This window comes from Sylvia atricapilla, chromosome 17, assembly GCF_009819655.1.
Source record: "Sylvia atricapilla isolate bSylAtr1 chromosome 17, bSylAtr1.pri, whole genome shotgun sequence".
NCBI lineage: Eukaryota > Metazoa > Chordata > Aves > Passeriformes > Sylviidae > Sylvia > Sylvia atricapilla.
Genome location: NC_089156.1, coordinates 13,381,701 through 13,452,657, shown reverse-complemented (window position 1 = coordinate 13,452,657; position 70,957 = coordinate 13,381,701). Strand labels below are relative to the sequence as shown.

The 70,957-nt window shown below is 48.5% G+C and overlaps 1 protein-coding gene across 1 annotated transcript; it reads left to right on the top strand.

Moving 5' to 3' along the window:
* The first annotated feature begins 19,012 nt into the window (after positions 1-19,012).
* On the top strand, positions 19,013-66,277 carry LOC136369141 (transmembrane protein 132D-like). Its single transcript, XM_066331807.1, has 3 exons — positions 19,013-19,092; positions 65,509-66,158; positions 66,266-66,277. Exons 1-3 carry the CDS (start codon positions 19,014-19,016, stop codon positions 66,275-66,277), a joined length of 741 nt encoding a protein of 246 aa, XP_066187904.1. The 5' UTR covers position 19,013.
* The last annotated feature ends 4,680 nt before the right edge of the window (positions 66,278-70,957 follow it).

Below are 70,957 nucleotides of genomic sequence, written 5' to 3'. Positions count from 1 at the left end.
CTCCTGTCAGGGCAGACCTTTTGTTCTCTCGTTATCCACAGTGGCAGATTCATCCGTGGTGTAACACAAACTGTAATTTACTGTGAATTTCTGAGGAAGTCTGCGAGGAGGATCCAACTTTATCACAAGGGAATGGACCAGACAAAGGGAGCTGACTGAGGCTGGAAGGTACCAGGGCACTGCTGCTTGGACACAGAGACCAGCAATGTCACATCTGGGCCACATCTGCTGGCCTCTCAAAGAAACCCTGCACAGGTTAAAGGAAGGGGAGAGAGCTGGCTACGAGCGTTTGTTTCTCCTTTGTCCTCTCTTCTGTTGGTTTGCTCATTACCACAACACTCCGTCCCAGCCCTGGATTTCCTGTCTGCCTTGTCCCTTTCCATTTGGGGGTTTTGCTGAAGTAGGAGTTCACTTCAAACATCACACACCTCGCTGACACTGATTTCTACCAGCAGTGCACTAAAAGGTAAATGAAGGTGCAAGAGCCTTGACTTGGAAGAGAAGCCACGACATTTATCAGAGATGCACAGACTGGGTTGGGAGGGACCTCAAATCCCACCCAGTGTCACCCTGCCATGGCAGGGACATGTCCCACTGCCCCAGGGACACGTCCCACTGCCCCAGGGACACCTCCCACTGCCCCAGGGACATGTCTCACTGCCCCAGGGACACCTCCCACTGCCCCAGGGACACCTCCCACTGCCCCAGGGACATGTCTCACTGCCCCAGGGACACCTCCCACTGCCCCAGGGACACCTCCCACTGCCCCAGGGACATGTCTCACTGCCCCAGGGACACCTCCCACTGCCCCAGGGACACCTCCCACTGCCCCAGGTACACGTCCCACTGCCCCAGGAACACCTCCCACTGCCCCAGGGACACGTCCCACTGCCCCAGGGACACCTCCCACTGCCCCAGGGACACCTCCCACTGCCCCAGGGACACGTCCCACTGCCCCAGGGACACCTCCCACTGCCCCAGGTACACGTCCCACTGCCCCAGGAACACGTCCCACTGCCCCAGGGACACCTCCCACTGCCCTAGGGACACATCCCACTATCCCAGGTACTCCCCATCCTGTCCAGCCTGGCCTGGGACACTCCAGGGACCCAGGGGCAGCCCCAGCTGCTCTGGGCACCCTGGGCTAGGGAAGGATTCCTTCCTGACAGCTAATCTAAATCTACCCCCTCTCAGTTCCAGACAGTGATGCCTCACTCTGTCACAACCCTCCTTTTCTGGAAGACTGATCACCTCCCGTTCCCAGGCACGGTGGTGCTGATCCCTGGAAATCCGTGATGTATTCTTCTGACAGAAGGAATTAGATTTACCTGAGCTCTGTTACAGAAATGGATGGGAAATCGCTTTTCTTTCAGCACGGTCGTTTTTAGCAGTGTAACTGTTGACTGAGGCAGATCTCACATCATAAAGCAAAAGATAAAGAGTTTAACCTCTGGGAGAGACTTTTTTCACACCCTTAAACTGAACTGTGAATTCTATGGAATTACTATTAGAATGACCTGTTTCACTATTAAAATGACCTGTTTCACTATTAAAATGAACTGTTTCACTAATATTTTTTCTTCCCCAAGTTCCAAGCACGCACATCCAAAAAGGAGCAAATCCTCCCCAGTACACCAACTGTTGATCCTGATTTTTTTGTCTTGGGGGATGGATCTGGAGCATTTCCTTTCTGCACAAATTCATTGTGCTGGGATGAAAGGAAATAACTCCAAATGCTCAGAACTCCTGAGTGTTTGCTGCACACTCTCAGTTCTCCAGAATCGAAGAGGCAGTTAAGATTTTAGACAATTTGGCTGGAAGGATTCCAGTCTGTTGGCTTTACCAAATCTCCTGGGCTCCTGGGGAACTGCTGCACTCCTCCCCTCATCCCTTTCATTTTCTGCTTCATGCTCCAGCCCATTTCCATGCAAAGGGCTGCTTGAGACAGGAACAGAGTGCATCTTGGTTTCCTGGCATACATTTACATCCCAATGAAAGCCATGTCTGGAGACACCTGAGTTCATTTTAGGCATTAAATTCAGCAGGAATATTCATATGAGTAAATGTTTTCACAATTGCTTCTGTCCCAGAGGATAGGCTGGAAATGAAATTTGAAGCCTAATATACTCGGTTTTTTTCTGTGAATTTAAGTTTCATAGGAGAACATTGGTTTCTTCACTCTTCACTTTTAAAAGAATATTTCAAATGATCGTATTAATTAAAGTGACTCCATCAAGGCTTAATTTGGGCATTGATGAGGTAATATAAAAATAAAATATATAAAAATATTTAAAAAATCCAATCTATGCTTCCTTTGTGTTGTCAATCTGTGATTTTCTGTAAGACTGAAGTTGAGCCCGTGTAAAAGACAGTTTTGGATTTGGGAAGGTTTTTTTCTTCTAATGAGCTGGAAGATGTAGCAATATGCTTTTTATTACTATTCTTTCTTACATGCCTCTAGTTTTTTTTCTTCCAGCCAATAAAAGGTTTTTTTTGCATGTCTTTGAATAAATGTGTAGGTTCATCAAGTGAAAAAGTACTGTATATTGGAGTCTGCCTATGGAGTAATAAAGGCATTTGCGTGATGCCAACTGTCTGTATTTTTAAAACATGAAAATAACATTAAAAAGAGAAAAGGACTAATTGTTCATACACTGCTTCCACTCCAAACCCATTCCTTCAGTTCACCTTTATATCCCCAGGGAATTGAACTGACGCTGTTGTTATCAGTGCCCATGCAGAGGTGCAGGTTTGGAAGTGATGCAGTTAATGGCTGTGGAACTCAAGGGTTTTTTTTCTCTTTTTAAATTCATATGATTGATGTAGATTATACTGTAATTCTTCCAGGAGGTGCAGATGCAAAATTCTACGGAATTTTAGGAGATGACAGGTAAATCAGCCTCAGTGTGGCCTTTTGCCTTGCAGCCCTCAGAGACGGTCCTGAGATCCTTTTCTGCAGGAGGTTTGCAGGAATAAATGGAAGGGACATTGAGAGCACCAAGTCTGGATATTAATGCAAACAGAACCCACAGACATTCCTGAGCAATATTCCTGGATACTCTCTTCAGTGAATAGTTTGAGACCGGGGTTAGAGAGGAAATCACTTCTTTTTAACCGTCCAGCAGGCACTGACTGAATAAAGGAATTGTTGTCTGCAGCTCCACCTTAAAAAGATTTAGGGCTGAGATCTGATTTGCTAATTCTGAGGCCAAGGCCATCTCCTATTTTTTTTTTTTTCAATAAGCATTTCTAGTCAGGTTTTAGTCATCAACAACTCGGGTCAGTTTAAGTTTATACCTCTCTTGCTCCCAGTTTCCTCGACTTCCACACAGCTTGTGGGAATTTTGATTTAGAGACCAGTCCAAGAACTAAATATCAACAGCTGACGGGAAAATGCTTCTCTGAGCACTGCATAAAGGCATCATAACTTACATTCTTCATTAATATGCAGTTAGGCAATTTATATCCCACTTTAGTCATTAGCATAGAAATTGCCACCAATATACTGCATTCCCAGAGCAAAAATAAAGTAGTGAGGAAAGGCAAAGCTACCACAGAATGTCTGATATTTTTATATCTATGGCTGTGAATAATCAGCCCAGAGAGTCAAACTCTTACACTTTGCTTCCTTATACAGAAATGTTGCTGTGATCACTTCCTCACCACTCTTGATGCCTTACAGCTTGAAACATCAAAATATTTTCTGTAGAATATTTAAAAAAAAAAAAAAATCTAAAATCAGGTTGATATTGTTTCACAATGTCACTCAAGAAAAACGGAGACCATTTTTTTTCCCCATTCAGGAGAATGGTAAATTTAATTTATAATTGTCTTTGTTAATGATCTGCTCGCTGATCCTGGTGGCTTGGGTTAACCAGCAGTAGCTCTGAGGGCAGGAGGAGAGGCTGTGGCCACAGGAGTGAGGTGAGAGCCCGTTTTGGGAGGGTTTGCTGCAGAGACATCCGTGTGTGCCACGGGGGCACCTCCAGCAGGACGGGCTGGAATTGGTGCCAACTTTCCATTACAATTTTGGGGGTCTTAATCAGAGCTGGAGATGTTTCTGTGATGTGGTGGATTCACACTGGAAGGTGATAGTGGAAATTCACGAAGCTCAGATGGAGAAGAGCAAAAAACAAAACAAAACCAAATCAACAAACCCAAAACGAACTGTAAAAAATCCATTGGTGAATTTTCCCAATTTTAAAAATGACACTTCATTTGCACTGCAATAAAAACACCAGCTCCCATCCTTTTCTGCTTTAGAGATGCATTATGAGCGTCTCAAGAGCTCAGTTTCAGGTAGTTCCGTTGTTCCTCAAGCACACTTTTTGTTTTACAAGGGCAGAGCTTTTGACAGTCTTGTTCAAGACATAATTAGAACAATTAAGTCATTTTCGGTTAATTCAGCAGTGAAGAACCCCACAGACTTCAATAGGAGGAGGACTGGCTTTGAACTAAGCTTAGGCATGATTTTTTCCTTATGCCTTTGAAGACACAAATAAAATAATCTCTCTTACATGGCTGGATTTGCTGGCTAATTATCCTCAGCATCTGCAGCACAGAATCCACTCTTGGGCCATTTAAGGTTTGGCAAGACAAATTTGTGGCTCTGCAGTCAGCAAACGGCATCCTTGGCAGAATCACTGACATCAGGGGCTGCCTGGAGCCGCTGCCTTTCCATGCAGGTAAAAATGGATTTCAAAGTGGCTGCACATACATCACCATTCACGCTGGGCTTCCCATTGCAGAATTCTCCGAAAATATCAAAAATCGTGTATTTCTTGCTAGAGGTGGCATCCAAAACCGTGAGAAAATGGGGAGATTTTCCTACAATAAAATAGCAAATAAAAAAAAATTCTTGTGCTTTTTTATGGAGTGTGAATGGCAAAGTTCTCATTTGGAACTGTACCTCACCACAGTTTTAGGAGTGCTCAGAAATGAAATCAGAGTCTCCCCTGTAGCAGAGGCTGTCACAGTGTCTGTGCCAGGTGAAGTGCAAAGTGGAGATATTTGTAACCATGGTGTCATTTCCCTCTCTGTGGACAGACTTTTTCTCCCAATTCCCTGTGTGAATATCCAAAAGTGACAGCACCTTCTCCCTTCTGCTCACCTCTGAGAGCTGCAAGGAACACTCTGAACTTACCAAACCCTGTCCCAGCCACGGTTCCCTCATGAGAAGGTAAAAATGAGCAGTGCTCCTCTCGGATAAAATTTCTGTGTCATTTCTAGTACAAATACTGACACTCTCTAAACACTCTGAGTGTTTCAGCCCTGAACCTTGGCTTTGTGATTCCCTTGCCATATTCCACATTGCTGCTGTGGCTGGGAATGCTGCAAGGGACACAGGCCCCACCTTGCCAGAGTTCTCCCTGCACTCCTGTTCTTGGGATAGAGGTTCCTTGGAAAAAGAGACCATTTCTCACCGTTTGGGGAAGTGTCAGTGATCCCTGAGCAAATGCAAACATCCCACACTCAGTTACTTCATTCAAGTGCGGTTTAAACCCGGCTCTCGAGCATAATGGGATGTTACAGCCAATATTTATTTTTCTTTCATTAGATAAAGAGTATTAAATTGCAATCCTTGAGAAAATTGTACAGACTGTATCACATCTGAATGTGTTTGAGCTTGAGTCTCACTCAGGCAAATTCTCATCACATTCAAATCACCATCATTATGCAAATAAGAACATCCTCATTGCAAGTTTGCAATGGATGGTTGTTTTCTATCCCCATGGATTATCTTCCTCCTGGTAGCAGCTACACACAGCTCACAAAGAGCTCCGCACATCCTGGTTATTCTTCACATTTCTTTTGCCAATTGCAAGCTGCATTTTTTGCCAGCAAGGATGGATTCTGATTGTTCCTCTTCCCATGGATGCTGCTTGGAAAAAAGCACACCCAAACTTCTCTTATCACCAGGGGCTTTGGCTTCTCGAGTGCACTGAATTGTCATGTAGCAAATGAGGTTATCCTGTGAGAGCCATTTCATGGCATCACTCCTGCCTCGAGGGAGACATTCACTATCATTCTGAAAACTGTAAATATGAGGCTGCAAAAGTCACCTTGGTGTTTTCTCTCCATGTGCACGTTGTGCAAAAGGGCCAGGAGCTGCAAAAAGTTACAGCATTTAGCCCAAACACAGCATCTCTCTATTGAAATAATTTGAAACACAGAAAAAGGAGTGGATTGTTATGGAGATGGCAGTCTCCAAGGATCACAAGTCGGCTTGGAAAACTCTGTGTATTTCCCCTCTTTTACTGGTGGGTTGTATTTCACCAGGTAACTCTTTACAAAACAGGAACTGAGGCTCCTCTCACGCCATCACCTTTACCTCTAAACCAACTTCCTTGCACAGCCTGGGATTAAAATTATTTTTCCTTTGGCTTAAATGAAGTCATTAATTCCTATAATGCAAGTGTTGTTTACCTAACACAGGCAAATAATTTAGTTATTAACACGGCACATTTAATTGAATAGTTTGTCCTGCTAAGTGCAGAGTGTGTCATTTGTGTCCTCCTTAAAGGGCACAGAATTTCTTCAGTGTCACTGTTTTCCCTGCTGGGGTGGATGTGTCTTTGACTGCTCACGCTGTTTGCTGCATTTTTGGCCAGGCCAATCACCCCCTTTGCTGAGAAGTGCACGGCTTCATTTTCAACCAATAACTACAGGATATCAGAGAGAAATCACCTTTTTCTCCCTGATCAGACCATGTGCAAAGTCCAGTTTAATCCAAGGGCCTGCTGTGCCCTGGAGAGGATGCAGGATGTCCCTGGCAGCTCTGCTCCCCCAGGTGTAACTCTGCCTGAGCAAGGGGCTCTCCTGCCCTGCAGCAGCCCCACAAACACCCTCCAGCGATGAAACCGTGGGCCAGGTCACAGACACACGGCACAGCAAAGAAACGAAAATGAAACCAGCTGCTCTTAACCAAAATAAGGCCTGCAGAAGGATGTAGCTTACCTTGGGAGCCCCATTTCCTCATGACAGCTGGTTTATTGCACCTCTTGCAGGCCGTGGGTTTAATCGATAGAAAACTGCGCTAATGGAACAAGATCCCGCAATGTTTCCTGACAAGCACTTGTAAATTTTTTCTGGAATACTTCTTGTTAAACAAAGATTAAATGTGGCTATTAAAAGCTGGCAATAATGTTCCAGGAAGAGAGCTTTATTTCTACACATGAAATGGGTACTGGGAAAGGATTGTTAGGCTCTGTAAACTTAAAAAAATGAGGTAGTGACAGAACAGCTATTACTTTATATAAATAGTGCAATAAGCAAAGCTGCACTTGCCTTGGACTGCATGGCTGGGACATGCTCAGCAGCACAGAAAGCAAACAAAAATTGTGTTCATTCCTATAGATCAGCACTTCAGGTAAAATAACCTGAACTGCATCAACACCACGATATTAATTGATAGTGTTTAATTGAACCACCTCGGCACTCATTGCTGAGGGCATTACTCACACTGTAATGGTGTCATTAACCTGGCAATTGTCACTTCGATTTCCTGGGTACAAAACAACCTGAAATGGTGAAATGGTGCTCGACAAAAAAACCCCAACCAACCAACCAAACTTGAAACGATGCCAAACATAACTGAGGTTTTAATTTGCTGCCTGAATCAAAGATCCAGATCATGAACATCCCCATGGCCATGGAAAGTCTTCCTGACCTGCTGTAACCAACTCTCTGAGCTGATGCTCATCACAGAAGAGAGCTCAAGTTTTTGACCTTCCAGCCTGAGTCCGAAGGTTTCAGGGCTGCAGAATAATTCCTTGATCCTTAAACAATGCCAAGAGCATGCCCAAAGCTCAGGTTTCTGTCAGGAAAGAAAGTGAAGCTGATGCCCATGAGCAGGAAGATCATCTGCAGGACAGAAATGAGCACATCAGCAATCTGCAGTAGCTGTTCACCTGTGGGTGGAACGGGATCCTGTGGGATGGAAAAAGCGTTTCCTGGGATTTCCCAGACGGGTTTTGTGGCTCAGAACCCACAAAGAGCCTGGCTTTGCTGGGCTTTGGGGGCTCTGACCCCTCCATCTGCTGCTTTCCTCCTGAAGCTGGGGCACAGCAAAACAAAGAACGGAAAGCTCTGGGGCTGGAAGGAGACAGAGCAGAGCTGAACTGTCCCGTGGTGTTGGCACAGCCTGAGGATCCTGCTGGTGTAATGCTGGGGAGTGCTGGACACAACCCTGAACTGGGAACACCACCCCCTGTCCCCTCCCGGGGAATGTCCCCACCACGAGTTCAAATGTCACCACAGGGTCACTCTCCTGCCAGAAAAATGTGGTTTTGTGTTGCCACTGATGATCACAGCCCTGCCCAGGAGGGACCTCGATGTTCACTGCACGTTGCCCGTTATGTAATTCAGTGTTAAATCTCGATTTATGTCATTTTGTGATAAAGATTGCATCTGCTCTAATCCGGGGATAATCCTTGCTTATTTTTGGAGATCCTTGAAAACAAACTCTGTGACAAGATCTATCCAAAGGTATTCCTGAAACCTCTAGATGATCAATTAACAGCAAGTCTATTTTTTGGCAATTCTCCTGGTCAAATAAAGGCTTTTGATGCTCATCCAAAGATGTAGGAGATTGCCTTTTTCTCCTTGTGCAAATCACAAGCCAGACTTTTGAAGTTAATCATGGCTTAATTCAAGTACCAATAAGAGTTAGATGAGAATCAGGTGAAGTGCTTTAAACCAAGTAATGAGAGAATTCTCTCAATAAAAACCCACCAACTAATTTCTTCATAATCCTATGGAGTAATGATTTTGGAAAATGCAGTATTCAGAAGGACAATATTTTATTTCTACTCCTTCAGCTTTTCATCTAAAAATATTTATAACAACTCTAATACTTGTTTTTCAGTTCACCTGCTGTGCCTTTAAACGTTTACATTCTGTTTTCCCAGAGAAACCGAAAGAGAAATCCAAACTTCCATTTCCTCCACGTGGGTTTTTCTGGGCTCCTGGGTTTGTTGGGTAGCTTTAATTCACCAAACAAAAGGAACAGCCAACAAACCTGTGCCTCTCCTGTGGCCTGGGGACAGATGTTCACAACAGCAGTGCTGTGGGACCAAACACCAGCAGCTCCCTTCAGTGGAATTTAAGCATCTTAGGGAGCTCCTGGTAAACCTGGCTTAAAATTAATCCACAAAAAGAAGAAGAAAAAAAATCAGTCTTCTTCTAAAACTCCCATTTAAACCACTCTATTCCTTGCAGGTTCTCACCCCTCAGCTTTTCAATTGTGTGTGCAAACTCGTTTCTTTTTCACAGGATCTTGTTTTCAGAGTTGTTGGTTTGGGGTTTGGTTTTTTTGTCCCACATTCATGGAGCTGGTGTAATCTTCCCCTCCCCAGTTTCTCCTCCTGCAGCTCCAGCTGCAAGGACAGGCAACGTTTATCGTGAGAAGGCTGAAATATTCTGGATATTTTCCGTTCCTCCTCCCGTTTCCTGACGCTGCAGTTTCAGTAGGAAACCTACTCCAGGGTGGAAGCTGTTTGTAACGTAGTGTAAGGGCTTCCTACCATATGCTCTGCCATCTGTGAGAAGAATGAGGGCTTGGGGAAAAAAAAGACAAAACTTTCAGTGTGACTGGAGCTGAACTGCCTGTGATTTCTGCTCTGAGGAAACCTGGAGATGTCAGTTTGTGCGTGAGAGATGGTGTGAATCCCTCTGCCCCTGTCCCTTCCCCGCTGATCAAGTGTTTTCTGGGTGAAACCAGGGGCTGGGGTCCCTGGGCTGAGTGGGGCTGAGCACACCTCGGTGGTGGCTGTGCAGACACTTGAGCTGTTTGCAGTGATTTCATGGACTGACACTGGAGAGGGCAGGTGCAGCTTTGCTGTACAGATGTTAAACCTCCTCACAGATGTCCCTGGAACTCCTTTAACACCTTTTGTCTGCCCTGGTCACCTCTGGTATTTCCAATTAAGTGAGGCCAGACAGGGAAAGGTTCATGGGCTGGACTGGACAGCTCAAACACCCCCCAAACGACCAAAAAACCCACAGAAAACAGGCAGAAAGACAAACTGTTTAATTTCAAATGTCTTTCTAGAAATCACCTTTAAATCTTACAAGTTCCTGTATTGCAAAGATCTTTCCCCCTGACGTGTCTGGTGTCTCACCACTGCAATGGAGTCAGCAAATCTGGATTTGGAGGTGAAAGGTTCACTGTCCTCTGCAGCAGGTTTGAATTTGGCCCTACAGAACTGCTCCTTTTGCTAAGCTGGATCTTCCATTCATAAATATTTTATAAAGAGTCAATAAATCATTAACCTCTAATAGCATGACAACGTGGATATAAGAGTAAAAAAATGTAGTAATCACGTTACTGTTGGGTATTACCTATAAGCAAATAACAGACTTCATTAGGCATAACAATCATTTATCCCCTCATTAAAAATCGATTCGACTTACACTTTATAGATTAACCCTAAAAAATGTTTTCGTGTGATCTAAAACCACACAGAATCTGGTATGCAGACAAAATACTGCAAAAAAAACATGGCTAATATTTTTTGGGCCACAACAATTCTTCAGCAGCCAACAGAGACCCAAGAAGGGAACCAGACCAATATATTCTGTACGAAAATATTGGAGTAATTCTCTTATTTAAGTAATCCCATTCTTTCTGAATCCATATGAAGTGAGACAGTCAGTCAGTGCGCTTTAAGGGACTCAGCTAACTTGGTATGTAGAAATAAAAAAACTTTAAAAGCCAGAAGTTTTGCTTTTTCTTCTAATGCCCTTGGTTCCTGTTCCCTCAGGTCCTTTATTTCACTTTATTCTGTCCATTTATGCTAACTTGGTATGTAGAAATAAAAAAACTATAAAAACCAGAAGTTTTGTTTTTTCTTCTAATACCTTTATTTCACTTTATTCTGTCCGTCTCTGCCCAGGTGCGGCCAGACGCAGCGCCCGCCCCGTTGGGTGAGGACCCCGGTGTCCCCGAGCGCGGGGCTGGGCTGTCACCGCGGCACTAGGGGTCACTGGCACTCCATCGGTGACACAGCGGCGGGGCTTTGGCACAGCGGAGCGCCTCTGCCGGCACTGGGGAGTGTCGGGGCTGGGAGGGCTGCTGGGCACACGGCTGGGCACACACCTCTTCTTCCTTCATTCCGGGGTTTGTCCTGTCTGCCACATCCCCGGTTCTGCTGTTTGTCCCTGTGTCAGTGTGTTTGCCACGGCTGGGACTGCCCGTGTTCCCCGTGTTCCCTGGGGTTTGTCCTGCTGCCACATCCCCGGTTCTGCTGTTTGTCCCTGTGTCAGCCCAGTCCAGGGCTGGAACTGCTCTGTCCGTGTTCATTCCTTCATTCCCTGGGTCTGTCCTCTCTCCCACATCCCTGAGCTCTCCTGTTTGTCCCTGTGTTACCCGAGCGCAGGGCTGGGAATTGCCCGAGTTCCGCGTGTTCCCTGGGGTTTGTCCTGTCTCCCACATCCCTGAGCTGTGCTGTTTGTCCCAGTGCCACCCGAGCCCAGGGCTGGGAATTGCCCTGCCCGTGTTCACTCCTATATTCCCTGGGTTTCTCTGCCCGTGTTCCCCGTGTCCCCCGGGGCTGGGGACTCCGACCCTTCCCCTCCAGGGCACACTCACCAGCCTGGATCACCCAAACCTCTCCCTGCCAGCACCGGGCTCCTTCTTTCCGACGCATGTCGAGCACAGAACATCAGCTGCTCCTCCGAAAAAAAATTTCTAATCACTGAAGATCAGACCTCTACTCAAAATATTGTGTTACAAATTGTAGTTCGTGCATTTAACGACCCTTCTATTAAAAATCGTCTGTTGATTAAGCATAAAAGTTGCATTTTAAATCCCGTTAATAGAATTGCTGTGTTTTCAGTATTATTTCCTATTGGAAAGGAAGGTCTAAATGATGAATTGAGGAATCTCCGTCTTGAGTTTCCAGAAAAGAAAGCTGCAGTACACGCAGGGAAATGTTTTCTTATCCCCAGAGGAATTTAAATGGGCTTTGCCTTCCTTGCTTGCACCACAGCTCAGGTCAGGCGGGGTAACACCATCCCCAGTTCTGCTGGTTCACGCTCTCTGCTGCTCCAAACCCGCGGGTTTCCCTCTGCCCACCGGGAATGTTCTCGGATTTCCAGCCGGACTCTGGGAGCACTGACATTGCAGCCCCCCAATCACTCTGACATTGCAGCCCCCCAATCACTCTGACATTGCAGCCCCCCAAACTCTCTGACATTGCAGCCCCCCAAACTCTGACATTGCAGCCCCCCAATCACTGACATTGCAGCCCCCCAATCACTGACATTGCAGCCCCCCAAACTCTCTGACATTGCAGCCCCTCAATCACTGACATTGCAGCCCCCCAATCACTGACATTGCAGCCCCTCAAACTCTGACATTGCAGCCCCCCAAACTCTGACATTGCAGCCCCCCAATCACTGACATTGCAGCCCCTCAATCACTGACATTGCAGCCCCTCAATCACTGACATTGCAGCCCCCCAAACTCTGACATTGCAGCCCCCCAATCACTGACATTGCAGCCCCTCAATCACTGACATTGCAGCCCCCCAAACTCTGACATTGCAGCCCCCCAATCACTGACATTGCAGCCCCTCAATCACTGACATTGCAGCCCCCCAAACTCTGACATTGCAGCCCCTCAATCACTGACATTGCAGCCCCTCAATCACTGACATTGCAGCCCCTCAATCACTGACATTGCAGCCCCTCAATCACTGACATTGCAGCCCCTCAATCACTGACATTGCAGCCCCCCAATCACTGACATTGCAGCCCCTCAATCACTGACATTGCAGCCCCTCAATCACTGACATTGCAGCCCCCCAATCACTGACATTGCAGCCCCTCAAACTCTGACATTGCAGCCCCCCAAACTCTCTGGCATTGCAGCCCCCCAAACTCTCTGACATTGCAGCCCCTCAATCACTGACATTGCAGCCCCCCAATCACTGACATTGCAGCCCCTCAATCACTGACATTGCAGCCCCCAAACTCTGACATTGCAGCCCCTCAATCACTGACATTGCAGCCCCTCAATCACTGACATTGCAGCCCCCCAAACTCTCTGACATTGCAGCCCCCCAATCACTGACATTGCAGCCCCCCAAACTCTCTGACATTGCAGCCCCTCAAACTCTGACATTGCAGCCCCCCAAACTCTCTGACATTGCAGCCCCCCAAACTCTCTGACATTGCAGCCCCCCAATCACTGACATTGCAGCCCCCCAAACTCTGACATTGCAGCCCCTCAATCACTCTGCTGAGCCAACTCGGCAGCTCTCGCCGCTCTGGTGCCTGCTCGTTTTCTCCCGATATATCGATAGTTCTCCTCCCGCTGACTCTCCCCCGAGGGGCACACACATCGGTTTGTTTATTGAGTTTTCTCTGGGCTGGCCTCGGCATCTTGTGTGATTTGGTCCTTATAAATCATTGATATGAGCGCAGCAACGTGCAGCCACAGCAGCCTCTGAACTCCTCCCGTCAGATAAAGCGGGTTAATGCATTAGTTCATTAATTCAGATCCAAAAGCCCCCCTAGATACACCTCTGCCTATCAGCGTGCTGCTGATGCGGCTGATAAGAGCCAAGCTGTGTTGTGATAAGGCCCTTTGTCACTTGTAGCATGACAAAAGAAACCATTCGGAACTGAGATATTTCTGAGTTTTGGTTGGGAACAGGGGAAGGAGAGTGGAAATTCTGACATCATCTCCCTTTGCAGCGGCTGTGAGCCGACAGCACGACGCTGAGCTGTGGGAATGCTGCTCCACTGAGGCTGGGGTCTCATCATAAGGACATGGCACTGGAGGGACACTGCCAGGGACAGCAGAACCCTGTCACACAGATCTGCCTCCAGCAGAACCCTGTCACACAGACCTGCCTCCAGCTTCTTCAGTGACTCTGCTCTTCTCACCCAACAGAAGCATCGTAAGGAAATCAAGAGATTTCAGTTTTTATTCCCCTGTGTGATTTTGAGTGAACAGATGAGAATTAACAAAGATTTAATGCTTCATCCTGCTGTCACTGCAACAAAAATCAAGTGCTGGTTAATGTAAAAAAAAGGGGGTAGAAGGCAGAAATGAAAAGGCAACTGAAGCGAGTGACTCAGTGTGGTCTTTGTGGCATCTCCCATGAAGCTGTTCCGATTTTCAGAGCATTTCTGTGGGAGCATCACACACAGAGACTCAGCTGTGGCTGTGCAGCTGGCCAAGCTGGGGCTGCACCCAAAGGAAGTCCCTTCCCCTGAGACTGGCTCACACACACAGAGAAACGGCCCCAGAGAGGTGTGGTGAGGAAATAAGAGATAGAAACATGAAATAATAATGGAACAACTTGGGCTGTGCATTCCAAGTGGCAGCCACAGTACACCTGCTGTCAGTGGTCTGAAGACAACACATGAAATTGTATAAAATTGCTGGGAGGTCAAGCTGATCACGCTGATGCCTTTTCTCAATCTCTGACTCTAATTGCTCCTCTCTTTGGACGTTGTGCAGTTGCAAACCCAGATAATCCATTTCAATGCCCTCTGTGCAATCCCCAGCAAGGGAGAAAAAAAATGCCGGAGTAAAAATCTGTGTCTGTAAAAATCAATGGCAAGGCGTTCACTGACGTCAGCAGCACCAGGATTTTCCCTCAGAGTTTAACTGAAAGTGAAAAATATTTTTGGAGAACAATGTGTAACTATCCATGTAAAAACACCCAATAACGTGCCTGGCTCTTCCAGGTCTGTGGGCACTGAGAGACAATTTTTAACTCCAACTGGCTTTTGGAGTGAATTGTTTCCTTTCAGATCACTAGGCACATTCTGTATTTCCATGTCTTTTTATCTCTCTATCTCTCTATCTCTCTAGATTTATTTATTGAGATAACTGTATCTCTATCTGTCTATCTACAGGTGAAATCCTGGGCAGAGGACCATTTTTTCTCATGTACCTGGCTCCAGTTTTCCTTGTCTGCAGTTCTTTGCCTTGTTGGCAGGGCCTCCCCCAGACCTGTGCTTAAAACCCACCCTCAAACAAAAATGGGAATCGATAAACTGCTCACAACCATTAGTTATTTTAATGACACACAGTTGAGGTATCACACTGCAGATGAGCCAAGATGTCTCAGGGTGAGGATGGATCTTTTCATGGCCTTTTGGGGTGTGGATTAATCAGTTTTCTACCTTTCCCATTAGGCTGTGGGTTTCCAGGTCTCCCCACTCTGTCTCGTGTTTTCCTGACGCCAGTTCTTCCTTCCCAATTAGTGGTGTTAATCACCCAGGAAAAGATGAGGCATTCCTGCCAAAATAACATATTGCTAATGAAGAGGAAGATGTTTTCTCGTGACGAGGGTACGAACGGCTGTGATTTCCCTGGGCAGGGCACAGGAAGGGTTCTCAGCCCGGAGCTGTTGGCCAGGGCACTTGGCACAGCCGATGTGCTGTCACCTGCCCCGGTGGGCACAGGCAGGGACACTCACCCTGCGGGGGAGGTTGGGCTGCCCTCACCTCCGGCTTCAGTAAAATGCCCACCGAACCAAACGTAGGATTATTTCTGGGCAGGGCAAGAAATGGTCGTTCTAGTTACCCTGAATGGCTGCAAGGCTTTAAAATCCCCAAAAGGCACAAAATATCCCCAAATGGGCACAAAATAACTGAATGAAAAGCACAGAGGCAGAAACTGCAGGAGTAAAAGGAGAAGAGAATCTTAGTTTGGTTTTCTTATTATTCCAGTATTTTTTTTTTTTTCTTAAACTACTTTGGTGGCTAAACTGCCCACGCCTGTATCTGGAGAGAAAGCTCTTCCTCTGCACTTTTTATACTTTGCAGAGATTTCTTTCTGAAGCTTCTTCAGCAGGGCACAGATTACCTGGGGTGTTATCCAGTTAATTCAGTGCCCTGCCGCTGAATGAGGCTGGACACTGATTCCTCCTCCAGAGCACGACTCCTGTGTCTGGGCTGGAGTGTTGTTTAACAAGGATTCTGCTCTGTTGTACAGCTCTGCAAGGCCACAGCCTCTGCCAGCCACAGGTCTGGATCCTGTCTCAGGTGGGGATACTCTGAGCTGGTACATTGGTGTTTGCAGTGCAGCGACAGCTCCGGTGATGTGCTTCGTTTCAGCTCTGGGGAGCCTCTCCGGAGCTGGGAATCCTTCCAAAGCTGCCATGAACTTCTCAAATGAATTCACACCACCACACAAAACACAGCCTTTTCTCACTGCATGGGTAATCGTGTACTTCTCAGTGTTGGCAAACAGAAAGTGTGCAAAGTTTATTTTGATAGACTATTTACAGCTTCAGTGTTGGGATGTTGATATACAGACGAATATTTTTATTGCTCCCAAACATGTACTCCATGAAGGAAGAAAACGACTATAAATTCTGGTGGCTACTTCTTGTTTTCCTTTGTTTTGTTTTGGCTGTGGTAAATCGCATTTTGCTGCAATTCTATCTGCCAAGGACAATATAAATCTCATTATTAAGCCTAACCAAATGTTTGGGTTAGTGTTGACACCTTCTGTAATGGAAAACCTGAGGTCAGTGATTCTCCCCCAGCACTTCTGGAGCCTATTTTAGACCGAATGTCGGTATTTTTGCTGCTGTTTTTGCTACATGCACTAAGCAGTCCATTACACACCCCTCACATTATTTCCCTATTCTGCCTGCACCGCCCGTGGTTTGGCTCACGACTGTTGCAGCGGCTCGGGGAGAGCTGAAAACGCGAAAATTGGCCTGAGGGAAGGAGCCAAAGCCTCGCCACGTGCAGCAGCACGCTCAGGCCAGCGCGTCCCTCCCGGGGCCGCGGGGATGTGAGCTCCGGATGTCTTCGGTTCCCGGCCCGGGGATGGTCCCGGAGCGGGGATGGTCCCGGCCCGGGGATGGTCCCGGCCCGGGGATGGTCCCGGAGCGGGGATGGTCCCGGCCCGGGGATGGTCCCGGAGCGGGGATGGTCCCGGAGCAGGGATGGTCCCGGAGCGGGGATGGTCCCGGAGCGGGGATGGTCCCGGCCCGGGGATGTTCTGCCTGCCCGTGCTCACGGAGCCGCCTCTGCCCTGCCCTGCTCTATCCTGTGCCCTGTCCTGAGCCCTGGTCCGTGTCCTGCCCTGTCCCCTGTGCCCTGTCCCCTGTGTCCTGTGTCCTGCCCGCCGAGGACCAGCCGGGTTCCAGCCCGGGGAGCGGAGCCGCCTCCCGCCGCGCCCGGGGGGACCGGGGCTGGGCAGCGGGGCAGGAGGTGGGCAGGGGCCGGGCAGGAACCGGGCATTGGGGCCGGGCACTGGGGCTGGTGGGCGCATCTCCGGCCCATCCCCGCACATCCCCGGTCCATCCCCGCACATCCCCGGCACATCCCCGCACATCCCCGCATATCCCCGGCCCATCCCCGGCCCATCCCCGGCCCATCCCCGGTCCATCCCCGGCCCATCCCCGCACATCCCCGGTCCATCCCCGGTCTATCCCCGGCACATCCCCGGTCCATCCCCGCACATCCCCGGTCCATCCCCGCACATCGCCGGTCCATCCCCGGTCCATCCCCGCACATCCCGGCCCATCCCCGGCCCATCCCCGGCCCATCCCCGGCCCATCCCCGGCCCATCCCCGGTCCATCCCCGCACATCCCCGGCCCATCCCCGGCCCATCCCCGGTCTATCCCCGCACATCCCCGGCCCATCCCCGGTCCATCCCCGGTCTATCCCCGCACATCCCCGGCCCATCCCCGGCCCATCCCCGCACATCCCCGGCCCATCCCCGGCCCATCCCCGGTCTATCCCCGCACATCCCCGGCCCATCCCCGGCCCATCCCCGCACATCCCCGGCCCATCCCCGGCCCATCCCCGGTCCATCCCCGGCCCATCCCCGGTCTATCCCCGCACATCCCCGGTCTATCCCCGCACATCCCCGGCCCATCCCCGGCCCATCCCCGCACATCCCCGGCCCATCCCCGCACATCCCCGGCCCATCCCCGGTCCATCCCCGCACATCCCCGCACATCCCCGGCCCATCCCCGGTCTATCCCCGCACATCCCCGGCCCATCCCCGGTCCATCCCCGGTCTATCCCCGCACATCCCCGCACATCCCCGGCCCATCCCGGCCCATCCCCGGCCCATCCCGGCCCATCCCCGGCCCATCCCCGCACATCCCCGGCCCATCCCCGGTCCATCCCCGGTCTATCCCCGGCACATCCCTGGCCCATCCCCGCACATCCCCGCACATCCCCGCACATCCCCGGCCCATCCCCGCACATCCCCGGCCCATCCCCGCACATCCCCGGCCCATCCCCGCACATCCCGGCCCATCCCCGCTCCGCCCCGCTCCGCCCGCCCCGCTCGGCGCTGCCCGGGGATTGGGGCTGCGGGCCGGCCGGGGCCGAGGCGGGGCTTGGCCGCCCTTATTACCGATCTGAGGGGCGGCCGAGGCGGTGTGTGGCGGGGCCGCGGCTCGGGCCGGTCCCCGCGGGATGCTGCGGCGGGGCCGGCGCGGACGGGCCGGGCCCGGGGCCGGCAGGAGAGAACCGGCCGCCGCCGCCGGCCCCGGCAGCGCTGGGCGCATCGCCGGCCCTCACCTGCGGGCCCTCAGCTGCTCCCTGCCGTGCGCCGGCTCACACGGGCCAGCGAGGAAATCGACAACTTGAAAACACCAAACCCGAAAAAACCGAAAGAGAGGAAAAAAAAAAAGGAAAAAAAAAATAAAAAGGAGCGCGCAACACGGAGAGCTGTGGATGGTTTGGGCGCTGAGCGGCATCGCCGAAAAGGAAAACTTTGGTGGCGCCGGGGCTGAGGCGCACCCCGGGGACGGGCTGGCTGCCCCCGGCGCCTCCGGAGCCCAGAGCGCTCCTGGCGCTGATGGCCAGCGGGCTCGGGGCGCTTCTCGCACCATCATCCCTTCTGAAGCAAGGAGGGAGGAAGGGGGAAGGGTTAACGCTGAAGAAGTAAGTCTTCTCCGCGGAGGAAATGCCTTTTTGCGCTTTCCAGATGACCTTTTCCGCAAACGTAGCGTCTGCAGCTGCCCGGGTTTGGTTGTGAGCACGGAGTGCGCGGAGCCGATCCGGAGCCCGTGGGATGTGCGCCTCCGGGATTAGCAATATGGGGCAGCTGCTGTCGCCTCTCCTCCTGAGCCTGGCAGCAGTTTTTTCCAAAGGTAAGGCTCAGTCTCTTCTGCTTCACTGCGTCTTGTTCCTTATTCTGCGCGGGCAGCCTTTGTCCCCCGTCTCTGTAACGCCTCGATAGCCACGATTCGAGGGGAAGGCTTGGGGAGCCGTGTGCCGGTCAGAACCGGAGGATGCGATGGGGAAGGCTGAAGGATGTTTGCTGGGCTGCCCACGGCGGGCTGGCAGTTTCCTGGGGCATTTGTACTTGTGATCGGGCGGAGGATGCTGCTGCTGAGTTCGGCTGTGGGTCAGGAGGGGTTGTGATCTGGAGATGGGAATCCCCAGAGGTACAAGCTGTGGGAAGTGGCTGCCCCACCGTGTTCCTCTGAGCCGTGTCTCAGACTGACAATCCTGGATCTCACACCGAGTGGCAGGGCTTTAGCGGAGCAGGGAAAGAGGCACTGAGTGAAACATGTGAAGCGTTGATGAGATGCTGTAGCAGGTGTCTGATCTCCTGCGTGCTGAATGGAGTTTGGGTGTCCTGATGGCATCACTTCAGACCATTCAGTGATTCCTTCCTGGAGCCCTGGAGCTTGTTTACACTCCAGCCGGAGCACACTGACACTGCACCTATGTCTGTGTGCATTTAGAGCGTCCTCGGAGCTGAAGAGTTTTCATCGACGCCTCAGCCAAAAGGTGGATGCCCTTTTGCAATACTTAATTTAGATGGTTCTGAGCATTCCTGGGAAATATAAATTAGGAGACGTATGCATTTCTACCCAGCACATACTGTGCATCAGCAGTTCTGTTCTGGCAGGAAAACAAAGTTTTCATGTGGTTTGGTCTTCAGAGGGGAATAAGAGCATAGGCATTTCATCTGTGATTTTGCAAACATACTGGTGAAGAGTCCTGCTTATGAATATCCCTGTTAGAAAAGGTATCAGTGACTCCTAACACCCTTTTACATTTCCAGAGATCAGCACTTTTCTTTTTTCATTAAGTGAGCTATTTTTACTCAGTAGCTTGTATGCAGAACTGAATTTACTGAGAGAAGGCAGAACACAGAGCTGTGGATTTCTGTGGTGGATCCCTGTACCAAATTCCATTCCCCTCCTCCTTTCCTTAGAACAGGACAAGAAAGAAAGGACCAAAATTAGAAGTCTTCTCAAACGTTCCCTCAATGCAGTGCCTACAATAAGCCCTGTTCTGAAGTTGCAATTGGGAGTGCATTAGCAGCAGGGATTAGAAGTCAGAGTCTTTTCAAGAGATTGCTTCATTCACATTGCACACCAGTAGCCTGTGATTGCCCAGCCGGGCTGTAAACGATGGGGTTTATTACAGGCAATGTCATCAGTACCTTGGGTAGGCTCCCAGTGCTGGGGACTGAACTTCTCCATTCCCTGCCTTTTGCTGGGTTTCACTTTGCTGCCCTGACTCTGCATTAACACAGTGCTGGGCTGAGATCGCAGTTTATTCCAGGATTGCAATAAATGGCATTTCAGTTGACAGAATACAGCATTTCTTTTATTACCAACTCAGCAATTACAGCGTTCACGTGTGATTTCATTCTGAAATGTTACTGATGTCTCTTTTGAAAGGTGTAGTAGGGAAAATTGCTTCAGCAGAGGGGTTGTCAAGCCGTGGCACAGCTGCCCAGGGAAGAGGTGGAGTCCCGGTGCCTGGAGGGGTTTTGGAGACCGGAGATGTGCTGGGGATGTGCTCAGGGTAAACGGGGCAGTGCTGGGTGAGCAGAGCCTTTCCATGGGCTCAGGGTCTTTCCAGCCTAAAGAATTGTGTGATTCCACGAAACCAGCCCCAGGAGATGCCAGCAGCCCCACTGGTGTTAGCCGTGCACTTCAGGTACCCACGGCACTGCTGCTGAGTGCCAGGGCTCTGCTGCTTTGGAAGACAGATCTCTCTCCTTCATGCAGTTGTTTGTTTTCCCTTTGGTAACAGGCTCCATCTGCACTGCTGTGCCCTAAGACGCTGGAAAGAGCAGGAGAGTCTTCCAGAGATTTAGAGCATGAACTTCACAGTGTAAAAGGTTGATCCCCGCCCCCCTCCACGTAGTAAGAGGAACAGATGACAAATAAATCAGGCGTGATTACTACTCCAGGGCATCTTTCTTTGATGCTTTTCTGTTGCTAATAGAAAAACTCCCTCATTTGTGACACGATGACAAAGTTTTCCGAAAGAGAAATAAAAGCTTTTAATGTGCAACAGCAATCAGCTGTCTATTGTGTATAGGGCTGCTGCTTGTTCCTCAGAACCATGGCAACACACCCTGTACTGCACAGTTTCCAAATCCTGCAGGTAATAATGGTGAAGACTCGAGAATACTATTGTGATTTTTCCTTTGCTTTCATCTTGTAAAATGCAGAGCTCCAGGCTGAGAAATGAGATGTTTTCAATAATGAGCTAAAGATCCGGGCCAGCACTATATCAATGATGGTATAAGCCACGTGTGTTAATGCACCGCCAGCCTAATGGTGCCTGGAGGTGGAAGGGCAGAGGTGGTGATGCTCTGTACCTCCACTCCTGGGCCATTCACACCTTTGTCTTCAGCAGGGTTTGCTTCACTCAGTCCTGGGGGGGCAGTGCTTGCCCTCAGCCGGTTCAAGGTTTTGCTCTTTGTTATCAAAGGCTGTTTGTTTTGCTGTTTGTTATCTGTTAAAAAAGAAGTTCTTGGGAAATCCTCAGTCAGAAAATAACCCGGTCCAGCTGCCATTAAGGAAAATGGCTACGTACAACAGGCACAATAATGTGGGTGTTTTGTCCTCTTGTTTAAATGGAAAGCCATCAGCTCCACATACTATTGTCCACAGGAGGACAATAAAAACTCCAATACTGGATTTGAGCTCCAGGTTCCAGGCCTGGCTTAAGTCTGGAATGAAAACATCTTCCATAAGGTGCCAAACACTTTTGAGATGTATATTGTGAGACTGGAGATTGAGGAGCCTTTTTCATTAGGAATGTCTCCAGATAAGACCACATTTCATTGATTTCCAATTTCAGGTTTAAGCTGACTGTAAAAACCCCAAGTGAATATTTTAGTGACTTGTTCTGCTTGTGTTGTGCCAGGCATTTTGTGTCCTTCTGTGTCATCCTGGGCAGAAATCTTGCTGCAGGTTGCTCTCTAATGATATCTCAGGCCATAGAGCTGCTGGTTTGATTTTCTTTTTCTCTCGGCTTTATTGAAACGGAGGCTTGGCAAGTGAATTAGGCAGGATTTCCTTGTATCCCCTCAGGGGGTTCCTCAGAGCTAGAGATGTGCAGGGATGCAAATCTCCTGTTACAGCAGAGTGAGTGTGAGGAAAGCAGGAAACCAAACCCCCAAATGTCACTGCTGGTTCGTTCCTCCAGAAAAGTGGCAGTATATGAGTCATGGGATCTAGCTCTCTACGGGGGATTAAAACCAAAGATTGTTTTATTTGATTTATGGGATGTATTTTTTCCCTCTCTTTGGTGGTGGCCTGACAGGAGTTCAGGGTTGACTCAGAGTTCAGACTGACAGATTGTGATGGTGATGGACACATTCCTTTTGTCCAGGTAACAGTGCTGGGGCAGCTCGTGGCCAGAGCCATCCCCAGCATCTGCTGCTCTGTGTCTGTGTGGGAAATGTGCTGTTTGCTGCTCTCACCTGAGCACAGAGTACACTGTGGTCAGTAGGAGCTTTTCCTTGGGCTCTGCCTGCCAAAAAAACCTCAAAAGGTTTCTGTAAAACCCCCAAAATAAATGAAATCTTTCCAGCATTAAGTTCAAGCAGTTTCCTTAAACCCAAAGTTTTTGTGCTTTGTCCCAGCTGCATTGAACTTGAAGTTGTTTGGGACACTGCAAAAGGGAAGGGGAACATAACTTTTACTTTTTTGCTCTTGCTGTTTGTTGCCACAGAGTTCTTGTGAGAAAATCCCCCTTCTGATTCCTTTTCTTTCAGTAAAAATTAATAAATTCAAGCTAAACAAAAAACTTCCACCGCTAGACCCATGTTTTATTTGTCAGCTGCAATACTGCCTTAATGTGATTTGGTTTCTAATATTTCCCTGTAATGTTCTCATTTTTTTCCTTCTGTCTTTTCTTTTATTAGTTCCTTAGGAGTGGCAGGCTCCGTGACACCAACCAATGTTTTAGATATTAATAAAAGCGGCTTTATTCAATAAAGATCAGTTTTATTTAATAAAGGAGAGAATCAAACGATAATCTGATTTTTCATGCTGCATTCACATTAAGTCAGGCTCCTGAGGTGGCTGTGGATGCCAAGTCTGGTGGCAGTCTATCCCGGGTCCTGCCATACATAAACATGACTGCAGCCAGATTGATTGCAGGGAAGCTGAAGAGGCAGCTGAGATTCAGCACAAGTTTGCTTTATAAAGTGGTGCATTAAATGACTCCATTTTCAGCAGCCTTTGTACTATTGCCTGCTGCATTATTAATGGCAGCTCCAGATGAAGTGGGTTTTAAGTAGTGCCGAGACACGTAGATAACACTAATTACCACGAGCAGTTTAAAGTACAGATTTGAGGACGTTGGGCTGCTTCACCCCGGGGCTGAAATGTGGGCACAGTGAACTGTGGAATGAGGATTGGCCTCTTCCCGTCCCTCATCTCTTCTTCTGTTGAACAGAGAAAATTGAATATTAATTCAGGTGTCAGGTGTTGGGCTGGTGGCCCCTCAGAGCCAAGGGACTGGAACTCTTCATCTTCCAGGGCACAGCCCCTGTGGTGTCAGTGCAGAATCCCAGTTCCTGAGTTAGTGCTGTGGGTTCAGCTGGGGCCAGGGGAGCAGCAGTGACACTGCCAGCCCTGCCACCAGTGACACTGCCACAGCAGTGACACTGCCAGCCCTGCCCCCAGTGACACTGCCCCCAGTGACACTGCCAGCCCTGCCCCCAGTGACACCAGTTACTGATCCCCCTGAGTGTGTCCCCAGCCCCTGGCAGTCGGGACAGGGGCCTGCAGTGGCCTCAGTGGCCCTGGTTCAGAGCAGATGGGGGCTGTGGGGTGGTGTTTCACAGCAGTGGGCAGTCACAGACCATCTGAGCACCGTTTGACACCAGTGGCAGAACCCATCTGTGTGCAGTGATGGGAGGAAACAGGAGTGACAAGGAGCCTTTTGGGCTGCTCCTCAGTCCTGTCCCTTGGGACAGCACCAGGGCACTGTGCAGCGTGCTCTGGACTTCCTTCTGAAGGTTAGACGGCTCCTTTCCTGCAAAGGGCTGAGGAAAACCGCTGTGAGACACTGTTCTGGCTGGAAGTGTTGCTGTGAGCTCTTTGGTGCTGCTCTGATGCTCAGACACTGTTTGTGCTCCAGTGCAGCTGAGGATTTAAACCCCCCTGAGCAGTGCAGGAGAACCCTGCCTGTCACTGTCACTGTCAGGGACACGGAAGATCCAGCAGGGAAAGCTCTGAACTTTATCTCTCTGACTCTATTTATACACACTTTGACAAGAAGCCCAAAGGTTGGCTACACAGGTCTCCACCTCTTTGACCTCACTGGTGAACATCACCATCCATCATCTTCCTCCTCCCAGAGGAGAGAGATGTAAACCAAACAGGTAAGTTCTAAAAATATCCGTGGTTTTCTTGAAGCTGTGTGAGAATAAAGTACAAGCAATGAAAAGCAGGCAAATTTGGGGCCACAGGTCACATGTGGCATCTGCACTCCGGGGTCAGTTCCGGGCCCCAGAGCTGCTCTCTGCACACAGAGGATGCTGTTTGTCCTCACTGCCAGCAGTTCTTTGTCAAGGTGTCCAGAAGGGTTCCTTCAGGGAGATCTCTGTGCTGAAATTGTCTCCCTGGAAGTGGCTCAGCAAAATGCACTTTTGTTTCTTGTACAGTGTGTAAAAGGTTGGTGGTGGTCTCATCAACGTTGGCACATTTCCCCAGGTTTATAAAGCAGAAGGCTTCTTTCCTGCTCCTGTGGTCACTTCACCTTCCCACGGGCCCATCTGGCTCTGTTTTTAAAGTTTCTGTGAATTGGTTTGGTTTGTTTCGTTGTTTGGGGGGTTATTTGCAAATAAAGGCTTTGCCACAAGGATGTTTTGGCTGAAGTGTTTCAGCGATTTTCCCTGGTAATGGTTCCTAAACAAAACAGACCCACATCTGACAGTGGCCAAATGTGGATTCTGAACTGTGGGAAGGATCTTGGCTGATGTGGCTCTTACCAAAACAAGGACAGAAATCGGCTGTGTGTGTATAAAGAAGCAGCAGGGGTGATAACAGCAGTGCCACAGCAGAGGAGAGATGCCAACACACTCCTCACCCCTGGGGGACACAGCCCTGGGATGGACCAGGAGCAACAGCAGCTCCTCCCCAGCTGGACCAGGATGCCCCAGCCTTGTCTCCTGACGGGTTGGCTTTTAGGAGAGGCAGACTGTTGAGCAGACAGCCTGCAAATCTCTTGCTGAGGAGCAAGGCAGATGTCCAGATAATCACACAGATGAGTCTGCCTGTCCTGCATGCTAAAAGCATCCTCCAAGTCATGGAGAGTAGTTTTATCTAATGCTAAACGGGCTCAAAACCTTGAACTTTGTGGGCCCTCAACATCACTCGCTTTTTATTTATATTTTTAAAAGTGTAGTTGGATGCCTTCAGTATCCATTATGTAAATTCACTGTGCCAGAGGAGGAAGCCAGAGCTGGCAGAGGTAACGAGTCAGTGCTGCCTCTGAATATTGATCTAACCCACAGTATAGGGAAGGAAACAATTCCAGTTTGTCTTCAATCCACTCACCACAGATTCTGGATTAGCACGTGATTGTGACCTCCATTTTCTGCTGAGCCATGGTGACTCATTCTGCTTGTCTTCATGAAAACACGGCGATTTGCATCTGCTTGTGTTTGAAATATCTGCATTTATCCTTTAGTGTTGCATCTGTGTCCTAATGTAATCAGCCTTGCTTGGTCAGTTTTGATTTGCTGGTACACGTGGGGTGGTTATCTTCCTTGTCTGTGTGTGTCAGATTCCCACTTTTCACTTGCTGCTTTGCTGCTGGCAGTGGGGTATCTTGTCTGGTTTTCCTGCTCTGGAGGAGGGTTTGATGTGGTTTCTGTAGATTGTATTTTGAGCTCCTGTTGAAAGGACTATTCAGCTCTGCAAAACTTTGCAGTGTGATAAACGTGTAAATACACGGTGTACCTGCAGTTCCACTCCTGTCATCCTTACCTTGCTCTCAGAAATAAAAATAGGATCTGGTTTGCTCAGGGTCACGAGTGTGTCGCTGTGAAGATGAAGAAAAATCTCTTTATGTGGCCCACAGAGCAGGGCTTGGGGCAGAGCTGAGCAGCTGGCTGTGCCCAGCAGAGGGAAAAGCCGCTCACACGCTGCAGCTTTATTGCCACACGTGGGGCAGAGCACAGGGAACACTTTTACACTCCTTTTCCCGGGGTTGGTTCTGTTTAGGATCTGTTTAACCCCGAGTTTGGGGCTTTGGTAGGTGCTGTGCTCACCCACAGAATGAGCCACTTTTCTGAAAGCACTGAACACACTTTGTCCTTGTTCTCTAGAGGAGTGAGAGGGGAACGGAGCAGAAGGAGCCTTGCAGTGTGTGTGTCACTGCAGTCTGGTCCGTCACAGGCTGGGTCCTGTTCCGTGGTGGCACTGCCATTCAGATGTCACTGGAGAGTTCCTTTGTGCCCACTGCCAAATTCTGCTGCTGTGCCACTGCCCAGCAAATGGGAATCAGGGTATCAAAAATGTCGTGGACACTTCCCAAAATCTTCTCTGAGTCTCTGGGTTGTGCTGTCCCTGTTGATGACAGTGGCTATTACCCCTGCAGTGAATCCAGGGGTTGTTTTTAGAGCTGCAGCTCTGCACAGACCTGCCCTTGCTCACGTGGGCTGCTCAGGTCACCGTCCCCTGTCCCAGATCCTTTCCCCATGGCTGGGTTGTGGGGAGACTTTGCTGGGCTGTGTCCCAGCCCTGTCTGCTGGGGGATATTCCCTCCTTGGGGGTCCCCTGTGCCCCTCACTCCCTGACACCATCTGCCCTTCCAGTGGCTTTCCATGAGCCAGGCTGTACCACAGGGCTTTTAAAACAGACAGAATCTCTGCAGACAGGGCTCACACCAACGCTGGGGTCTCCGGCAGAACCGAGGCTCTCACACTGTTTGGTTTTTGGGGAGCAGAGGTGTCTCTGTGGGATAGGCTCCGAAGTGGGAAAATGCCTGAGAGCTTGGAGTGGCCTCCTCATGGTGCTGGTGGATTGTTTTAAATTACCTTATGAAGCATTATTTTTCCATCCCAGTTTTTTAAGTCAGGTATTATTCTCCGTTTACAAAAATGCAGTCGTTTTACCTTGTTAGAGTTCTCTTCTTCATGAGAGCAGGGGAATGTAGTGGTTCATGATGGTGATTTAGGACTGAGGGTATCCATTGGCATTCTATAACCTTTGAAAAATCACTCCTGTTCTCCTGCTTTCCCCTTTTTTTAACTGTCTTGTCTGCTCAGAATCCAAGGTGCTCAGGGCAGGATCTGGTTTACTTGCAGTTTGACAGCATCTGCTGGACTTTTTGCCACCTGAAAAGAATTAATTTCTAGCATCTGTGTTAAAAACTGGAATGTGACATTCTGATTGCTGGACAATGTGAACTGCTCAGAGGCCTGTAAGAACAGGAAAGAAGAGTGGGATAAGGAAAAAATAAAGATATAATGAAAGCATCTGTGTGATTGAAATATTCTAAGAGATTGAGTAGATCCATCGCCCGTTGTTACAATTAATGTGCTGTCTAAGCCTTTTCATGCAGCAGCATGATAAAGGGAACATAAAAAGCTTTTTAGAAGAAGATGTCATAAAGATGTTTTTGTATTTATTTCTGTTGCAATCTGTGTTAATAAACTATTAGAGAAAATATTTTCAATGCCTGTATTAACAATGCAACAAATCACTTATGAAAAAGCAGGTTTTTTGACAGATGGTACAGATCTTAGTAATATTTCATTCCTTCTTTGCCCCTTCAAGTCTTTGGGGTTTATTTTAAGCTCCTTCAGTTTGGTAAGCTGTGAACACAGTGGGCAGTGGTGGTAAGGAGATGGGGAAGGAAACTGTTGGTTTGTCCTTGTGTTATTGATGGACATGGAAAATGAGAGTCCAAGTGAAAGGATTCTTCTGAGCTAACCTGTATGAACAGTGGGAGGATCAGACACGGTCCTGTTCCTTAGCCTTTAGGTTCTTTTATTCTGAATTCTTAGCCTTTAGGTTCTTTTATTCTGAATTACACGGAGCCTGAGCTGGATCCAGTTTTGGGTTAGGAAAAACACGAAGAAAAGATCACTGAATTGGCTTGACAAAGAAGGTGGCATTTCCAAATGCTGTCCCCAGGCTGATGGTTTGAGTGGCATCTCAGTGCTCCTTTACCGTTGTTAATTATTCATTTGTCTAGAGCTAACTAAGGTAAATAGATCTGTGACCTTCCACAGCTGTTTGCTGCTGCTGTCACCTTTCCCCCCTTTGTCCTGTCACAACTTTGGATGCTGCTGAAGATGTTCCCCGCTGTTTCAGCTGCAGCAGTTTACAGCACAAACATCAGCATCCACTGGGTCTTTGCCTTTGTGTTTAGCCTCTTTATCTGAGCAGCAGCAGATCAGAGTGAAGGTACAATAACCACCGGTGAAACATGTATCTGTTTGTTTTCATTCTGTTTCTGTGCACCCACGTGCTCCTTTCATCTGTTCCTATCAGAGCCGGGAGTTTGGTTTGGATCAGACCCTGAAGAAAGAGAAATGCCTCTAAGTGGAGAGCAGTAAACACAGCAGACCTTTGTTCCTGTGTTTCTAGTCTGGTGCTTGGAATATCAGCTTGTGCATTACGGCTTCTCATCAAATAATCCAGTTGCATCACTAATAATTAAGTGATGGTTCATTAAGAGACTCTCTTTGACTGTTCTCCTTTCAGCAGCTGCAGAGAGGAGGGATGACTTTGGCAGCCTGGGCTCTGGGCTTTGGCAGCCCAGCGAGGAGCAGGAATTCCCATTTGGCTGGAGGGGAGCAGTCCCAGAGCCTGCAGGGTTACAGCTATTGCAGGAATTCCCATTTGGCTGGAGGGGAGCAGTCCCACACCCTGCAGGGTTACAGCTATTGCAGGAATTCCCATTCGGCTGGAGGGGAGCAGTCCCAGAGCCTGCAGGGTTACAGCTATTGCAGGAATTCCCATTTGGCTGGAGGGGAGCAGTCCCAGAGCCTGCAGGGTTACAGCTATTGCAGGAATTCCCATTTGGCTGGAGGGGAGCAGTCCCCACACCCTGCAGGGTTACAGCTATTGCAGGGCAGGAATTCCCATTTGGCTGGAGGGGAGCAGTCCCAGAGCCTGCAGGGTTACAGCTATTGCAGGAATTCCCATTTGGCTGGAGGGGAGCAGTCCCAGAGCCTGCAGGGTTACAGCTATTGCAGGAATTCCCATTTGGCTGGAGGGGAGCAGTCCCACACCCTGCAGGGTTACAGCTATTGCAGGAATTCCCATTTGGCTGGAGGGGAGCAGTCCCAGATCCTGCAGGGTTACAGCTATTGCAGGAATTCCCATTTGGCTGGAGGGGAGCAGTCCCACACCCTGCAGGGTTACAGCTATTGCAGGAATTCCCATTTGGCTGGAGGGGAGCAGTCCCCACACCCTGCAGGGTTACAGCTATTGCAGGAATTCCCATTTGGCTGGAGGGGAGCAGTCCCACACCCTGCAGGGCTGTAGCTGCTGCAGCAGGTCAGATGACCATTTCTCAGGCAGTTGACTCTCCCTACAACTTGTCTGGAAAGTTGAAGATGGGATGAAGAAAAGTCCCCCCCAAATGCTCCAGGAGTCCTGCAGGACGTTCTTTGGGGGAAAAGGGCTTTTGCAGTGTCTCAGGTATCCTCTGGAGTGCTGAAGCCATCCTTTTTTTGATAACAAGTGCATTCTGATTTGTTTTCTGCCTGAGAAGAGCAGCCCTCTGTGCTCACATCTGTGGTGACCCTGCACAGTTCCCTTTGCTGCCTCTTTGATCAATTTGTCACAAGAACTGCACATTCTCCCACTTGTTCCATCTCCTCCCTGCAAACAGGGGCAATCAGAATCTCCTCTGGAGCCCGTGGAATGGTGGAGGCAGTTCCAGTTATCTCCTGTCCTCCTCTGACCTCTGTCTTTGGGAAGAGCTGATCATTCTGTTCCTTCCAGTCAAAACCTGACCGGGGCTCAGCAAATGTGGCTTCAGCACCTCGGCATTTTCCTCTCCAATTTCTGAATAAATGTTTCTCTCAGACACTCAGCGAGTGAATCCTTCCATAATTCCTGCACTTTCTCTTGCCCCCTCCTTTATAGGTCAGTGCTGCTGCTGTTCTCTTGCAGCATCAAGTCTTGTTTTCAGCAGTGGCATGAACAGAAGGAATCACAGAGCAAAACAGACCGTATATAATCTTAGATTTAGGGATGACTTTGAACTTTAGTACTGACCTATCCGAGTTATCAGAAAAGAACTGAAACTCCAGGCTGGGAGCCCAGGAAATTAAGATTGAGGGCAAGCAAGAAGAAATTTATGGAGGTTGGGAGACAAGAAGAAGAAATAAAGTTCAAACTCTGCGTTGTGCTGCTGCTCTGCAGAGTGAGAGCTGATGGTGAAGGTGAATTTGTGGAAGCTGCATGGCAAAGGCAATCAGAGTGTGTGTGTCTGTGGGCTGCTGCAGGGGCACGGTGTGCCCAGAGCCATCCCAGGGCTCTGCTGCCTCCACTTACACAAATAGTTCATTTTCCCCTTGAAACTTGTATTGCAGAGCTGCCCTCACGTTAATTAAAGCAGTTTAAATTAAGGTACCATCCCTTTCCTTACACTTCAGTTTCAGACTAAGGCAAATGTTAAACTACCACAAATTTTCACGGAATAAATAAACCTTAATTTTGCTTGTGCTGAATGCAAGTCACAGCAGCCAGGGTAGAGTTTTGCTTATTTTCTCAATAATCTCCTGTGAAATGATTTGTATTTTATTTCACCTGCCTGAGAGGAAAATCAGGACAGCTGATGCTCAGTTAGTCCTTTGCCTTCAGTGGTGGAAAATAACTCCTTTTGGGTTTGCAGCAGAATATTCTCACACGCACATGAGCTTCATTCTCATCTCTTTTTTGCAGTGGCAAAGAGTGTCTCTGCAGATTCTGTCTTTGCACAATGGCAGCTCTCACACTTCCAGACTCTCTCAGTGTCTTCCCTTGACCTGCTGGCCAGGGGTGGTGGCAGGAGGGGTTTTGTTTGGTTCTCAGCTCTCACAGTAGAATTTGCCTCCTGCCCTGCACGAGGGGAGCAGAGAAACTGCATTGTGAGCTCCTGGAGATGCAGCTCGAGAGGAGGGAATAATGAAAGCACACAGATTGCTGGGCAAACTCTGCTAAGTGCTGTGACAACACAGCTGGGAAGAACCAGCCTGCAGGAGCCAAGGCTTTCCCGGGAACAGCGTTCAGGGGTTTTGTCATTTGGCTGCAGAACATGGATCTGACAGACCTTTCCTGGAGATTAAAGCCCCACCTCACAGGGATGGTGCAGGGACAGTGGCTGGCCAGTGGCTTTCCTGTACCTTGTCCATTGGGCTGTGTTCATTTAATCTGGACTGGAAGCTGTAAACAGAAAAATACTAATGATGATATTTCTTTACTGGGCGGAATGTGATCTAAAAGGAGCACGGTGGAGGTGCTCAGAGCAGAGCCAGCCTCAGCTGCAGCCTCTTTCCTGTGGCATTGGCATTTCTGCAGTTGAGTAATGAGCCATGCAGAGAGCTCACACACACAGCTCAAAACGAATGTTTTCCCCCTCATTTACAGAAGTTGGGGTTTTTCCTTGCAGCACCAGCTCCTGTAATCCTGCAGCTGCCTGCTGAGGTGGTTTGAGCTCCTTGATCTGCTGGAAAACGAAGGGACCAAAGAGAAAAGCTTGTGGGCTGCAATTAAGGCTGTCTTTTAGGAGCATCAGCCTGTACCCCCAGTAATCTGTTCATTGTCATTCCCTTGCAGAAAACATGATGATTATAGATCCAGGTGGGGTTCAGCCTTAGCTGTGGTTCAGGCACAGAAACCAGGCAAAGTGAGAAAAAGCTTGACAGGGATCACTCTGTGTATTTATAACTGCCATTGATGGGCCCCAGCAAACTGACACCCCATTCAGCTCCAAAACAGAGACCCTTGAACAAGAGAATGGTCGTCATTTTAATAATGAGATAAAGCCATGAGAGTTGGGTAATTCTCTATAACAAATATTACCAGTCCCTGCTTCCTCATTAATTGCTTCTCAGGGATAGTTGAAATTTTTGATGGGGAGGGAAAGGAGATCACTCTGTCAGTGATGATGTGGTGATCACTACACTTCATAATTTTGGATGCAGCTGCAGTATTCCAAGCCTAAGTGGGCACTACTTGCATTTTGATGGGAGAGTTGAAAGATTTGGGAAACATTTTTTTTTTATTCTTAATCCAGACAGACTAACAGTGTAGCAGTGATGACAGAGGCTGCAGGATGGAAATGAGGATGGGAGAACACAGCAGTTTCCCTCAGGTTCTGTGCCCCTGCCCCAGTCACAGAGCTGTGGTCACCCCCTGCCATCGCCCGTGGCTGATGCTGCAGCCATTTCCAAAGAGCTGACACCCCTCTTTGATGGGGTTTATGAGTCCATAGCCAGGAATTGCATCCCAAGCCTCTTTAAGACTCCACAATCACAGACCTGGGCTGGGGAGGTGCCTGTCCTTGGCTCCCAGTGCTGGGCTCAGCATCCCACTGCTGCTGCCTGGATCTACACCTGCCTGTCCCCAGACACTTCCACTTCTTCATCCCTGCCTTGTGTCCTCCTCCTGAACTGCTGCTGGGGCTGAGCTGGTGAGGTCCTAACGCTCATCACATCTTCTGTGGGCTTCCTGCTGCCCTCCCAGCTCCAGGAGCACTCACCAACAGATTCCATGTGGGAACTGCAGCTCTGTCCAGGGACCTCTGCTGTGCAGTGTGTGAGGCTCTGACAAATCTCACTGATCTGCATCAGAGTTACTCATTTCTCCATCTGGATTCTTCAGGCATTCAGCCCTCAGGTCAAACTGGGAGCTCACAGGAGGGTTTTATTCCATTACAGCAGAATGGTGAGACCAGCATGAGAGCAAGTGGCTGTGTGAGCCACGGCCCAATTCCTAATTACAGCCGTGTGCTTCCTTAATGGAATTCAAATAAATGATGTTGTTGTGTGAAGGCAGCGATATTGTATTTATTTCTGAGTTCATTGGAAGGTGTCAGCGTGCAGCCCCGAGGATGTGAGGGAGAGGCAGAGCCTGTCAGCCTCCCTGGCTGCTCTGAATTACCCCGACCCTACTGGAAATGAAAGGTTCAGGGAGCACAGATGGGATAGATGCAGGCTTTGAGTGAATTGAAAGGGCGACTTTGCTGCCTAATGGTGATCTCTGTGGAGAGGGGCCAGCTAATAGATTGGAGTTGTCAGACGTGCTGAAGTCCTCCAAAGAACTGCTGAAGGCATTTCACTTCCCACTTCTCGCCTGTGGAGCTGCCTCCTCTTTAATTGAAACGGCTTTTGTTTCCATGTAATTAAAATAAAACATGGAAGCGTGTAATACTTAGTGAATGTGTGATGGAGCAATGGCCTTATCTTGGCTGATTACTCTCCTGCTTTTAAGATAACATTGCACTAATGCATCTGTTTAACAACACTTTTCTCCCCTCTGTAGAAGAAGGCTGGATTTTTAGAAGCATCTAGCTTTAAATTTAAGAACCAAAATGCTCCCAGCTCAGTGGATAGAATCCTGTCTGGAGTTCAGGGATGCTGATGTGGTGTAAGAACTGTTACCATTACAACAGAAATGGATGAATTCACAATTTCTATTCCCCTGTATATATTCAATTTCCCTGTGCTGTCTTCTGATGGCAGAACTTCTTTGTCTTGGAATTCGAAGTCACTCTCAGATGAGTCACAAACATCTGAAGGTTCATCATTCACTCCAGACCCATGTCCACGATGCAGGACTTAAGGTTGCTTTAAAACCACCTGGAAATAGTCTGACTGATACCAGGTTCTTTCACATTTTTGTGTTAGAGCCGAGCCTGGATTTTGCTGAAGGAGCAAAGAAACCCCAGAAAATGCTGGGGAACACGGTGGCAGCCCCGTGTGCAGCAGGAGCTTACTGCTGGGACACTAAAATGGGATTAGAGCTTCGGGAATTTCAGGGGGTTGTGGAGAAGCACCAAATCAGCCCAGCCTTTCCCCGGGGGAAATGAACATCACTGCTGCTGTCCTTTGCAAAGAGATCCCACTGACTGGACTGAGGTGAGGATTTCCCTGATCCCAGGGCTGAGCTTCTCCCTTCCCAGGGCTGCCCAAAGGAGTGCTGCTTCGTGAGACACTTCTTTATCGTCCCCAAATGATGCTGCCATGCTTCCTGTGTGAACAACCCATATCTGCCTTCTAAACTGAAATCCTCTTCCACTGTTTCAGAGCTGGGTAACATCACAGTGTTTGCTCTCCACAGCTGCTGGCTCTGGCAGGGCATTCTGTTGACTCAGACACGCTCTGAGCAGACCAGAGTTCCATTTCCAGAAAACAGTCCCTTTTCACATGTGAAGAAGTTCACACCCAGCTGGTTTTTCTCAGCTGTTCTCACCAGGCAGGTGAGCTGATTGTGGATCATTTCAGAGATTTCCCTGATCCCAGTGCTGAGGCTGGAGTTAAAGCACCTGGATAATTCCATACCCATTTCCCGTGGGTCTCTGGCTGGAAAATCTGCTGGGCAGGTGTCCAGAGGCTGCTGGGGAGCTGCACAGTCACCAGCACCTCTCCATTTCTCCCCAGGGGCAGCAGCGCAGTGGGAGAGGAAAGGGATCCCCAGAGAGGTGCTTGGCCTCTGCTCTGGGGGTACAGCAGCACACCCTGGCAGTGGGGATGGAGCTGCCTGGCCTGTGCCTTTGGTTCCCTGCCCTGGACACACACAGGGAGGTGACATTGGTGTCCAGAGGTGGGCTCTTACAGCCTCTAACCAAGTTTACTGTATTTACAGCCTCTGGTCTCTGCATTTAGAACACCAAACATGCAATTAGACCTTTATTCATCGTCTCACCTTTGTACTCAGTCTGGGTCTGCACATTGCAAAAGGAGCATTCTCCTTTTTTTGGCCACCTTTAAAAGGGCAAAGCCTGTTCCTGTTGATTGTCACTTTGCTAATTAAAAGCTGTTGCTTTCCAGATTGAGTTTTCTGGTTCTCAGTGAAGCAGGTCCTGTTTTACCTCGATAAGGTAAAAAGAACCCTCTCTGCTTAGGTTAAGGACATCTTTAGTGCCCAGTGCTGGGGCCTTTTTATTGCACCACAATCAGCTCCTGTCTGAGCCCTTGTGTGACCCTGGAAAAAGGGTTTGATAACTTTACACTCCCCAGTGCCTCTTCTGGCCAGAGGCAGCTGTGATGGGAACAGCTGTAACGTTGGTAACATTCCAATCAAACAGGAAAAGTCACATTTTAACCCCTGTCTTTGGGGCTGTGCAGTCATAAACTGGCCTCAGTTTGAGGGGACAGCAAATGCCAGTTTTTGTGTGTTTCCTGGGATCCTTTGGGCTGGCATCACACCCATCCCGAGGGCCTCAGCATCCTCCTGGTGCTGCTCTAAATGTCCCTGGCATAACAGATCAGGGAGGTCTTGGCATAAAGGAGAATATTTAAAGGATCAGAAATTAAGTGCTTTAATAAAGAGTAGGTGAGACATTGGGATACGGTTAGATTTTTGTTATTATTAGTTCAAGGAGGGGAAAAAATGCTGTAAAATTAACACAGCCTCAGCTGAAGTTTATGGCTTTGAAGAAAATGGTGCCTCAGAGGAGTAGGTAGGGCTCAGGCTTGATTAAACTGGGATTTCAGGAATTCTCTGCACTGAACAAAATAAAAAGGCATTCAATCTAATTAGATCGAATGGTGGAGGGAGAGGAGGAAGAGAGGTATTTCTGACCTGTTGGCTTTTTATATAACCTTTAATCCATGGGATGTGTTTGTAGCTATTTTAGTAGATTTGTTTTTTCTTCTCAAGGGAATTTGGCCTCGAATTGTAACCTTTTGATAACTTTGCTTAGGAAAATCTGAGGAGAAAACCTTCTCCTGGTGCTGTTAATAGATACAGACATTCAGGAGGCCTGTTCTGTATTTTTTCCCGATGGATGTTCACATTTTGGCCGGGTCCTGTGCCTCTGTTCTGTTCCTTTTGTGTTCAATGTCTTTCCTGCAGTTTGGAGTCCTGGAATGTGCAGCCAGGTTAAGGACTGTTAATCCTCACATCCTTTTGAGGAGCTAATTGGTACTCACCGTGCAGTTGCCTATAAGGCATGGGTATAAAAAGCTGTGGAGATACGTTTAGAGATAGCTAACATAAGGCTTTTTAAAACACATCATTGGCACAGTTTTAGAAATGCCAGATAATATTTTTGGAAAATCTCTACTACGTTGTGAACGTCCTCAGGAACCAGAAGAGGGTTGTAATTCTGTGCTTTGAAACGGAATTATTTCTTGACCCTGTGGAAAAACAAAATGCTGTTTGTGCTCAGAGACTGACACATGAATTCTGACCATTCACCAGTCATTCCAGTCTTTCCACCCTCTCGTTTACTTCAAGTTTTTGGGCTTCAAAATTCCCCCTGAACTCTGTGACAAACAGACCCAGGCCAGGAAATTCTGCTCCCAGGTTGAGGTGACTTTGCAGAACAATTTCCAGTGCTGCTGTTCTTTGCCATTTCGGTGTGAATCTGTGTTCCTGGAATCCCTGAAAGGCCGAGAAGCCAGAGATGTGCTTTCACTGTCAGATTTCAGTTTGTGTGGAGAGCTTGGCAGTCAGTGAACACACCAGCCAAGGTGCAGTGCACGTCTGAGGTAAAGCCTGGGAAACACTCCTTGGGCAATGCAGGAATCCTGTGCTGCTCAGGCAGGGAATTCCTGCTGCCCTGGGGTGTCACAGGGCTCCACCAGGGTGAGGTACATTCCATTTTCACAGCGTTTGATTCCTAATACCCCTAAATGAGGACGATCTCAGATCTGCAGCCCACGAGGAAGCCAAAGGGAGAAGAGAGTTTGATGCAGAGGGGCTCCTGCTGCAGGTGAGGTGTGCTCCCTTTGGACTGGCATTGCCCTGGGGGCTGAATTTGCCTCACTCAGAGGAATTTCACCATTCTTCCTGCCCCCAGGAGCCTGACCAAACCCTACTCAGCATCAATTATTTTATTGCCAAAACTGTGAAGGTTTAGATGAAAGTAAAAAGTCATGGTTGGGACTGCCTCCTGTCTTCCTGATTGGTTTGTGTGTACTCAGGATGGACAACAATTAAAGCAATGAAATACTTGTTACACTGTTCAAATCTTGGTGATTAACATGGAAACCTGATTTGATGTTTTCCAGTGTGTAAAGCTGCCAGTTGTGTTTATTTCTTTCACAAGATTTGATTGTGTTGTGTGTAAATACTCGATGTAACTGGGGACAGAAGCCCCAGCAGAACATTCTAAGATAAATAGATTGTATTAGTCAATGAAGCATCTGTGTCCTGCATTAATAACAGCCCACGGAGGACCTTCAGATTCAGTCACAGTGGTTGGGTGGAGGATTTGGCTGTAGCAATTTGTGTAATGGACAAAGCACCCGGTGCTGAGTGGTGGTGGATGACTGGATTTTCTTGGTTCATAACCAAACTTGGAGGTTAATGTCTTTGTGAAACAGATGTTTAATTCTGAGCCTGGGCAATCGGCTCTTCTCTGTCTGAAGAGGGAAAAACAATGGATGTGTTGGATTACTGCAGACTCTGTAATTGACTGTGACAGAAGTATTAAATTAGCTTTTCCCAAAGCTTGTGGTGTTTGCTCTGTGAGCTGGCAGTCTGACTCCCTTTCTCCCTGCAGTGGCCCGGGAACACTGTGTAATTCATGTCTCTCTGACAGGACAGAATATTCCAGCTTTCTGTCGGGTCCCAGCCCCTTGTGGGTAAAGGACAAATTCCCTGGGATTTGTGCCTCCCACTGGAACGTCCGAGGATGAAAGGGAAGAGCCTTGACAAGTAAATGCTGCACATGGTTTTGATTTCCCCAGAGCAAACCAGAGCAGTGTCCAGCTGAATGTCCCAGGGTGTGGCACAGCCCCTGGGGGCACAGGGCACCCTGGGGGTGTTTAATTCAGCACACACCTGGAAAGGTTCATGACCAACAGCCAGCCTTCATCCCAGCCCCTCGTCATCCTCTGGGCAAAGCCTGAGCACCCGTCCTCAGCTGGGTGCTCTGTGTGTGAGAGAGCAGCAATTAAACCTGCAGCCTTTAATTGTCATCTGCTTTTCAGGACCCTGACTGAGTTCAGCCACTTGTTACCTTGATATAACGATGGGGCCGTTTCTGGGGATTACTCGGGATTGACTTGGCTTTAAAAGGAAACAGAATTTATCTCTTTACATTTCAGCAGGAGGAGAAACTTTCTAATTAGAGTCATTTCTGCTTTCCCAGGACATACATTTGATACATGTGCTTTCTCTGATCTGATTCCCTAACGTGGCAAGCCTTCGTGGGATCTTTAAAAACTGACATCGGTTTTGTTTTTAAAATTAACTTAAGCAGACTTTGCATTTGAGTTCCCTGTTTTATGGTTTACCTTCTTGGTGTATCAAAAAAGAGAAAGAATTTGAAATCCATATTTGGGGGAAAAGAGCTTTGTTGAGATCATGTATCTGTGACCCGTTAAAAAAGGCAAATATTTGAAAAATTGATTTTCAGGATTATGTATCTATGAAGGAAATAACTGTACCAGGTAACAAACAGTTTGCAGGCAGCTCGTGACAAGAAAATGCATTTTGTGCTGTTCACTCAGCTGCCCTGAAGCTGGCACAGTGTTCAAAGCAGAATTTCCTTTTGTACCGTCTTCTTACTCTTCACAAAAGTTGAAATCAATTCAGATGCGTTTATTAATGGTTCCTTTAATTAGTCAGCTAATGGCTCTATTTACAAGACAGGCTGCTTAAGTCCTATTACCTGCAGATTAGAGAATAATACTTATTGATCTCCTTACACTGTACTGGGAACATCCATTCCGATTCCCTGTCCACAAGTGGAGACAACAATCACAGAGGGACATCACTCACTGGGAGGTTTGGAAAGTGTTTGTCTGTTCCCGATGAGCTGTTGGTACCCGGGGAGCCCCAGGGACCTGGGGAGGCAGGAGGTGAGCAAGGCTTGGGGTGTCTGAAATGTGAGATACCTGCACAGCAGGTTGGGGTGTGTGAAATGTGAGATACCTGCACAGCAGGTTGGGGTGTGTGAAATGTGAGATACTCACCTGCACAGCAGGTTGGGGTGTCTGTACCTGAGATACTCACCTGCACAGCAAAGTTGGGGTGTCTGAAATGTGAGATACCTGCACAGCAAGTTAGGGTGTCTGTACCTGAGATATTCACCTCCACAGGAGGTTGGGGTGTGTGAAGTGTGAGATACTCACCTGCACAGCAGGTTGGGGTGTGTGAAACCCTCCCTGGCTGTGCCATGGTGAGGCCCTTGGGACAGGCTGGCTGTAGATGAGTGATCCTGTCGTTCAGAGGCTGAGGGCAGACACAGCAGGCACTCTGTGGGGATGGAAATTCTGTTTTTTCCTTCCCTGTGAGCTGGGGACACTCAGCCTGAGCCTGAGAGCAAGGACTGCTGGTGCAAGGGCACCACTGGAATGTGTTCTGCTCTGTCACGTTGAGTTTTCCCTGCTTTGTGGGGCTCAGGGATTGATCTCTGTGGGGCTCAGGGATCCCTGCTCTGTGGGGCTCAGGGATTGATCTCTGTGGGGCTCAGGGACTGATCCCTGCTCTGTGGGGCTCAGGGACTGATCCCTGCTCTGTGGGGCTCAGGGATCTCTGCTCTGTGGGGCTCAGGGATCTCTGCTCTGTGGGGCTCAGGGATCTCTGCTCTGTGGGGCTCAGGGATTGATCTCTGTGGGGCTCAGGGATCTCTGCTCTGTGGGGCTCAGGGATTGATCTCTGTGGGGCTCAGGGATGCAGTAGTGAACTGGGATAGTTTCCAGAGAGTTCCAGTGTGTGTGAGCTGCTCTGATGATGCAGTTTGTGTTCCAGTGACAGCCCCACACAGGGAAATGGTGACTTCCACAAGACCTTCCACTGCCTTCTTACATTTTGAATTGCCTCCAACATGATTTTAGAATAAGGTCCCTTTTTTCATACAGACTGGAGCCAGCAGCTGAAAATTACTCCTGGAAACTATTCTGAAGTCAGTTCCAGCAGAAGAAAAGTTTCAGTGTTCCCTTTTTTTTTTTTTTCTTTTTTCTTCTTTTTTTTTTTTTTTTTTTTTTTTTTTTTTTTTTTTTTTTTTTTTTTCTTTTTTCCCCACGTCTACGGGTGGCTGCAATTTCTCCCCAACCTTTATGAATCATGAATCCTGTGCCACAGCACACACAGAGCCCTGGGACCATTACCGAGTCCCAGCTGGCTGTGGGAGCTGGTGTCCTTTGAAGAGATGCTTCCAATCAGTGCTCCTGGCTTTCCTGGCTGTGCAGTGCCCTGTGAGCACAGAGGGGCCCAGAGCCCACGGGGGATGCTGAGGACAGACTTTGTGTTCTGTCAGCACAGAAATGACTCTGCCATTCACCCGGCAGGCAGGGAAAAGGGAATATCTGTCTTTGTTTAGGGGAATGGCATCCAGCTGCTCTTGGGGGGGATGGAGGAAAAAACCCTCCCCAAAGACATTTGGGGGATCTCTTGTGGTTTTAAGAGTACGTGATGCCCTGGAGAGAGTGGAGGGGGCAGTCTGTGTGCTCTGAGCCTTCTGACAGAGCAGCATTTCCTAAATATTGCTGAACAATGCTCCTTCTGCCTCCCTGACAGGATGGACCTTCCTGAGCTGTGCCTCCTTCACAGGGACAAAGGTAAACTCCTCCTGGAGCCCCTCTGCTCCTGTAGCGAGTGAGTGCTGCTGTATTGATCACTTAGTCCAGGAACAGGGAGGAATTGAGCTTTGATTAATCCACAGCACAGCTTTTCCCTTCTCTGGATTGGCATAACCATTACGGGCTGGGCTGTGTGTGCACTCACAGCATCCTCGGGCAAGGATCAATCACACAAAGAGAATTCTTGGCTGACAATTTGGTAAGCTGGGCTCGTAAAGGAGCTCTGTCCTCTCAGTCTCCACTGAAGCCTGGCCAAGTGGCAGGAGGGAATTTCTGGCTCAGTGATCCCAGCCCTGAGGAGGGGTGGATGATGATATTCTCCACTCAGACGTGGATTTTTAAGGCACAGGGGACACCAGGAGTGCAGCAGGGAACAGCCAGCCTCTGCCCTGGCTTCTGAACGTCTGTGCAGATCTGCTTCTCCTTCCAAAGCACATCACAGGAACATCAGGACACGGGGAAACAGCCTCAGGCTGTGCCAGGGGAGGTTCAGGTGGGATATCAGGGAAATTTTCTCCACCAGAATGTTGTCAGGCTCAGAGCAGGCTGCCCAGGGGAGAGGTAGGAGCTCAGAGCCTGCACAGTGCCATCCAGCAGTGACAGAGCACAGGGACAGCTGAGGGATGCACAGGGACATGTGTCTGAGCCGTGTCTCTGGGAGGGCAGGGACACACTGCCCGTGGTCACTCAGCCTCCTGTGGTGGCCTCATCACCATCTGCCAGCCAGGGGGATTGACTGCACTGCTCACAGCCGTGAAGGGGCAAAGCTTTCACAAAACATGCCACAAAGAGCGTGTTTGCTAAGAAACTCTCTGGTTTGCATCTGTAGGCTTCAAACGCTGGGAATTGTCAGACTTTAGGGCTTGAACAGCACCGAGGTGATCCTGTGATCCTGTGTGTCCTTCCAGCCTGCTGTGCCACCACTGCAGTGATCAGTGATCAGTGCTCAGTGATCAGTAATCAGTGACCAGTGATCAGTGATCAATGTTCAGTGATCAGTGTTCAGTGCTCAGTGGTTAGCAATCAGTGATTAGTGTTCAGTGATCAATAACCAGTGTTCAGTGCTCAGTGCTCAGTAACCAGTGCTCAGTGATCAGTAATTAGTGTTCAGTGCTCAGTGATCAATAAACAGTGTTCAGTGATTAGTAATCAGTAATCAGTGCTCAGTGCCCAGGGATCAATAACCACCTATCGGAGCCCTCCATCCCTGTGACCTGTGACCTGACCCAGGCTGTGCCGTGCCCGGGCTGTCCCTGTGACCTGTCACCTGTGACCCAGGCTGTGCCATGCCCAGGGGCTGTCCCTGTGACCCAGGCTGTGGCACAGTCCCCATCACTCTCAGGACATCCCCATGACCCGTGACTCCCCTCCACGGGCCCGAGGCACGGGCTGTGCAAACACTCCTGCACGCCTTTGCCCTTGTCTTCTGTTCTCTTCCCCAGTCTGTAAATGGGGAGGAATCCCCCTGCGGTTCCCTTCTGGTGACCCCAGACCCATTGGGAAGGGGATTATGACCAAACCCCCAGCATTTCTTGCCCTCCTCCAAGCCCAGAAGTGCTGGGCACCGGTAGCAGCAGGTGAGGTCCAGGGGCTGGTTCTGTTCTGCATTCCAAGGGCTGCTCTGGGAGATTAATCACTCCCGTGGCATTTGCTGCTTTGGAGGAGTTCTGTGGATTTAGCTATAAACTCCCAGTTATTACAAAAAACCTCACGTCTCTGTGCTTTTGGGAGGAAACCTCGAACATATTTGAGCCTTTAAGGTTTATATCAAAAGACAAATAAAAGGAAATCCATAAAATTTCTGTGCGAGTTATTGCAATCACTTCTCTCTGAGACACCAGGAAAACAGGCTGAGACTAGGGTTATGAGTGGTATTAACTCTTAATCCTGTAAGTGCAGGCTGAAAGATTAGAACTGCAATTGTTTGTGTGGGTTGTTTTTTTCCTTTGGTGATTTGAGTGGAAGGAGGAATTCAAGCAGGGCAATGAAAGATCTGCGTTGGTTGTTAAAATCCTTGTTGTTTATATTTTTGCAAAGTTTATTGGAACGATAATATTTATTATAATGCAAAGTTTATTGGAATGATAATATTTGTTATTCCTTAAATGAGGGGTGTTAAAAGAATGCAAAGTCAGGTTATATTGGTTAGTCACTGACTTTACTTCTGCTCTGTGTGGACAAGAAAACAGGTGAAACAAAGCTGCAAACCTGAAATTACAGACGTGGATGCATTTCCATCTCAGGCACAACTAATAAAGCTGCCCAGTGTTTTCAGAATGCTCTGCTGCTGGTAAAGTCAACAAAATCTCTGGAGTCATGCTGGGGACTTGACCCTAATATCTTCCCTTCTGCTGCTTCCCTGAACCGCGGCTTTGGCAGCATTTGGATCCTTCCTCCATCTCTGCTGCACGTCAGGATAAAGCTGTGTGACTCCAGGAGAGCTGGGGGAGAACCAGACCCACAGAGCACCTCTTTATCTCATCTAGGTCTGGCATGAATGTGGATGTGTCCTTCCTCCACAGAGCTTCAGTGGGAGGCCAGTGTGTGTCTGGAATACCCACATCCCGCTGGGTAAATGGATAAATGGATTTTACACCCAGCCTCCAGGTGCAGTGGGCTGCACTTGCTCAGTTACACTCACTGAAGTTTGCACTTCGGGCTCATTTCTTAATTCCAGTAGTATTTTTTAGCCTTTTTAAGGATGCAAAAAGCATTTTGTGACAGAACGGGGAAAATTGATTCTCTCGCTGCCTGTTTCTTCCAAGGTTACAAAAAATGATAAAACTGGAGTTTTCCTCTAACCCCAGCTCCAATTTTTCCCCCCTGAGAAGAGAAAACTCCTGCAGCAGGGCTGATGGGTGGCTGCCTGGAGATGAGCTGTACAGCGTTTTTGCAAGGAACATATTTTGCTTTTGAGTAACTTTGTCTGGAGGATATCTTTCTCCACAGCCTGGAGGAGTGATCTCTGAGCCAGAAAAGCTGTTCCACTCCTGCTATGGTTTTCTCTTACTTCATCTGAAGCTCTGAGGCAATTTACCCAGCCTCCTTCAAGGCTTGTTGTTACAGTCCATGGTTTCTGTGGAGCAAACCTCCCCACAAAGCTCTGCTCTCCTCGCTAAGGCTGGGCTGAAAAACGCAGGATTGAAGAGTCTGTAGAAGCCCAACACAAAAAGTAATTTTTCCATTTGTTCCCTTTGCTAAATAACCTCTGACTAGTGAAATACTGTCTTTGTTTCTTTCTTTCTCCTCCAGCAGTTAGAAATGATCCTCCACCGCTAATGGCAGCAGGATCACCTTTGGGGAGAACTAAGGGGGAGGCACAAATTCATTGTTTGAACTGTGATTTAAAATGTTTCCCTCAGTCCCCTGGGTGTGGGGAAGGGGAAAAGCAGGAACACAGAAACTCGGTTGTGTGAACAAAGCTGGGACATTCTGCTTTTCCTGGGAGGGAGAGAGGGAAGGTGTTCTTCGCTGATCTCTGGTTCTGGCTGTCCAAATCGATTTAAATTGTCAGGAAATGAAATTGTTTTCCCCTTGTCTTGAGGCTGTTCTGCTGGAGATGCTAACGAGTAAATGACCTCCCTGTCTCTATCTGAACCCAGGAGATTTTTGTGTTATTTTTCTCCCCCCATCCTGCCGAGGAGGGGAGGTGAGAGCCTGGGTGGGTGTGTGGTGCTCAGCCCACCCCAGTCCTGCAGGGCTGGTTCTGGATCCTGGGGTCACATCCATTAATCCACGTCAGATTATCCCTCTTCTCACCCAGACATGGGGCAGCTCAGAGGGTTTGAAGACTTTTATTCCATTTTCAGTCTCATGAGAAGGGTGAGACAATACAGATGGTACAATTCACACCAGCACAATCAGAAGCCAAACTATTTCTTATTCCAGTCCATAATAAGTGTTTTTTTGCCCATCAGCTTTCCCCACACAATGCTGTAAATGCCTTAAAGCCAAACATCTAAAATCACCCCTCGTGGGCCCTAAGACAATGCACCTTTCATGGTTCTATTTCTCCAGAATATCCCGTCCATTTCCAAGGCCACCCTTTGAAACTTGTTCCCAGTTCCATTTCTCTCAGCACTGTCTGTCCCATGGCTGTTCTCAGTCAGCATTTCTTATCTCAGAGTTTGCACACAGATATTTACATGCTTATTTTCCATTCGTTTTTTGGTACCTCTCTGTCCTCTGGCTTTCTGGAGCACAGTGACTATGTCCATGTCTCCTTTGGTGGTGCCTTGCTGAGGACTCTCCTGAGCTGAGACTGAGCAGCAGAAACATCAGTGTGATGTGTGTGAGGGGTGTACAGCATCCAGCTGGGAGTGGGGAAAGGGAAGGCTCTTGTGAGACAGAGACACTGGGGATTTTTACACGGTCATCACGGCCGGGAGGTGACAGGTGACACACAATCTTCTCTTCCAGAATCCAGACTCCTCTGTGGAAAGCCTCTCCAGGGTGCAGGCTTGGCCCCGGACGGATGGATCCATGGGCACTCAGAGCTCGGGGCAGGAGAGTCCAGTGAGATTTGACCTGGCAGAGATCTGCCTGAGCCCAGGAATCACCACCCTCTGTGCCCAGGTTATACCCCAGGGGCTGCTCTGCCTCCTGCTCCCACAACTGCGCCTAAACCTCGGTGGTTTCAGAGGAAACTGCTCCTGCTCCTTCAAAGGCCTGCTCTTAGTGTTGTCATTCTGCAGTGACACTGCTGTAGCAGATAATTTCTGTGTTCTTTGCTCCATCTGCTTCCTTACGGCACTGAGTTTGCTTCTTAATAATCCTGGGCAGGTGAAATATGGAAGGGATGCTGGATGTGACCCTTAATATTCAGTTCTCCAACGTTTTTATTGGCAAACTGAATTTCTAAAGGCTTGGAGCTACAATATTTTCTGTACTTGAAGCAGCAATTTCCCTTCTACTGTACATTAACAACCACATAGTAACGTTTTTATTCTGTGCCAGGGGATAAAATGACTTGGACATTTTAATAACATCTGGCAAATCATTTTCATTTTCCCTCTTATATGATTAATACTGGTCTAGATAGATATGTAGATATCCTCTTGCCTTACTATGGGGGTTCATGCATCTATAATGGAATATGGAGATGGGATGGATATGGAAAATTAGCAACAGTGCAATGGGTTATAGTCAAAAACTCTAATGTGGGCAGTTAAAAAACTTGGAGTGAAGGATTCTGGGGTTGGAAGGTGAGCTCAGTTCTGAGTGTTTCAGTTAATCACACCACCAGGTCAGCCAAAGCACAGCTCCCAGGGCCACGTCCAGCTGTCACCAGGGATGGGGACTCCAGGCCCTGACAGCCCCTTCACTGAAGGAATTCCCCTGGTGTTCACCCTGAGGGAGTGGGAGTTTTTGGGACACAGCCTGGGGCTTCCAGAGGGTCGCTGAACAGTCACCTGGCCGAGGGCAGCTGAGGTCTGTGCTCAGTCAGGAATCTGGAAATTTATACCCATCACATGGAGACCAGAGATCATAAATCACATAAATCACAAAAATCACATAAATCACATAAATCACATAAATCACATATATCACAGAAATCACATATATCACATATATCACATAAATCACATAAATCACATAAATAAATCACATAAATCACATAAATCAGCAGAGCTCTAAAATCAATCAGCTGTGTTTATAAATCATAAGTCAGCTGTGCTCTCTCAGCGTTGTGCAGTGCTCAGTGCTCCTGCACAGAAAGCAGCCTGCTCTGTCTGATCTGTCTTCAAACTCTCCTCCAGCAGCTTTGCCTTGCAGCCACACGTGGGCATGGAATGGTTTTGAGTGGTAATAACTGAATTATTGCAGATTTGGACCTTCTGGTTCATCCCTGCTCCCACCTTTGCTCCTGTTTTCCCTGATGGCTGCAGAGGCTGTTTCACCTAACAGGATTTTCCTTGGTGCCTGATTGCAGGGCTTGTGGAGCAGTGGCTGCTGCTTTGTCCCTGGACGGCAGGGGTTCAGTGAGGAGTCCTCAAATGCTCCTTTTCCCACTGCCCTCTGATGTTTGCAGCTCGTTTTCCTCTCTTTCTTCGTGGCACCTTTTTTCATAGCTCCTTTTCAGAGTTAAACTGCACACTGTGGTAAAACAGGGCTCTCAGCTCCCCAAACCCTCCTCCCTCTCCTGTGAAGGATTCTTTCCCAGTGCCAGTCTACAAGTCCACGTTACAAATGGACCTCGAGTCTCTGTCCATCACAGCTCTGCCAAATCCAAGGTTTGGAATCAGCTTGGCAAACACCAGTGCTTTGTTTTGATCGCTGCCTGTGCTCCAAAGGGCAGCTGAGGAGCCCAGGCTGCCTCCTGCCCAGCCAGCCTTCTGCAGGGTTTATTTAGTGAGAGCTGCCGCCTGAACACAGTAATCCCAGTGCAATATCCACTCGCAAACAATTTTCTAAAGCATCTTTAATGTACAGTGTTACTGTGCCCAGAGGTGCAGGGGAGCAGTATTAATGCAGGCATGATAGTTCTCAGTGTTCATATGAGTCCTCCAGGAATAATAAACAGCTTGAAATAACAACCAGCAAATTCTCCTGATGCTTTTTATCCACAGCGTTGGCAACTCTGTTGATTCCAGATCAATGCAGGGTATTAAGACATTTATATGATGGAGCTCAAAAGCTGCCAGGCTGCACAAGCATCGGGTCATAAAAACCAGGAGAGCTGAGTCAAGGCAGGGGTGTTCTGTCCATACACTGCAGGGATGGAACTCCTGGTAACACAGCAGCCCCTGGCACTGGGAGGATGGGGGGTCATTTCCCAGTGTCCTCAAAAACTTGGGGGGGTGTTTAAGTCACTTGATTACCCAATCCCAATATTTTAATATTTTGCTTTTATTAAAATGAGGCTCCTGGTAGTAAAGCCCAAGTCATTCCTCAGACAAAGCCACACCGAGCCTTTATTTGGGGTGGAATCAGAAATATTTCAGAGCTGGGTTTGCCTCTCTGGTTGTGGAGCAGCAGAGCTTTGGGCTCCTGATGGATCCAGAATCTCCAGAGTCCCCCTGTGGCAGGCAGGTGGTGCCTGGGCTGCTCTCATGGCCCTGAATCTGCACAGATCTGCACAGATCAGCTGGTCTGGGGGTGGTGAAGGCCCTATGTAACTGGAGATCTGGGTCAGACTGGGGTTTTTGATGGCCTGTGTCAATCCCACACGTGGTTGGATAAAATGAAGTTCCACCCAGAGTCTCTTTGAAACCCTCTGAGAACACGAAATCCCCACGGCTTGTGAACCCAGAGAAGATATTGCTGCAAATATTGCTGCAAATGCCTGTGAAGTGCAGTGGGCTCTGTTCATGTACCAGCCTTTCCATACAAGAAATATTACACAGGCAGCTCAAAGCTTTCAAGCATTTCTGAAGCGCTGCAGACACGAACTGTTTTCCTGTCTGTAGCTGTGGGGGTTTAGAAGCTGAAAAATCTTGGCTTCAGACCATTTGTTTTGGAAAATGGCTTTATGTACTTCTTGGGCAAAACATCAGCAAAAACAGGAGGGTTTTTGTTTTTCTGTCTGTATGTAATCTTGCATGCATTTCAGAATATTCTGGAAGCACACACAAGTGCTGTCAGGTGGTTGAATTTCCTGCGTTTTGCTTCAAGCACTGTTTTGTGTGAAAGCATGTTATTTGTTACTTGTCATCTATTCCGCTTTTTAAAAAGTTTGTCAGCAAGTTAGGAGATCTGAAAGTATTTCTTTGATTTTATTGACCTAATTTCATTTTTAATTGCTTTTTCCGTTGATATCCAAATGAGGTAATATGCATCAAATAGAGAGACAAAACAAGCAAAAGAATAGAGACTTTACTTTTTGGCTTTTATGCTGGAATCGTGATCAGTATAAAATATTTTTAAAGTGGGTATTAACTTCTTCAGAACTCCCAGCCTTTCATGTCATGTCAAACCAGTTCTTCACAGGAATGCACTGCACACTCTTAGCTGGATTCTGCACGAAGAAAAGCTTTCTAAACATCATCACCTTTAGGTCCCGGGGCTCATTTCTGCACCCTTATTCCTGTGACACATTTGCTCACATGAGTAATCTCATTGCCTTAAATTGCATCCTGTCAGGAGCAGCAACTGTGTGAGTAAACTGCTGATTATTTTTATCCTCTCTTTTGAAATCTCTATTAGAATTCTTCCCTCTTAAGTATCTTCCCCGTGTCTCTTGCATCATTCAAGTTCCACAGCACTACATAAAATTCATTACGACTCAATTATAAGGCTCATTAGGCAGGTAGTGGCATTTTGGCTGTCTTACCAAGTGGTGGAGCATCCTCATTTATTATCCATGCTATTGTTGGAATCAGAACGGAACAATGAAACCAAACATAACATAAAAGATGGTTCAGAGCATAAAACCCGTGGGTCTTTGCCAAGGGAGGGTTTTCTGTACCCTGCTTTGAGGTGTCCCTGTGGCAGGTCCATGGCTGGAGCACCGGGGAGAATTGTCCTTTGGAGGTGCTCATGAACTCCGGGCGCCTTTGACAGAGTGCTGGGCTCTGTCCTTCTCATCTCCCACACAGATAAAGTGTGTTTCTCTACCTGAACATCTTTAAACACCAGCCAGCCCTTGCCTGTGTGTTAATTAGCCCTCCTTTCCTCGGCAGAGCGCTGGCAGCAGCAGGATCTGTGACAGGGACTCAGACTTCCCCAGCACTGCACACAGCCAGCAGAGTCATTTGTCCTGCTTCGAGCAGCCAGGGGCAGTGTCCCCAGCCAGGCTGGCATTTCCCAGCATCCAGGAGTTTCTTTACTCAGTGCCTCCTTAACGCCAGGGGCTGCTGATGGTTTCAGCCCTGAGTCTGCTGCTCCAAGGATGCTCCAGTGTGGGCTTTAGCAGCCAGCTGAGCTTCTGGAGTCAGTGTTCCTTTCCAGAAGTGGATATTTATTGCCCTCGGGTCTGCCTGGGGACGTTGTGGTAGCCCAGAGGGCAGATGTTGGCAGCTGGCACAGCCCCTGGCTGTCCCCGAGGTGCCCAGGGCACTGTGCTGGCACACGGGCATGGTTTGGGCTGTGTGACAGACAACTTCAACATCACCCACTTCCAACCCCCTTCCACGGCAGCAGGCTGCTCAGAGCCCCAGCCACGCTGGCCTTGGCATCCCTGTGTTAAACAGAAGGAACCTCAGCTGAAGCTTTTTCCTCTTCCTCTTGTTTCTTGGGCCACTTTGGCCTGAGTCCCACCTTTTAATCCAGCAGAATTCAGCCACCTTGTGCCTTGCTTACACCAGCCACCGAGGCAGGTCAAGGTGTGTACTGAGTGTGTAACACTGAGTGTGTAACAATGAGTGTGTGACACTGAGTGTGTAACACTGAGTGTGTAACAATGGTGTGTAACAATGAGTGTGTAACACTGAGTGTGTAACAACGCACTCAGGGTTGGGGCAGGAGGGCAGGGCAGCCCCTGGATTCCACACCATCACCTCAGATCCTCCTGCAGCAGGACTTGGCACTGGGCTTCGGGTGTTTAAACTGGAGCCCCACAAATCTCAGATTAAGTGAAGTGTTTTATAAGAGTCTTTTCTTGCATGATCACTCCTTGTGCTTCCTATTTGGGAAGATAATGGACTCTGTAAATTCTGCTGTAGGAGCACCTGTGTCAGTGAGAAGCTGTGCCCCAGAAAATGCAATTCCTCTGCTGTGTTAAGTGCTTGGATCCCAGCTAAAGAAACCTGAATAAAAGCTACTCAGTGCACAGTTTCTCTATTAGCAGAGTGCTGTATACACTCAATTATATGGTGTGGCTGCCTCCAGTTTAGATAAGCACATAAATGAGATGTGCTGAGTCCACTCTTTGCCCAGGCAGCAGCTCAAGCTGGGCGTTGCACTGCAGTGGAACTGTAAAATGGACATTACTCATAGGAATGGCAGTAGTCACCAGTTATTGCTCACACCTTGATCAGGGCAGTAGCTCTGCCAGAAAAGGCAAAATTCCAGCAGCCTCCTGAAATTTCTGGCTGGCCTTGAATGATGGGAAGTTTTGAGAAAAGTATTAAAATAATACAATGAGGACATTTCTTATTCTTTCACCTAATTGTAACACTTTTACCTCCTGTAGCTCTTTGGTGTCAGTGTTCCTGGCAGACAGAAAGGTGCTGCCTGCCTTGGGATTTGGTCCTTGGTCTTCAGACAGTTTTCTGTTAGTTCACTGACTTCACAGGAATGTAAAATATTAATGCCAAGAGACACCGTAGTTAGGGCTGAGGCAGACAGGGGCTGGGTTGTTTCTGCATCTTGACTGTGCTGGGCTAGAGTTTAAGATTTGTGATTTTTTAAAAAAAAAAACCCACACAGATTTGGTTTGAGATTAAATTTCTTAAATTCTCTCGAGATGCTAAGATCAAACACAGGCAATCCTAGAAGAGTTCCTTTGTTTGGAGCTGCACTTAAATCAGAACAAATTAAGAAGCAGTTTAAGATGCAGAGAAATGGGCTCTGAGTGTGGCCATGGAGCTCTGTCAGCTCGAACGTTCTGCTTGTCTGCTTTTGACTTCCCTCATGCCAGCTAAGCCTTCGTTTAGTGGAGTCACTCTTGGCTTCCTTGGAGTAATTTACCCACAGCCAAGCTGCAGGGCACTGAAATGTGCTGTGACTGAAGTCCCAGGCAGGACACGGAGCCTCAAAAGCTGCATAATTAAAGGAATTGTGTTTTGCTTTACTTTCAGCACTATTTAAACACAGAATAGTGTTTCACTTTACTTTCAGCACTCTCCTAACAAGGAACTGTGCTTTGCTTTACTCCACCACAGTTGTAACCAAAAGCAGATTTGCTGCTCATGTAGGTGAGGCAGAATGGTGGCATCAGGCTTGGGTTTCCTTTGCTGAGCAGCGTGCTGGGTGCTGTGGGTGCTGACTGAGTGCTGTGGGTGCTGACTGAGTGCTGTGGGTGCTGATTCAATGCTGTGGGTGCTGACTGAATGCTGTGGGTGCTGACTGAATCCTGTGGGTGCTAACTGAATGCTGTGGTTGCTGACTGAGTGCTGTGGGCGCTGACTGAATGCTGTGGGTGTTGACTGAGTGCTGTGGGTGCTGATTCAATGCTGTGGGTGAGCAGGTGTGGGCTGGGGGTGTCTGTGTGGGGTGTCTGTGTGGGGTGTCTGTGTGTGGTGTCTGTGTGGGGTGTCTGTCTGTGTGGGGTGTCTGTGTGGGGTGTCTGTGTGGGGTGTCTGTCTGTGTGGGGTGTCTGTCTGTGTGGGGTGCCTGTGTGGGGTGTCTGTGTGGGGTGCCTGTGTGGGGTGTCTGTGTGGGGTGTCTGTGTGGGGTGTCTGTGTGGGGTGTCTGTGTGGGGTGTCTGTGTGGGGTGTCTGTGTGGGGTGTCTGTGTGGGGTGTCTGTCTGTGTGGGGTGTCTGTCTGTGTGGGGTGTCTGTGTGGGGTGTCTGTGTGGGGTGTCTGTGTGGGGTGTCTGTCTGTGTGGGGTGTCTGTGTGGGGTGTCTGTGTGTGGTGTCTGTGTGGGGTGCCTGTGTGGGGTGCCTGTGTGTGGTGTCTGTGTGGGGTGTCTGTCTGTGTGGGGTGTCTGTGTGGGGTGTCTGTGTGTGGTGTCTGTGTGGGGTGTCTGTGTGGGGTGCCTGTGTGGGGTGTCTGTGTGGGGTGTCTGTGTGGGGTGTCTGTCTGTGTGGGGTGTCTGTGTGGGGTGTCTGTGTGGGGTGCCTGTGTGGGGTGTCTGTGTGGGGTGTCTGTGTGGGGTGCCTGTGTGGGGTGCCTGTGTGGGGTGTCTGTGTGGGGTGCCTGTGTGGGGTGTCTGTCTGTGTGGGGTGTCTGTGTGTGGTGTCTGTGTGGGGTGTCTGTGTGGGGTGCCTGTGTGGGGTGTCTGTCTGTGTGGGGTGTCTGTGTGGGGTGTCTGTGTGTGGTGTCTGTGTGGGGTGTCTGTCTGTGTGGGGTGTCTGTGTGGGGTGTCTGTGTGTGGTGTCTGTGTGGGGTGTCTGTGTGGGGTGTCTGTGTGGGGTGTCTGTGTGTGGTGTCTGTGTGGGGTGTCTGTGTGTGGTGTCTGTGTGGGGTGTCTGTGTGGGGTGTCTGTGTGGGGTGTCTGTGTGGGGTGTCTGTGTGGGGTGTCTGTGTGGGGTGCCTGTGTGGGGTGCCTGTGTGGGGTGTCTGTGTGGGGTGTCTGTGTGGGGTGTCTGTGCACAGCCCAGACACAGGCACTCAGCACATCCACACTGCTCTCTGCAGACACAGACGTGGCTGATGGTTGCCTTGCTGGTGACCCCATGAAATTCATTTTAAAGGCAATAAAAGCTTCTCCAGCACCTCAGCAGAGCCCTTTAGCTGCCTGGCACCCCAGCACTGACAGGCACGGGGCAGTGTTAGGACTCTGTGGTCCAATATTCCGATATCTGAGGGCTGGGCTGCTGGAAACCAAACAGTGCCTGGTTTTTCAGTGCCTGGTACTGCAGCTCTGCTGGGTGCTGGTGGAGCTGAGCACCTCCACAGCTCACACAAACCGACCACTGATGGAGTGTTCAGACTGATCCAGGGGAATCACAGTGAACATTTGTAATGAGTCCAGCACTTAGTCTGGGGCTGAGTACAGCTGGAACCAGCCTCCAGAGGGTTTGTTCTCCTCAGATACTTGGACACTTGTTACTTCAGCCTCACCTACTGCTCATGAAGTCAGGCACTTCCTCTGCTCCTCTTCCTCTTGGCAAGTTCAGGAAAATTTTTGGTCTTTGCTTCTTTTTTTCCTCCCTCCACCCCGCACTTAAGTAATAAGGAACCTTTCCTGCACAGGTCTCAATCAGACTGCACAGCAATTAAGCTAATTGGCAACACATTTGGAACACTCCCTAATTACAGCTGCAGAAATTCCCAGAGAACATACCTTCTGCGATTTTTCCTTCAATCAAAATATAAAAAAACCCCTTAACCCTTAACTCTGCACCCCTTAACTCTTCCCTGATAAAACTCCTAAAGTATTTCCAGAAGAATTTGGTGACTGCTGGGCCTGGGGCTGCTCAGGGCTCTTAGAGGTGTCTGTGGATGCTCCCAGTGAATTTCCTCCGAGGAGATTCCCTCGTGGATAACTCTGGTGATGTCAGGAAAAGCTGGAGCCTGTGCCCTTCTGAGGAACATAAAAGCTGTTCATAAAACAAGGCTCTCCCCAAGCGATTTGGCTGCCAGCAGCTGTGGGTTTGGTGAAGTCTGCAATCAGCCAGAGCATCCCCCGGTGTGTCCTCTAATTACACACAGCGTTCCTCAATTACTCCCCTTCACTTAAAGAGCAGCTCCTGCTCCTCTCCCCGTGCTGCTGCAGCTCTGGAAGGACAGGGCTGTGCAAAACCTGCCGAGCCTCTTTCTAAAGAAAGTAAGTGGTTGGAGGTTTTCTGATTTATTTTTTTTCCTATTTTTATTGTGTTCTAGTGGAGGAGAATTCTCTCTGTCTCAAATTAAGACATTATTAATAACTGATAATAGAATGATAATTTGCCATTAGGTTAAAAAAAAAAAAAAAAAGCTGAGCTACTTTGCTTTATCAACGAGGCTGACTTCAGTTTTTGTTTGATTTTTTTTTTTTTTTTTTTTTTTGACCCGAGCTGGGGTAAAAAGGTGCGCGTTCTCTTTGATTTGCTGTGTCACCCATCAGCCCTTCCCCTGGGGCATTGTCTCTGCCGTGCCCTGCTGCAGCCTCCGCAGTGTTCCCACAGGAGCCAGGTGGTGTTACCTGGCTTGGAAAAATTCTTTAAGTACTTTTTAATTATATCAGCTTGTTGCATATTCATAGATTATTATGCATTTTTATATTTTCCTTATTTATATTTATATTAAGAGCTGTTTAGCATGGCCCCTCCTTGGGTTTGTAGTGGACGACTGTCTCTTGGCTGTGGTTTCATTATTGCTCCTCCTTTGGGCGGTGGTTTGTGCTTTCCTCCGATGGCAGCTGCGGATAGTTGGCAAATCAACAGCGGGTCCTCATCACTGGGTGTTATCCCAACAGAACAGTTCACTCGGCATTGTATCAGCCACTGCTGCTGCCGGGGCTGAGGCTTTGTCAATAGCAGGGATAAAAGCACAGTTATTTTAACATTATACATACAGGATGTGTGTTAGTGTTTGTGAAAAGCCGATTTTATAATGTCTATTTATGTCATAAAGGACAGAAGTGGGGCTGTGTGTGTCCCCTCGCCCTGAGCACCACCTCTGCAGCTTCATTAGCACACACTGCTCATGTGCTTCAGTAGCTGACAGTGGGAGTTCTCAGGGGCACGCTGTGCCCTTCCCTGTGCCCTGGGAAATTCCTGCTGTTCCTCTGCCTCACTCTGAGACTCCTCACAAGGATTTCCTGCCCATGGGGCTGAACTCTGTCCCCCTTTTCTGGGTACCAAACCTCCTTGCCCAGTCCCGAGTTCCTCCCTTTCAGTGGCCGTGGCATCACTGATGCTCCTGCTATTTGTACAGTTTAAAGCGCTCGAGTCTTAAATTTTAAATGTGGCACCTCTGTGAACCAGATGTAATTGGGCAGAGCACTTTAATATGTCATTTTAATGCTTTTGCTTTCCTTCACTTTGCAGTGGTTTGTCTTGGCTGATTTATTCCTGGATATCTGCCCAAGTGGCAGGCAGTGAATGTCAGTGAATGTTCTGTGATTTCTTCCATCAAGTCAAACCATTTTCCAGGGGTGGGGAAAGGGTCTGAAGTACTTCGTGCATGGATATGTAAAGGAGCTTCTCTTAATTTGTAAAACAAGAGACAGTCATGTAAGTTAGATTAAGTAATCAGTGCTTTTCTGTTTAGTCGTAATTATATATTTGTTGGCTTCCAAATACAGGCTTAATCCTTCACTTTGTTAGCTAATAAAACAACAGTTGGTAGTGATTTGTGGATTATGATAACTAGGCATAGGAATATTTGCTCAATTCAGTGTTTATTCCATTTATCCAGTGATTTGATCCAGCCAGGACAATGAGAGGTGCCTGGTGTGCTCAGGAACAGCCGTTCACAGGGAGCAAAGCCAAGCTTTAAAGGAGCTGCCTTTATTATCCATGCACTAAATTAAAAAAAAACACCAATTTCCAGTAGCTCTTACACATGTCAGTGTAGTAGAAAGGCTGTGGATTGAAATGGAGATGCAGAAAAGCTTTCCTGAGAAAGTAATTTTCAAAAAGTAAGATGGAACTGGAGAAGAAAGGTTGGAGGCTTTAAACTTTTTCCTTTCAATTTTTAAAGGGGAACATCATCCTTTCCCATGGTTTTATTAGGAGTTTTTCATTCCCTTTTTGTAGTGCTGGGCTGCTGAAAGGTACCTCACTTCGGATTGACCTGAGAGAATTGTTTTTAGGTTTTGATTAGTTCGGCTTGGCAGCTGAAAAATCAAGTTCTTCACACAGCCCTGGAGTGGAATACACCAAAGTGCAGCAGCAGCTCTGTGGGTGACTCCTGCTGCAGGAGCTGCAGTGGCCAGGGTCCGGGTGGAACTGGGACGGGAGAATGCCTTTGCTGGGCTGCTCCTGCACACAAACCCCGGCTCCTTACACTGCTCCTCTTCCTGGAGACATCGATTGCACAACCTCAGCTTTTCAGCTCTTCCTTAGCAGCAGTGAAGGGGAGCATCAGTCGATTCCTCAAGTGCAGAATGAATTGGTGCAGAGTGAATACCTGCAGCTGAATTAATCTGTTTGTTTGCAGCGGGGTTTGCCCTGAGCTGGGCACGGACGGTGGGAGCAGACCCCGGCTGGGCTCTTGGGTGTGCAGCTGGACTGGCACCTGTGAGCACTGGGGGACATTCCTGGGGACATTCCCGGGATAACCCGCTGCTGGGAACGGGCACGGGGCAGCCTCTGGGAGCTGGCGCTGGCAGGGGATTGTGTGAGTGCACCCCTGCCTGGCACAAAGCTGGCTGGAGTTTGTTTGAATTGTGCCCTGGTTGTTTCTGGGCTTTCCATTGTGGGGTTTTCACCGCTGCTTCTGGAACCTCCTGGTGAAAGCTGCTGGGTGGGACCAGAATGCAAAACTCTTCATGGTCAAAGAACGAGGATTTTTAACTATCCAAGGATTATTAAGTATTCCAGCTAATTGCAGGGTAGGGGAAATACCTGAGAGCTCCTGTCGGTTCTTGTGCAGCCCCCTGCAGTCCCTGCTGCTGCTGAATATCAAACATCCTCCACACTCTCCACGAGGAGCTGCCCTGTTGTTTGAAGGGTTTTTGCATTTTGAGTGTTTGTGGTTTTTTTTGTAGTGGAGATCTTTGTGTAGCTTCATGTAAACGATGTATTGTGTACAGATTTCTCCTCTGGGAGGAGTCTTGTGGCTGATGGTGATGTGGAGGTCGAGGAGGTGCCAACCTGTGTGGCCAGTCTTACCTTCTGATAAAAGGTGTATATAAATGGAGTCAGGAATATTAAAGCAAAGCTTTCCTGCCTGACCTCCTGCTGCCTGCCTCTCCTCTGTGTCCCCGGCAGTGACACTGTCCTGCAGTGAGACACCAGAGCAGGCTTTTTTTTTTTTTCTTTTCTTTTGTGTTTGACTTTGTTTTGTTCTTCAGCTCTTTTGAGCTCTTCATTTATTGCTCTCTGTGCAAGCAGAGCCGTAAGTGGAGGGAGCAGGGCAGGAATGGAGACACCAAGTGCTGCTCTCGAGAGCCTGGAGTGTTTCAGTCTGCTGGACACAGCAGCTCTCCTCTCTGTCCCTTTGCTGAGAGTTCTTGAGCCTGGAGTGGGTCTCTCCTGTGCTGTGTCCTTGCACTGCAATCCTCCCTCAGTTCATGGAGCCCCTGCCCCAGGACTGTCAGCAGGGGAGGGCTGAGCACAGCTCTGAGCTCCTGGGGCACTGACACACGGGAGGGTGGATCTCACCTGTACCTGTCCTGTACCTGTCCTGTACCTGTCCTGTACCTGTCCTGTACCTGTCCTGTACCTGTCCTGTACCTGTCCTGTACCTGTCCTGTACCTGTCCTGTACCTGTCCTGTACCTGTCCTGTACCTGTCCTGTACCTGTCCTGTACCTGTCCTGTACCTGTCCTGTACCTGTCCTGTACCTGTCCCAGATCCCTGCAGCTCCTGGGCTGGGCTCAGCCTTGTGCCCACGGGTGCTCTGGGCCTGGGCTGGCAGAATCCTCTTCCTCTGCCACTCCTCCCCATCCACCAGTAGTTACTCTGGCTGTGAGTTTGGTTCAGTTATTATTTGCTTTTTTCTCCTCTTTTTCTGGTTTTTCTCACTGTAAACTTTGTGGTGCCCATCACTGCTTTGCCCTTTCATGTTCAGGCTGACATCATTTTGTGAAACAGTGTCATATCCTTTTATCTAAATACTTTTCTCTGTAATTATTACTTTGCTGCCTTTTCAGGTGGGAGCTTGCCTTTGTTATCTGGTTTTTCTCTGATCATTTTGGTATCACTTGATAATATAAAGGTGTACGTGTTCCTCTGAGGCCCTTTTATTTAAATGATTTCTTTATCTGTCTGTCGATGTGAATAATACAACAACCTCAGGATTGTTCATCTCTCCTAATGAGTGATCAGGTGTCACCTGTTTTAATATCAATGATTAATTTACAAAACTTTCTTCAAACTTTACTAAAATGGGATAAAAGAACAGTAATAAAGGGAAATATTGTGTCATCAGAGCTCAGTGCTGTTGTCAGAAAGGCTCAGTCTGTGTCAGCACCAGTGAGCCCTGCACACCCCTGGGCTGGTGACAAGGCAGGAGGGGTGACAGGGTGACCTGCAGTGCTCCTGGAGCCGTGCTCAGTGGGTTCTGTACAGGATTGGTGTCTGCCCTCACTGCAGGCACAGAACTCCTCTGGGGTTGGGATAAACTCCCAGGATGAGCTGTGCTCAGTGGGTTCTGTACAGGATTGGTGTCTGTGCTCACTGCAGGAGTGGGATTCCTTTGGGATTGGGATAAACTCCCAGGATGAGCTGTTCTCAGTGGGTTCTGTACAGGATTGGTGTCTGTGCTCACTGCAGGCACAGAACTCCTCTGGGGCTGGGATAAACTCCCAGGATGAGCTGTGCTCAGTGGGTTCTGCATTCCTGGATTGGTGTCTGTGCAGGCATGGGATTCCTTTGGGGTTGGGATAAACTCCCAGGATGAGCTGTGTTCAGTGGGTTCTGCATGCCTGGATTGGTGTCTGTGCTCACTGCAGGCATGGGATTCCTTTGGGGTTGGGATAAACTCCCAGGATCAGCCTTGGGGCAGCCCACAAGGAGTTGCTGATGGTCACGTTTGTGGGAATGATCCCTTCATTTCGGTGTTGGTTTGTTGCCCTGCTCTGGCAGCCTCAGGGAGTGGCTCATGCTGAGGTTTAGGACCGTTTCTGTGGTCTGGCCCTCCCTCTGGCAGAGCAGGAGCTCCTTGGCACAAAACCTTGTGGATGTTTGTCCCAGTGGCTCAGCTGTGCCTGGCTGGGCAGGCTGTGGTGTCTGCCCTCGCAAAGGGCTCTGTTCAAACACATCAATAAGTGACTTGTCTTTCTCACCAGGCACATCCTCGCGAAGCTCAAGCCTCTTGGCTCAGAGCACTTCCCTCTGCCTGACTCAACACTCACAGACTCCTGGTCGCTCACTGCAGCAGTGGCACTTGGTAGTTTTCACAAAAAGATTGGTTTGAAAACGTGCAGCCCTTTCAGACACCATGGTGCAGGTGATTTGTCTGCCTCCTGGTGAAATTTAATTCCCTTTATTCAGCACCTGCTGTTAAGGGTGTGTTGCACCCATTAAAACGCTCCAGCTTGTTTAAAATTCTCTTCCAAGAGAATTAAAGTTCTCTTTCTCAGTGTGCTCTGAGCCTCGCTGACCATCTCTCCCAGCTTCCTGGCGAGGTCTGCAGAGAGGTGCAGACTGGAATGGGAGTTGTGTGAACTGGGGGAACAGGGAGAAGTTGGCAGCTTGGGAACAGCTTTGCTCTGGGAGGAGAAGGCTCCTTTCCCAAGGATGAAACTGTGACAGGGAATGTTACAAAGTGAAGCAGGCAGAGCAGTCTGAAATGCTAATAAGGAGAGGACTTAAAAAGAAATCGGTGATTTTGGGCCTTGAAGCCATTTTTCTTTTTAATTTGTTACAGATAAATGCATGACTCTTGGGTTGCGGGGTTCTATTTTTGCCTTCCTGCTTGTGACACATCGATTTGGCCTTCTCACTGCTCTCTGGGTGCCTGCCCTTTCGAATGCTGCTGCTTACCAAAGGCAGGAGGCGTTTGGGAGCTGCTCTTTGCTGCTGTGACAGCACAGGGAGGGGAGGTTGGGGCTCTTGCTGCACATGGGCTGGGTTCTTTCATTTCTGGTCATACTGGTTTTCCTCTTCCACACAAGTCGGTGCAGAGTGATGGGAAATGATCAATAGTGACAATTGATAGGGATCAATTGCTGTTTGTTTATTCCCCCGCTGAGTAGGGAACGATGGGATCACTGGAAACATTGAAAATATAATGGTGCGTTCCTGAGGAAATGCCCTTTGGGAAGAGCCTGCAGGCTGGGAACAGCTTTGGGTTGTTGTTGTGAGCTGGGGACAGGGTCACATCACCCCTCACCTGCTGGGGACAAGGTTTTAGCAGGAGTGGGTGCTGCCTTGGGCTTGTCTGGGCTTGGTTTTATTTCTTATGGGGTTTTGTTTTTTTATTTTCTATGGCAAAGGAGTGGAAGTGTAGAGGAAAATCACCTGGTTTAGTCCTCAGCCTCCCCTCTTGGCCCCGTGTCAGGCAGCAAAGCGAGCCTTAACCACACTTTGAAGGTGCTGCTGGTTGTGAGGAGGCTGAAGCTGCCACGAGGATGGCAAAAGGGGAATCAGGAGTCATCCTTGGGAAGCTCCAGTTTGCTCTACTCGTGTTGGGGATGCTGGAGCCTGAGGAGGGGACGGGACAGGAACCCTTCAGGAGGGAAATGGTCCTGGCAGATGTTCAGGTGGCACAGTGTGGGAGCTCTCTGGCTGCTGTGAGTGACCCAGAGAGGCAGAACAGATCATCCCCCGTTAAAACCTGCCTGAGCTACACCTGGGGAAGGGACTCACCCTGTTTGTAAATGCCTCCCTTTTGAGCACCGGCAGATTCAGACACTTAACTAGGTTAAAGCTGCAATATCTGAATTTTTCAGCAGTAAAAGCGTGGAGTTTCATTGGAACAGACATCTCCCGTGACATTACTTTCCAGAGCTGAAAATCCATCACGCCAGCACTTTCCTTTTTCTAGATATTTTTGCTGAAATGATTTCAATTCACAGCAAACCTAGAAGAGCAGAAGTGTGCAGAAGATTCAAGGAGAGCAGCTGAAATGAACTAAAAAGGTAGAATTTCTGGCCTGCTGAAAAGAGCCACTTATCTCAATCCCCAAGATGCAGCAACAAATTCCATCTATTGCATTTGCAGCCTGAGCCCGCAGCTGGGAAGGCAATTTCCCTAAGAAACTGTCCCCTTCAGTCTACAAGAAAAAGACAATTTACTTTTTTTTTTTTTTTTTAAATAGTAGCATTATATAATTGATTGGAAGAGTTTTATATCTCATGAATGCTGGATGATTGTGGATTGAAAAATGAAGTGGCTGTGAGGGCTGAAGTCCCAAGGATGTGGCAGTCCAGGGTGGGGTGAGGGGTCTGGCAGATTCCTTCCGTTTTCTGGAGAACTTTGCAGCAAAACTGAGCCACGGGGAGGGATTTTGTCACTGCCTGAAAGCTGCTGCTCCATGAGGCTGGAGAAATGAGAATGGGGGTTTTAGCCAGGGGGCAGTACAAAGTCAACACCTCAGTGAGGGGGTATGACCCTGAAAGGTGAGTGCAGCTCACGTTGAGGGGTTCATGCACAAGCTTTGGCTGTGCAGGAGCAAAGTGACTTGTCTCAGCTGCTTTCACATTCACTGACCTACGAATTGTTTGCTTCTCCCATCAAAGACTGGCTTTTTTTCACCAGGATCAGCCAAAGGGGAGAAAAGCATCCTGTGAGCACACCTCAGGTGGGATGGGAACCCTCAGCACATTGGGCTCACAGGCATTGTTGTGAGGGGCTGGGAAATAACAGCTCCTGACATCAAAATCAGGTTTTCTTGGTTCCCTTCACACTGCTGGGGCTCATCTCCTGGAAGTGCTGCTTGTTCTGCTGCCAGGGTCTCCATGGAGAGACATTCCCAGTCCTCCTGGTGCAGTCAGGGTAACTGCAGGTGTGGAACTCGTTTGGTTTTTGTCTCGGTGCTCTTTCCTGAAGAGCACTTTGTTTTGTTTGACATGCTTAAAGTGAGAGTCACTGTGTCATTCTTATCTTAATTATTCAGGTGGCTTATTGCAGTGGAGCTTTGATTATGGTGGTGTAGATAGACTGGAATATTTAGGATAGGTGATAGAATTGAAGTCTTTAAAACACCACTTTTCTTCTGAGTCTCACTCAATAACACCCAAAATGGTCATCTTCTGCACTTCTGCCTTTGTAAAAACATGTAATTTTGACAAAAATAGTCATGGTTGTAATTAAGGACGCTGATAGTTGGTTTTGGTTTTAATTTCCTCTCCTTCAGAATCCTTAATAAACTTTGACGGTCAAAATCCAGATGGTACAGCAGAGCTCTGTTGTTTCTGTGACTTTGTTGTTGTTTGTGCTGATTATAACTCTCCCCAGATAAAAGTTGAGAGTTGTTTGGCTTTTTGGCCTTTGGCTGTTTGGAGAGCTGCAGCAGCTTCCAGCACAAACCAGTTCCCTTCAGTGCCCGTTCCCAGCTGGTGCTGGGGAGGGACACCAGTGAGGGGACACTTTGCCACTGCCCAGAGATTTAAACCCAGTGCCCCTTATTCCAGCTGGGAGCTTGTTTCCTATTTCCTGAGGCGGTTCACCTCCTCTTCTTTCATTTTCCCCCCTTTGTGTTGCTCTCCTGCTCTGAAGAGTCATTGATTTACAAAACCTGAGGAGCATTGTCCTGTGGAGATGGGGAATGTAACGGGAAGGGTTTTAATCCCTCAGACAATGGAGCACTAAAATGAACGATTAAAAAATGATGAGGTGAAACAATCTGTTAATTTCAATATAAAAAATAATAATAATGTGCTTTTCCCTGTGGAACACAAAGGGAGAGAGCTACACTCAAAATAAGGGGAATTAAAAATTGAACACTCCAAGCTTTTTTTTTCCCCCCCCCTCTCTCCAAGTTGCTTCTTCGATGCCTTGCTGTGCTTTGCCAGGCTGTTTGGGAGGAGACTGGAATGAGTGTGGGATTTATAAACGGGATATTCGATGGGGAAGGGGCCGAGGAGACAAAGAGCAGAGCTCCAGCAGCTCAGTGCCAGCACAACCTCTGCTGCAGGATGGTCCAGGAAAAGGTCAGGAAAAACTGCATTTGCTCTCAGTGAGTACCCAGAGGAAAGAGTGGGAGCTGAAGGCTGAAATGAAGGGAGTTTGTGTGGTGGAAGAAAGCTCTGCAGTTTATTCTTTATTAAAAAAGATCTTGGTGGGAGCTCTCTGGTGGGTTGGGCACCTCTGGGGATCTCAGGTTTGTGGTGCTCCTGCAGTCTGCAGTCTCAGGTGTTGCCCCGTGCTGGGGCCAGGTTCCTGCTCCTTCAGAGAAACTTGATTTCCAGCTCTTGGGGCTTTGAGGGGAGGTTAATTAAACTCTGTAATGTGAGGGTTTATTGCAGCTGTTGACTGGGAGAGGAGTTCCTCTTTCTCAAGATGTAAAAAAGGATTTTGTGAGGCTCTGAAACTCTTGTCCAAACCTTTCCTTCTGAGGCTGGTTCCTTCTGAGTGATGCCCACCCTCATGTAGGGTTAGTTTGGGTTGGTTTGCTGCTGGTTTTCAGGTGATTTTATGGATTATCATCTTTTAAGAAGTCGGGTAGTTTTGCTTTTACATCTAGAAAGTCTTCTAATCCTTTCTTTTTAAACTTCAGTTTATTGGTTTGCATTGTGTTGGGGCCTGAGACCCTAACCAAGCTCACAGCTTTGGGCTTTGAGCTGCTGCTCCTACATAAACAATAAAATAAGTCTGTTATATTTGCAGCCTACAGACGAAGGGCGAGGGGAAAGAAACAATAATACCTTTTATTTGTTGGGGCTTAGAACGGCAGCACAGAAGTGGCTCGTCTGAGGGTGGAGAGTGGATTGAGGCACTACAGGGGAGATTCTTGGTTAGGAGTCACTGGCAGCCTTTAGGTCAGCACAGTAGCCATGAGCAAATAAATATTTAGGTCAGATGCTAAACAAAAAAAATAAAGACTATTAAAGCATTTGTGAATTAGAGCTTGAGAAACTGGGTTGTCTTTGAATGCCATCTGTGGTAAGCTTTGTCCCCTTTCTCAGTACGGGTAAGGATTTGAATTTGCTGGGGGGGAGAAAAAGGCAATTTATTTCGTAATTAGGGTAGGAGAAGCGAGCACGAAGGTCAGCTGTTCCAAGAGGAAAGGCGATGCTGTATTTGCATCTGTGGTTTTTATTTCTGTGTTTGTTCTTGGGGCCTGCCCGTTCCTAGAAAGGATGCAGAGCTGGTTCTTTAACACACAGCCAGCCTCAGGTAATTGCTGCTGGCCCGGTTAAAGCTGGAGCCCTGCAGGGGGAGAGGCTCAGTGCCATTGGAAATGTCCTTTGTGTGCAGGGATGTGCAGCCTCCGGGTAATGCCGCTGGATCAGGGGAGGTGCAGGGTCAGGCAACAACAAATGTGATGGTGACTCACAGAAAAACCCCTCTATTCGTGGATAAAGTGAAATAGAAGGGGCTGTAAATTGGGTGCAAATCCAGCTCCTTTTGAAACCCTCGCCAGAGCGATGTAAAGGAGCTGCTGTGTAAATGGCCATTGTGCTGGATGGTTGTGCAGTGACATTCAGCCCTGTGCAGGAAAGCATTTGGAGTCCGTGGATCGCTTGGGAGTGCTGCGGAGGTGCATTGGCAGCATTTGATGTGAACTCCCTGCCCTGGATGCCTGCACAGGAGCAGCCTGCAGTAAGGATCAGAGTTTTCACATGTGCCCGGGCAGTGATCTGGGGTTGCAGGTGCTGACTGGGTCATTCTGCCTCTCATGAGAAATGTTTATTGCAGGTGGAGAGGTGACCTTTGGCATGTGTAAACCTGCACAAGCTCCTTCTTTTAATCTGGCTGTCGTGCAGGATGTGTCATAAACCATTGTTTCCTAAGCTGATCAGATCAATCATCATCTGCTGGGCCACCTCTGCCCAGGTTTTGCTGAGGTTTATTGCCACCAGTCCCAGGTGCAGCACTGTCAGGCCCCTCGGTAAAGTCAGAGAGGTTGTATGTCAGTGTGACATGAAGAGCTGACTGGTAGCAATGTGTCTGAATAACCTGGGCCATTCCCTGTGCCAGACAAACTGTTTGTAGAGAAGAAGACACCTGCGGTCTTGTTTCTCAGAGTTCTCAGAAATTTGTCAAGGCTGCGGGAACAACAGGTCTAAAAATAACGAGCAAGAGCCTGGGAAAGGGTCTACAATAAATGCAGAACTCGGGTAGAAGAGACAGTGTGGTGATGGACACTTGACCAACTGAGTGCCCTAAAACATGTGTCTGTCAGATGGACGAATGGCTCAGCCCCTGGAGAGACTCCTGTAGGTGTGAACTGTAACTGTGGCTTTATGGAACGCTCCAGTGGGCTCTGCTGGGATCACGGTAATTTGTTATTTCAGTAGCCCCTTTCCCCCTGCACTGACCTCTGAAACTGTCCTTTGCTCCCCACAGTGACTGAGAGCCGTGGGATCCTGGAGAGCATCCAGAGGTTCTCCCTGCTGCCCACGTACCTGCCTGTCACCTACCGCATCCACAACGCCGACGTCTCCTTCTTCCTGAAGGAAGCCAACCAGGACATCATGAGGAACTCCAGCCTGCAGTCCCGGGTGGAATCCTTCCTGATCTACAAATCCCGGAGCCCCCCCGTGTTAAACGCCAGCTACGGCCCCTTCTCCATCGCGCAGGCCGTGCCCCAGGACCTGCTGCTGCCTTCAAACCCCTTCGGCCCCACCGACAAATTCCCCTTCGACTGGAAGCTGCAGGCCTACATCCTGAGCACCAAGATCTACCTGAGCAAGCCCAGGGTGCAGGTGCTGTTCTACGTGGTGGGCAGGGACTGGGACGAGTACAGCCCCGCGGAGCGGCTGCCCTGCCTGCGCGTGTTCGCCTTCCGCGAGACGCGCGAGGTGCGCGGCAGCTGCCGCCTCTCGGGGGACCTGGGGCTGTGCGTGGCCCAGCTGGAGCTGCTGCCCGCCTGGTTCAGCCCTCCCGCCGTGCCCACGGGCAGGAAGAGGCACGGGGAGAGGCCCGAGGGCAGCCCCGTGGAGCTGTACTACTCCATCCAGGCGGGAGGCGGCCGAGGGGAGTGCGCCAAGGAGGCGGTGAGGAGGAGCGGCGGGGACATCGACGACTCGGGGCCGCCCCTGCAGAGGATTGGGAGCGTTTTCCTTTACCAGACACGGGCTGCCCCTTCCCTCACTGAAATGAGGTTGGATGGTAACGTTGTCATCCGCTATGCGCCAAAGAGCGTCAGGCAAGGGGACATCCTGACTTTCCTCGTGTCTGTCGCCAGCAACTCGACAGAAGATCAGTTCACACTGAGGTAAGGCTGCCCTTGGTGTCCCCCCCTTTGGGGGGGCCTTGCCTTTGTGTCCCCTTTGGGGGGGCCTTGCCCCTTTGTGTCCCCTTGGTGCCTCACTTTGTGTTCCTCTGCTCTGGGGAGTCACTTGCTCTGTGTAAATTGCCTAACAGACCGTCAGTTGCTGCTCTCCAAAAATCGTGTTGCTCGATTGACTCGCCATCTCTCATGTTGTTCAGTCTGGTGTTGGATGAATTGCCGGAGATGTGCTCTCCTGGAGACAGAGAGGCCTTTTGCTGAAGTTGTCCTTTGAGGAATGCTTACAGAAATTGAAATGGTAGAGCTGGGACACATCTCTGTATTAGGAGATAACGTCTAAATTCTTGAGAGCTGGAGTTTGCAGTTCTCCTAATCTCTCACTGGACTCATGTTGAGATTAATGAAGCTTAACTCCACAGAGTTATTTACAGGAAATGAGCAGGAATTGGGCATTTAAGAAGGATTCACGTGTTCCAGCATCTCTCCCCAGCTTGTTGTGAGTCCAGTTCTGTGTTACAGGATGTCTGAGCTTCCCGAGCATTGACCTACCAAAACAATTTCTGAAAGGGAGAAACCGCCCGAGGGGGTCGTGTTTGGTGTTGGGATGTGACATCAGGTGCCCATGGGGTCACCTCCCTCTGCCCAAGCTCTGAGGTGTCCCAGGGGCAGTTCCCTGTCACCAGCAGTAGAACCCAAGGCAGAGCAGGAGCGTGGGGCTGCCCAGTTGTGTTTTCTTCCCCAGCCTGCCCCGTGTCCCAGCCCTGGGGGCTGTGTGGGACATGTGTGTCTGCAGAGATCATTCTGTGTCCTCTCCCCTGCCAATGACCTGTGCCAGCCCTTCCTGAGCTGCAGGCAAATGTCACACCCTGGCTCCTGGGGATGAGGCTGGTCTGTCTCAGGAGTTTGTCCCAGGAATGGTGGGTGCTGCCAAAACGCTCCTCTGGAGGAGCAGGTGCACTCCAGGAGGGAGCAGTGACCTGTCCTCTGGTACAAATGCCCCCGCTGGGGCTGTGCCGGGCACCAGGGAGGCTCTGCTGCTGCCACCTGGGACATCACAACGTCCTGGGGACACTTGGGATGAGATCCTTCCCCATCTCCCATCCCACGGCTGGAATTGTGCAGCCTTGGTTCTGTGCCTGAGGTGTTCTGGGTTTCTGAAATTCCTTCCCCAGGGGATTTTCTGTGCCCAGGAGAAATGTTTTTGGAGCTGTCCCTTTGTTGTTCATCCCTTTCCCCAGGAGGGACTTCTCCTTGATGTCCCTGTGCTCTGAGCAATGGCAGTGAAGAGGTTTGTCTCTGTGTCACCAATCAGATTGGGCTGTGGGCAATGGTATAAAAGGGAGACACAGCCCAGAAATAAAGGAGCCATTTTCAGAATTCTGAATCTCAGAGCCTGTGTCATTGTAGTTCTAAACAGAGTCAGAATTGTAAATGGAACATTGATGAGCTCTCCTCCCTGCCCTGAAGTAAGGAGTCACTCAGATTTGGCACCTCTGGCCTCAGAAGGAAAAACTCAACCCAGTCATTTTTTCTTTTCCCTTCCTCCAGGGAGATTTGTGGGGAATTTCTGGAGGAAGTTTGCCCTAAAATCAGGACATTTTCCCTTTGCAGGTGTGTGGTGTGTAAAGTGAACTACCACAGCACCTGGCTGCTGACTCAAGGGCAATTATTTCTTTTTCATCTGGTGGAGGACAAACACCTCTCCTCACCGGATCAGCTTCTCCTCTTCTGATTCAATCTAACATTTAAATTGTTTCCTGAGTGCTGATTCCAAGACAATCCAAGTTCCTCTCAGCAAGTGTTCAGGGATTCTTTATCTTTATTCTCTGATGACTTAAAAGGGATCACATCAGCAGATATGGAAACTTCTGCTACATTTGAAAATAGGTTTAAATATAAACATTAAAAACAATTAATTAAGGTGAAAAATGTTTATTGTTTTTACTCTGTAAGTGTAGAGTCTTAGAAATCTCACTTCAAAGCATCTCTGTTTCCATGAGCTGTAATCCATTAAAAGTGGAGCTGGTTACAACCATGATAATTATGTTACATATAGGTTTATAAAATTTTCAAACCCCTTGCTTTGTTTAAATTAGGATGAAAACTCAGCAGCTGAACTTTTAAAGGAATGCTTCCAAAATGAATTTTCTGGAACAAAAAGGAAAAGACATGTTTGAATTGTAGCTTTTCATTCTGAGATCTAAGGTATCATAAAACAAACAAACAAAAAATAGCTAAAAATAGGGAGTGACTATCAGCTGAAGATGAAAAGTGTGGTGTTCTTGTCTTAAAAACAGCACTTTGGTGTTACCTTCTAAAAACAAACTTTTTAACAACTTGCTGCTGCTTTGTTCAGTTTTGATTTCTCTTGACCTGCTTTTGTGAGAGTGCCTGGCTTTCAGGCTGTAACCTGCAGTGTCAGGGCAGAATATTGACTGGAATATTGACTATTGATAACTGTCCAGAGGAGAATTAACTCTGTTTAACTCTGCTTTTAGGGAGCCCTTCCTCTCTCTGTTCTGGTTCCAGCATCTCTGAGGGGTTTTGGTTGGGATTTTTGGTCAGGGTTGTGGTTTCTGTGTTCATCCCCCCATGATGTGTTTTCTGATCTCATTCTAATCTTCTCTCTGGTAGAGGAGAAGATCTTTTCCCCCTCCCCCAGTGTAACTCTTTTATGAGAAAAGTTGTATGAGTTTTTATTTTGAAGCAGTCCATTAGTTTTCGGAGTTCTGCCTTGAGTGGCAGCAGGGTTTGGAGCTGTGCTCATGAAGTGAGGCCAAGGGCTGCTGGCAAAATGCTTTTTTACCATTGCTTTTGCTCCAGTGGACTGGAAACTGTGGCTTGAACAGATGGGAAATGTAGGATATACAGGTCAAAAATGAAGAAACGGACATGCAAAACAGCCAAAAGTAAAAAATTACTCATCACCACTGAATATTTTGTGTTTCAGAACTATTGTGCTTGGAGTAAACCCTGTCCCCTTTCTAATAGGGAACTGTCTTCAAGGGGAGCCTTCCAGAAACTTCTGAATAGGAAAAGATTTAGGGGAAAAGTCCCTTTGGTTTTTGTCTTGTTCTGCACAGGGAAGATTCAGAGGAGGGAACGTGGAGCTGATGGACTGTTTTTAATTTGGGGAAAGAGATGGACCATAGGAGCCAAGGCCTAGGTTTTGTTTTTTAATGAGCCAGGGAAATTAAAAATATTTGTCTTGACTCTGTGTGAGTGTGAGGGATAGAGGAGAGGAAGGAGATAAAATACAGATGGTGGGTAAATGGAGAATATTGCTGTAGCCTGAAAGCTTCAGCTCGGCTTAGGAATCTGAGGGATCTCTCAGCTTCATTCAACACTTGCTTCCTTCCCCTTTTTCACCTTTTTTCATGTACAGGGAGGGCTGAAGCTCTTCCTCCTTCCCATCGTGGCTGCTGAGAGTTTCCTGATGTTCACAGAAGATATCCCAGTCTCTCCTGTCCTGCTGCTGTTCTGCAGTTCCGTGGTGCCCCAGTGGGAACTGGGAGTGACCTGAGGTCTGTTTGAGGGGTTTTGCTGAGAAAGGAAATCATGATGAAGTATAATTTCGTGTCAGTCCTTCCGAGTGCTTTCAGCAATTAAAGCCTAAAGCTCTGGCGTTACACAATTCCACTTGCTGCTGGAATTCACTCAGTCTGTTACACTGCAGTCAGTATGTGCAGGGATGCCAGAATTTCCCCAGGACTCCTCTGAATCCACTCTGTAGATACAGTTCTTGGTTTATTCGATTTTTTTGTTGTTGTTGTTTTGCTTAGCCTAATAAACATAACCTTCTGTTTTGTTTTAAAGTCGACAGGATTGATACTTTCTGCTTGCAACCTTTAAAATTTGTTTTCCTATTTCTGGAGATGAATCAGCAGAGGCATTAGAGAGCTGGAATTGCCTTAAGGCACTCAGTGTCAGGCCTGGGTACGTTCATGAGTGCAAAAAGCAGCAGCTTTTTTTTTTTTTTTTTCCTTTTCCAGTTATTCCATTTCTAATTACACTTGGTGAATCCAGTGTGAGGGAATGACTGAAAGGCTGTAACAGAAACTCATAAATCTCCAATATTGGGAGAAAAGTTAGGGTTTTTTATAAACTATCAATGCTGTTTCTGCATTTGTAAACCCAGGCTGGGGTCGGACATTTGTAGGTACAAGTTTTATAAACCAGTTACAAACTTTGTGGTTTCCCTGTGGTATTTTTAATGATGCTGGTTGTGGGAATACAGGACTGGGGTGAAATGGTGAATGAGCAGTGCTTAGTGATAATTGGGAAGATTTTCCCCCAAAAGCCCGAAGAGTTTATGTTACATGAGCTTCTCTTATTCTCTGTTTTATCCAGCAATCAATGGATAATAACCCAGCAAACATGAAAAGGGCTGCACAGGTTCATGAGGGGAGCAGAGTTGGGATCATTAGCACTCAATTTATACAGAAAGAAAATCTGACCAAGACTGGCACTTTATCCAATTGCTTGTGTGCTCTTCTAGTGCTGGGCTAAATCAAATCTAATTCTCTTGGGCTGAACTGGCTCCCATTTAAATAGCAGAAAGGA

Bases quoted from the DNA above. Each gene is read 5' to 3' on its own strand.
- LOC136369141 (XM_066331807.1), top strand. From the start codon at position 19,014: ATGTGCGCCTCCGGGATTAGCAATATGGGGCAGCTGCTGTCGCCTCTC. The intron at 19,093-65,508 runs GTAAGGCTCAGT...TGCTCCCCACAG, and splicing joins GGCAGCAGTTTTTTCCAAAG to TGACTGAGAGCCGTGGGATC.